This window comes from Mus musculus, chromosome 7, assembly GCF_000001635.26.
Source record: "Mus musculus strain C57BL/6J chromosome 7, GRCm38.p6 C57BL/6J".
Classification (NCBI taxonomy): Eukaryota; Metazoa; Chordata; class Mammalia; order Rodentia; family Muridae; genus Mus; species Mus musculus.
In genome coordinates, this window is record NC_000073.6 from 40,987,214 (window position 1) to 41,048,161 (window position 60,948).

Consider the following 60,948-nt stretch of genomic DNA (forward strand, 5'->3'; position numbering starts at 1 on the left):
TCTATGTTGATTGAGAGCTTTGTTGGATATTGTAGTCTGGGCTGACAGCGCTGGTTTCTTTGGGCATGCAGGAGACCTGTGCCCAGGACATGTTTATTAATGAACTTTATAAAAGCATTGCCATGATATTTTAGGGTAAATGTCATGGGAAGAGGAACAGCTATGCCAAAATATTACTTCCTTTAACCAGCTAACATCTTACCCTTCATAGCTTCTACCCAATCTTGTCTTTACCTCAGAATCTTACTTTCTCATTGGCTACTCCCTGGTTTATGACATCATTTTCTCTCCTACCCTACCAGCATCTGGTAGAATCTTGGGGTTTCCTTGGAGCTACCTGTAAACAACTGGATCACAGGCAACCTATGACCAGTGAACACTGTCTGCTAGTGGACAGAGGGGCCAGTTTGGTGAGATCAGTCAAGGACAACCATTTATTCTGCTCCATTGTAACGTGGATTACTGCTATTCCCTCCCACCATTGCCTTGACAATGTCAGGTAAGGAATGAAGCTTTAAAATGTTGATCATACCTTTTCTTATCTTTAGTATAAATTTAAATCCTCAGAAGACTATGGATCCTAGAGGTACAGATATCTCAAGTTGAATGGCACCTTTAGCTTTGGTTCTTAATAAGAATATGACTTTGGACAGACTGTTTACTCTCAACTGTTTCTTCGTCTGCTTCAGGGAGATTATAGTGTATGCTCTAAGCATAGTATAGTTGTGTCTTAAGAGGCAAGGAAACAGGAAAAAATTTAAGGTAATTATTGATGGTGTTAAATTTAACAGAAACAAAGTAGAACAAGGGGTGAAGAATCTACCATGATTGCGATGGTCTCCCTCCACTTCTGCTTCCCTGATACTGTTCAAATTCAGTGCTCTTCTAAATGTATCTTTCACACGGGTATGGTGGCACACCTATATTCGTATTTTATGTGGGTACTAGAAACAGATTCATCAATGAACACAGTATGTTGTGGTTGAAATAATGAAGATCAGATTAAGTCTACCTTGGGCTACAGTAGCCCTGCCTTGACACAAACAAAATAAAAAAAAATACAGAGAGTGATTACCATGTTGTAGAGAACTCAATCTATCTTAGTTAAAAAGAGAATGTGGGAGAATCTAAGAGGGGACTGGAATTTGTGAAGTCAGTAAATGCAGTGAAAGAAATCTTGAGGCTGTTATATGAAAGACAGACCCACAGGAATTGGAGAGAGCAAAAATGTCCAAAGTATAAAGATGAGTGGATAGAAAACAGAGATGTAAAATAAGTCAAAACTCAGATATTATCTCAAAGGAACACCAAGATAATTAAAGACCAAATATTGCAAAGAACCATAGATTTAAAATGAAAAAGAATGAAGGCATTGCAATGTCCCAAGTCTTGTCTGGGCAAGCACACTTGTTGAGGTTTGTCTGGGTGCTGGTTCCATGTTATATATAGAGGACACAATCCCCCTCTGTTCCCTTGTTCCTACTATCTATCACATCTTGTGAAGAGTTTGCTAAGATTTGTGTACACAGGTTTTGTTGGATAATATCAGTTGGGGCTGGCAACATCACAGTCACTTGTTCTCTGTATAACGCTAACTGAAACAGAACCTGGAATTCTCACAATGCTGCCCCTCCAGAAGAGTCATAGGTAAGTAACAGTAACAGAGGAAGAATCAGTCTTATTTGGGGTTGAATTTCTAATATGTTAGCAAATCTCAATGTGTCAGCCCTAAACACACAAAAGTACCCTGAAATATTATCAACAAATCACATCAGTGTCTAATAGATATACTTAAATGAAAAGAGGTCATGAATTATAGAAAGAGTCATAGCTGCACAGGAGGACTTAGAAGGGGTAAAGGGGTAATTAAGAAGCCCAGAATTCACTTATGAAATTCCTTGATATATATTTTTTTAAGCTCAGAGTAAAAGTAAGCCTGGTGGCATTGGTAGACATCTATGATAGCCCCATTCTAGAAGCAGAGTCAGGCCAAGTCTTGTGATTCTAAGGCAAGCCTTATCTAAGTAGAGAGACCCGTCTCTTTACATAAAGTAAGACATGCACAGAACAGGGCAAAGTTAGGGGCATGAGAAGTTGTCTCAGGCTCTCCTACCCCTGAACAGTTCTGTTACAGGACCCAGATATGAGGTCATATCACAGTAGGTATGAGAGCAAGACAAAGCAGGTGAAAATGAACTGTGTTTACATTAGTGCAAAGGTTACAAGTCAACTAGGCACTGATTGCCCACACAGGAAGAACAGATATCAAGTGAGTGTCATCCCGTCCAGTACCAAGAATTAGTCTGAACATTTGCAAATGTTTGAGAGACACTGGTCTAGAATCACTCTCCCAGACAGTAGGACCTGGAGATAGCTCCCCAGTGACACTAGAAAACATCCATCTCATTTTCCCACCGTCCTCTTCCTCCCTACAGAAAATTTCCAAAGCACGCCTAATTTTGGTACAAAAAGCACTCTACAGCTCTCTCTGCCTGTGCTGAAAAACTCCACACCCTCTGGAATGGTGTGCAACTACACCAGTGTCTCCTTCCCACCTGTGAGTTCAGCATGGCTCCTGCCATCAGCATCCAGCACTTCTCTCCAGCCACTCATGGGCAGTGACTACCTTAACCCAAATTCTAGCATGACTATGCTGACAATGCTGAGTGACCAGAGCCAGGTCTCCAACTCCACACTCTCCTGTCCAGGTATTCTTGAGTGGAATATCACAAAAAGCACAGACTGGAGGGCACCTGCACTCTAGGAATTCAATGTTTCCTGGACACCACAATGTCCTTATCTACATCAGTCCAGTGTGACAAAATTTTAGATCGAAACGCCATAACACTTTCTATCCAATACTGTCTGCTAGCTTTATCCAGGCCACACTACCGGTGGTGCTAAATCAAGAATATAGCCTGGTACATTCATACCAGGAGGGTAGCCAGATATATTACTATGAGCACAACAGCCTGGGACCTCTGATACCTGGGGAACTCAGACAATGCCTTCAGGCCTATGGCTCTGCTTCTTCCCCTGAGAGTCAGGCCTCTGCCCCATCACCAGAGATGATGATGGTGCTAAAGAAATGTCCAAACACCTCTCTCTACCTCTGCCACCATGTATTGCACATTTGCTCAAGCCATGCTGTACAACAGTCTTCCTAGTAAGTATAGAGTCAGGAGGGGAAGGAGTGGGATCTGCAATCCACCTTTCAGTAGTGGACGTCCCACACAGAGGGAGAATGTGGGTCCTTCCAGGTTAAGTAGAGCTGTGGCTTTCCATCCCCACCTTCAGACTCTATCATGAGAGAGTGTGCAAGGCATAATGAGTAGTATCCACACTAAGTTAAGTGATGCCCACAGAGCACACCAAACTCATACATCACTGCCCAATTCGATCAGTCTCATGTCCCAACAACACTGTAATCAACTCTTTCCTGGTATGTTGCTCAGAGCTATAGTAGACACCAAAGAATTGTGTGTGTGTGTGTGTGTGTGTGTGTGTGTGTGTACACGTGTGTGTGACTGGATCATCCATAAGTCAAAATCTTTCTCCGAATTAACACAGCTAAGAACCATGCTAGAGAACATATTCCTCCCAGATCCCAAACACTTGTCCTGGAATTTCTCTTACACTTAAAATAATACAGTGACTTAGGTGCAGTGCATGTACCACTGCTGAAATAGCCATTCTGCGACTTATTTTTTTTTTCTTTTGTTGTGTACTTCAGAGGAGATGCATGACAAAGATTTTAAGATTATGTAGACATGTTCTCTAATACTGAGACACACGCAAGCCCAAGGATTTTAGTTTCTTAAATCAATTTTCATGCCACTTGTAAGAAGCTTGTGAAACATGGGACTGGAGGAAAGCCTCTGTTGTTGAAATTCTTGCCTGGGCTGAATTTGGATATTTAAACCCATGTAAACATGCAGGCTTCTGAGGTATCTGTGTAATGCTGTTGGCACAAGTTCACAGAGACAAGTTCTCAGAAATTATTGACCAGATAACCCACCTAATAGTAAAGCTCCAAGGAAATGAGAGGCAATTTGTCTTTTTATACAAAGGGAAAGGGGAGTAAGGACCACACGCCAAGGTAATTCTGTAACCTTACCATTTTGGCTATGCATCCACACATCACACAAATTCAAAGGAACACAAAATCATCTGAGAAATCCTGATATGGCATGGATACCAGAAACAACAGAGCAGTCACCATTTTTCTGCAAACATAGCAGACAGCTCATAGGAATGACTTCCCCATGGCTGCAGAGGCCAAATTGCTGTTCATCACCAAAGGAGGTCAGGACTGGAACTCAAGCAGGTCACAATACCGGAGCCACTGCTAAGGCCATGGAGGGATATTTCTTAATGGCTTTCTCAGTTTGCTCCTTTATAGAACTCAAGACTGCCAGCCCAGGAATGGCACCACCCACAATGGGCCCTCCCCCTCTGATCATCAGCTAAGAAAATGCCCCACAGTTGGATTTCATGGAGGAACTTCCAGAACTCAAGCTCCTTTCTCTGTGATAACTCCAGCCTGTGTCAAGATGACACACAAAACCAGCCAGTATAATTGACCCCTTGTCAACTTGACACACGAACATCACTGTTAAGTTTCAACCCTTACTTTCTTATTCATCTCCAAGATCCAAATAACTTTAAAAGCCCCACAGTCTTTACATATTAAAAGTTCAATCCTTTTAAAATATACAATATCTTTTAAAATCCAAAGTCTTTTAAAAATTCAGTCTCTTAACTGTGGGCTCCACTTAAACACTTTCTTCAAGAGGGAAAAATATCAGGGCACAGTAACAATCAAAATCAAAATCAAACTCTAACCGTCCAATGTCTCAGATCCATTCATGATCTTCTGGGCTCCTCCAATGGGCTTGAGACACTGCTCCAGCTCTGCTCTTTGTAGCACACACCTTTTTTCCTAGGCTCCAGATGCCTATATTTCACTGCTGCTGCTGTTCTTGGTGGTCATTTCATGGTGCTGTAATCTCCAAAACACTTCTGTCTTCCACTGCAACTAGTCCTCATAAATAGCTTCTCATAGGCTCTCTTCATGGTGGCAAGCCTCAATTCCTTTGCATGATTCCTTCAGACCTTGGCCATCAATTGCAAGTGAGACTGCACCTTCACCAATGGCCTTCTGTAGACTCAGCTGCTCTTCATGACCCCTTAATGCCTTCAACACCAGTACCACCTGGGTGACTCTTACACACTACCAAGTCCAGCTACAACACACAGTACAATCTTGGCTATCTTCCTAGAAGATTTCACCTCAACAATGTTGGTCTCCTTTTAATCAACGATAATTTCTTAGCTCCAGCTAACCAGCATCAATACTCCCAATAACACAAAGATTCACCTTAGTGGTTCTGGTATCTTGTTAATCACAGCTGATTATACAGCCCCTGCTAATTAAAACTGAAATTTCACAAGTCAGGCCTCCATCTTCTGCATTGGTCTCAAAAGTGTCTGCCAAGCTCCTACACAACATCCCACAGAGCTCTTAACACCAAATAGATCTTTTAGTCCAAAGTTCCAAAGTCCTTCCACAAACATGGTGAGAAGAAACATGGTCAGATTTTCAAAGGGCTACACTATGCTGGTACCAATTTCCCTGTAGTGCTACAAAAGCAGAAAATCTTATTTACCGTTTACTGACTTCTTCCTTGACTCTTTTGCAGTGGTGGAAATGGATACATCCCTGGGATTGTCACCTTCAAGCCAAACACTTTGTCTGCTGCAGAGTCCAGAATTCTACATCACTTGCACCCCGGTTTCCCAGAGGAAGACACCATCTGTTGATGGGGACGGGCCATTAACAACCTCTATCCCTAGCCATTCAGAATTCCTCGCCTTGCCTCCAGCTCCAAGTGCTGAACAAACAGAGATTAAAAACATGCATGAGATGGAAGTTGAGCACTTGATGCCTCGGGATGCCTATAAGGGTACTAAAGAAAACCAAGACCCATCATTCCTTCCTTTATCACACCCTGACTTGCAGCAGCCTCTGCACTGCATTGACACTGGAAACCTAAGACAGACGTCTGCTTCTGACAATGACAGCTTGGGGGGCATCCACCTGGGTCTGGAAGAGAAAGGAACACTGGACAGTTTGAAGGTGTCCACTATTGACTTTCCAGATATCACTACATTGGTGGCAGATATTCACCTTCCTCAACTCTTCAAATTCCTCACAGGCCTAGATCAATACCAAGATTCAACAGTAACTGAATCTAAAGACTCCACAGTTGTCTGGAGGGATCAGGCCCAAGAAAACTCCAGAGTCATCAGTGGGTCCTCTGACCAGGTGAAAAAGAAAGACCATGACACCTCTGAGTTGATTGATGGAGCTCCTCATGCCAAAATCCCAAACTGGGATCTGGTGGTGGGAGAAGGGTCTATGGCCAGTGTTGGGGTCAGTGGCAGGGCTATTGACAACATGGCTAAGGACTTGGAGGGGAAAGCTCCCAAAGTGTCACCCATCATGCCCAGCAGAGCTAGGGGACAAGGGCAAGACAAGACCAAATGGACCACAGAAAATAATTCCAAGAAAATAGAGGAGCTCAAGAAGTCAAGGAACAGAGCCAAAGCTGAAAAGAAGCCCACCATCCCCAAGACCAAGATAAAGAGGGATCTACCTGAGCTTAGCCACAGCAGCTTTAAAAAGCCTAGAACCCACCTTGGCATGCACATGCTGGAGTCTGTGCAGGTCTTCCATCCTCTGGGGAAGAAGAGTGAGAAGAAACCTGCTACCACTTCTTCCCAGCATCTGGGAACTTCTAGCAGCAACAAATATCCCGGGCCAGGCCCAGCCACAACAGTACTACAGGATATGGCTCATGAGTGCCAGGGCCCTGACGAAACTCCAGGCAAGGTTCAGAGAGCAGAGAGCAGTGCTCTCAAGGAGTGTCCATCTCAGTCTCAGTATGAGGTGCCCCCAGCTGGGAAGGTCAGGTTAGTACCTCTGCCTTTCCCAACCCAGGACCAGCCTCAAACCAGACCTGTTTCTAGAAAGCCCCTCAATCTGGCTTCACACAGGCCCACTACAGCTTACTCTGAGAGGTGTCATTTTCACTCAGCTCAGCTTACCACACTCAAGCCATCCCAACCACCTTCTATCAGCAAATCTTTGATGGCTTCTGCCAAGCCAGCTCTGCCAATTTCTTCCAGTGCCATGCGATCTAATGTAACCAACATCATCCACATTAGCACTGTGCCTCAATCAGGCACCTTGAGGCCTACATCCTATAGAGAGCCATCTCAGACTTCCCTCCAGAGGGAGCTTCTTTCTGCTGCCAAGAACAACGTGCCAGCACCTCTTGAACCTCAAACTCAATATCTGTTGCAAGACTTCAGCCGCCAACCCATTCCATGGAGAAAAGTTGACATTCTGGGACCAGTTGTCTCACAGCCCATCACAAAAGAGCAGAGGCCAGAGAGGGAGGCCATGAAGAGGAGGGCCCAACAGGAGCGAGAGAATGCTGCCAAGTACACCTCTCCTGGGAAACTGCAGCTTTTTCTCCAGAGGGAGAAAGATATGGAAATTTCCCGATACTATGGCTATGCAATGTAAGAGCTGCCCAGATATTTCAGTGTGGACAAGGATAAATATAGACACTGATACATACGTATACATGAGTATTATATGAATGTGTAGTAGTCATATGGGCACACCTGTGTTATGTAAGTGTTTGTTTATAGAAATTGACAGACAAATTTTATTTCATACTTGTAAATATTTGACTGGAGAAATTTAAGTCAATCCTTTAATTCATGGTATACAGAGGATTTGTTTTTATTCTCATGACTTTGATTTTTAAAAATCTAGGTTGCTCAAGTGATATATGTTACATAAATGTATCATATGATAGAAAACTCTGATAATATTTAATATTAAAGCAATTCATCAATAGCTGTAGTGTTAATAAATTTATTCTCCTTGAGCTTATTTTCATTGTACTAGTCACTGAACATGGTTTGTTCCCTAAAATTTATACTGTAACCTGAAAACACTCGAGCTTTTACCAGTTCCTCTCACCCCAGCTCTTATCATTATTCTGTAACAGAACTCTTCCTGCTATTCGTGAGATGAAATACAGGCTTTCATGTATATACAATCTAGCACTCATACATGAGAAAAACATTATCAGGATGACTATGTTTCTGAAATGGATTGAATTGGATACATGTATTTATTTTAAAGTGTGTGTCTCCTCTGTATATATTCTTTAGCAACATGTGTGTGTAGTTCCAATAAAGACATAAGCGTGTCAGAACTCTGGTTCTGGAATTGAGGAAGGTTGAAAGGTACCATGAGAGAGCTAGTAACTCAGACTGGGGTCTCTCCAAGAACAATATGCGGTTGTGTATGCTGAGACATCTCACCTGGCCCAGGCAGAATGCAGATTTGTGTAAATAACATGATTTCATTTTCTTTATGGCTGAAAATACATCTTTATCTCTGTCCAACATGTTTTCCTTACCCCTGATGAGGCTTTTGAATACCAAGCTTGTTTTTTTATTTGCAATTTATTGCAGAAATGGCTGCAATCATCACTGATGTACAAGGATCTCTCCAGGACACCAAGCTTGGTTCCCTAATTTATTGCAGAAATGGCTGCAATCAGCACTGATGCACAAGGATCTCTCCAATATGTTGAGTTCTTTGGAATGGTATACTATAACCATTTGGTAGGCCAGGTTTTGGCTTTTGGAGAACCCTCCAAATTGACATCCAAACAGGCTGGAATACTTCACATCACCACCAACAGTTCATAGCTTCCTGTGCATTTCCTCAGAGGTGTATGTCATCCTTTTTCTGACTGACTTTGGATGACATTTCCTGAAGTTTCACTGTACAATTCTGATTCTTCATGAGTCTGGGGAAATTATTTGCTTTGAACAAAGTGAGTTGCCTTTCTTCTTATGATGCTGATATTTTCCATATACATATACATATACATATACATATACATATACATATACATATACATATACATATACATATACATATATATATATACATATATATATATATATATATATATATATATATATATATATATATATATATAAAACATATTTTCCTCAATTACATTTCAAATGCTATCCCAAAATTCCCCCATACCCTCCCCCCAACTCCCCTACCCACCCATTCCCACTTTTTGGCCCTGTCGATCCCCTGTACTGGGGCATATAAAGTTTGCGTGTCCAATGGGCCTCTCTTTCCAGTGATGGCTTACTAGGCCATCTTTTGATACACATGCAGCTAGAGTCAAGAGCTCCGGGGTACTGGTTAGTTCATAATGTTGTTGCACCTACAGGGTTACAGATCTCTTTAGCTCCTTGGTTACTTTCTCTAGCTCCTCCATTTGGGGACCCTGTAATCCATCCAATAGCTGACTGTGAGCATCCACTTATGTGTTTGCTAGGCCCCGGACTAGTCTCACAAGAGACAGCTATATCAGGGTCCTTTCAGCAAACGCCTGATAGTGTATGCAATGGTGTCATAATTTGGAGGCTAATTATGGGATGGATCCCTGTATATGGCAGTCTCTAGATGGTCCATCCTTTTGTCTCAGCTCCAAAGTTTGTCTCTGTAACTCCGTCCATGGGTGATTGCTTCCAATTCTAAGAAGGAGCAAAGTGTCCACACTTTGGTCTTCGTTCTTCAGTTTCATGTGTTTTACAAATTGTCTCTTATATCTCAGGTATACTAAGTTTCTGGGCTAATATCCACTTATCAGTGAGTACATATCATTTGAGTTTTTTTGTGATTGTGTTACCTCAGTCAGGATGATGCCCTCCAGGTCCAACCATTTGCCTAGGAGTTTCATAAATTCATTCTTTTTAATAGCTGAGTAGTACTCCATTGTGTAAATGTACCACATTTTTTGTATCCATTCCTCTGTTGCATCTGGGTTCTTTCCAGCTTCTGGCTATTATAAATAAGGCTGCTATGAACATAGTGGAGCATGTGTCCTTCTTACAGGTTGGAACATCTTCTGAATATATATGCCCAGGAGAGGTATTGCGGGATCCTCTGGTAGTACTATGTCCAATTTTTCTGAGGAACCGCCTGACTGATTTCCAGAGTGGTTGTACAAGCTTGCAATCCCACCAACAATGAAGGAGTGTTCCTCTTTCTCCACATCCTCTCCAGCATCTGCTGTCACCTGAATTTTTGATCTTGGCCATTCTGACTGGTGTGAGATGAAATCTCAGGGTTGTTTTGATTTGCATTTCTCTGATGATTAAGGATGCTGAGCATTTTTTCAGGTGCTTCTCAGTCATTTGGTATTCCTCAGGTGAGAATTCTCTGTTTAGCTCTGAGCCCCATTTTTTAATGGGGTTATTTGATTTTCTAGAGTCCACCTTCTTGAGTTCTTTATATATATTGGATATTAGTCCCCTATCTGATTTAGGATAGGTAAAGATCCTTTCCCAATCTGTTGGTGGTCTTTTTGTCTTATTGACTGTGTCTTTTGCCTTGCAGAAGCTTTGCAGTTTCATGAGGTCCCATTTGTCAATTCTCGATCTTACAGCACAAGCCATTCTCAATAGTCACAAATAATATAAAATATCTTGGCATGACTCTAACTAAGGAAGTGAAAGATCTGTATGATAAGAACTTCAAGTCTCTGAAGAAAGAAATTAAAGAAGATCTCAGAAGATGGAAAGATCTCCCATGCTCATGGATTGGCAGGATCAACATTGTAAAAATGGTATCTTGCCAAAAGCAATCTACACATTCAATGCAATCCCCATCAAAATTCCAACTCAATCCTTCAACGAATTAGAAAGAGCAATCTGCAAATTCATCTGGAATAACAAAAAACCGAGGATAGCAAAAACTCTTCTCAAGGATAAAAGAACCTCTGGTGGAATCACCATGACTGACCTAAAGCTTTACTACAGAGCAATTGTGATAAAAACTGCATGGTAATGGTATAGTGACAGACAAGTAGACCAATGGAATAGAATTGAAGACGCAGAAATGAACCCACACACCTATGGTCACTAGATCTTCTACAAGGGAGCTAAAACCATCCAGTGGAAGAAAGACAGCATTTTCAACAATTGGTGCTGGCACACCTGGTAGTTATCATGTAGAAGAATGCGAATTGATCCATTCCTATCTCCTTGTACTAAGGTCAAATCTAAGTGGATCAAGGAACTCCACATAAAACCAGAGACACTGAAACTTATAGAGGATAAAGTGGGGGAAAGCCTCGAAAATATGGGCACAGGGGGAAAATTCCTGATATTTTTCTAATTGTAAATAGTCTAGATACTAATCTTCTAAGATATCTATAAAAAATATTTGCCTCTGTTCTTGAGGCCATATCAACTCCTTTCTTAGCTGGGAAGGATCCCTTTACTTACCCTGAGGTACAGTTTGTGAACTGTCAGGATTTCTTGCATGGCTGGGGTTCTTCTACATCCTTGCCTATCCCTGTACCTTGAAGTCTATGTGCTACTCTGTGCTCTGACAGTTTCACACTTGTTACATTAAGGGCTCTGATGCATATGGCATTGGCCTTTTCCAGGGTTATATTTCATCAAGATAAGTATGCCTACATTTATAAAATTTGGTTTCCTTTTAGTTTCTTGATATATATATTATCTCTCCATAGCACTAGATGTCCTAGAACTAACTATGTAGACCAGGATAGTATTGAACTTAGAGGAATCTGCCTCCTTCTGTGCCTAACATGGCCTGTACTCCTATGTCCAGAGGGCTGGAGCTAAAGGAATACTCCACCATGCCAGGAAGAATCGTGTTACTTTATTTATATAAGAATATTCAATTTTCACATCATTTGATGAAGAGGTAATATTTTAGCCAACATGCATTTTTTTATCTATCTAAAAACATAGGAGATTTAACTAATGTATTTACAACTGGAAGTCAACTCAGATGCATTTGTCTAAAATCTCTTTTATGCCATTAGTAGTCTGTACTACTTACCATGGCAGTGACAAAATGACTTCATATGGTGTGCCATTTTTCTATCCAGGATATTTTGCACTTTCTGTTAATGCTAAGATTGTGTTTCTTCTGGGAAAATATGACATTGGAATTTACCTGGCTGATTGTATCCAAACTTTGATAGATTTTCATAGATTAGGTATTTTCAAAATATCAAAATGACAACATCTGTGAAGGCCCAATACTGTCCAGTGTAACAAGGGCTATTTGCTGTCCAGAGCAACCCTTGGAGAGAACATTAACAAGGACAACACTAAAGATCCCACCACTTGAACACATTATCCTCATAAGGGAAAATTTTGGTAGAAGGGAATGATGGAAAGCCATAAATTAGGGTGATCTTTAATTATATCATTTCTTATGTGCTGCTTTTACTCCAGATATGGGCACTGGCATGGTACCACTGTGCTTTTGATGTAAGAGCACATAATTCTTTGAATTTCCTAAGTGTTTGTTATGTCTCCCTTTTCATTTGAATTTATTTGAATAGTGTCCCTCTGTCTTTTGGTTAAGGGTTTGTCTATCTTGTTGATTTTCTCAAAGACAAGCTCTTGGTTTCATTGATCCTTTGTAGTGTTTTATTTCGAACTGATTTCAGCCCTGGGTTTGGTTACTCCCTGCCTTCTATTTTTCTTTAGTGTAATTGCCTTTTTTCTCTCTCTAGAGCTTCCAGATTTACATTTAAATTGCTGGTATGAAACTTTCTAATCTTTTTATGGTTTCCTATAGCACTACTTTCATTGTGTCCCATAAATTTGGGTATGTGTTCCTTCATTTTCACTGATCTCCATAACGTCTTTAATTTCTTCCTTTTTTCTTCCTTCCTCTGCTTATTGAGGAGAGAGTTGTTTAACTTCCATGACTGTTTCCATAACTGATGTTTTGTTTTTGTTGAAGTCCAGCGTTAATCCATGGTAGTCTGAAAAGATACAAGGTCTTATTTCAATTTTCTTGTGTCTGTTGAAGTTTGTGACCAACTACATGGTCAATTTTAGAGAAGGGTCCATGAGGTGCTGAGATGAAGGCACTTTTTTTTTGTGTGTGTTTAGGTAAAATATTCTGTAAATGTTTGTTAGGTTCATTTGATTCATAATGACTGTTAGTTCCATTATTTCTGTTTAGATTTGCCTAGATGATCTGTCAATTGGTGAGAGTGGGGTGTTGAAGTCTCCCATTACCATGTGGGTTTTCATGTATAGTTTATGATTTAGCAACATTTCTTTTAAAAATGTGGGTTGCCTTATGTTTGAGGCATAGATATTCAGAATTGACATATCATCCTCGTATACTTTTTCTTTGATGAGTACAATATGTGCATCCCTACCTCTCTTTGATTAATTTTGGTTGGGTTGAAAGTCTAGAGTGGTAACTCCAGCTTGCTTCTTTGGTTCGTTTGCTTGAAAAACTTTTTTCTAGTCATTTTCTCTGAGGCAATGTTTATGTCTAATGCTGAGGTGTGTTTCTTGTATGCAGCAAAATAGTGGATCCTGGTTTTGCATCCATTCTGTTAGTCTATATCTTTTTATTGGGGAATTGAGTCTATTGATATTGAGAAATATTAATGTCTATTGTGATTTCCTGTTATTTTGAGGGTGTTGGTATTAGTGTGTATGTGTGTGTGACTCCATATTGTAACAAAGGTTGTCTTAACACCTATTTTACATATTTTAGTTAAAATTTGATTTAAGGTCATTTTCTTGTGCTTTGTTTGTGTTAGGACTTTCAGGGCTTGCCATAGTAGGGTAGCTAGGCTCTGAGGATATCATATTGCTCTGGCTTTTATTGATTATGTTCTTTCAAGGGCCTTTAATCATCTGGATGGCTTTGATCCCTGAATGTTCCTGTTGTAGTAGGTACTGGAATGGCCCTGAATTCACTTCTCATGTTTCTCAAAACTTATCTAAATCCTTTAACATATCTTGACATCCCCAGTACCCAGTAAGGGCAGAACAAACTATCTCCTTCTTAAAAAAAAATCCTTGTCAAACTGTCCCAAGAACTTCACCATAGTTGGGTAAACCTGCTGCTGCCTCTTCTCAGGCCATGTGCTCTCGCAATGTGATCTCTTTCCATCTCAAGATAATTTCCCTACTCCCTTATGTTTCAGAGGACACCAACATCAAACGCCTTTTCCCCAGTTCCAGAAGAATGAGGCTTTACTCTATAAGCAATGCTCAACTCTACTGGATTGGCCATAGATTTCCCCCCTTGTTTCCATCTGTCTAGAGTAACTGTTACACATTAAGATCTGAGGTTTGAAAAACCCTCACTTATAATAAAAAGTCCTTCCACATAGGTCTTGGGGATTTTTCTATAGAACAATTAGAATTCCCATCATTCCTATATGCATGCCCCTTCCTTCATTTAATGACTTTTCTGTCTTTGTCCTCTATGACCAGACAAATAGTTATGTAAAGAATAGCCAGACAGATGTAGAGGCTTCCCACAGTGGTCTTTTCAATACTCTTTGTCACATGTGCATCCTCACTCTGATTCCCTCCTCTATTGACAAGAGGGTGCACTCTACCTCTATATCCAAGACTGATACAATTCTAAGTAGGAAACAGGTATTGCTGGTAAACTCTACTGTTTCTTCAACATCTGGTATCCAGTAAGCATGATCAATATCCAGAGAATATCCTAATTACTCAACCCATAGACATAGGAGTAGAAGACATAATTATATATTCTGCCAAGGTTATTACCTCTTTAACACTTTATCATAAATAATATAAACCTGTCATTTTGTCTCCTGCTTTTGACTCTGATCTTGGCCTACTGGCTCCTTAATGTCACACAACCTTGCCAATTTGGAGATTTCTCGCACTCTGTTCATTCTGAAACTAGCTCACAACTGTCATTTACAGCTTCTTCTATAGCCCTGTCAAATAACTTTACCTTAGCATTCACCAACTTCCCTGATCCCTATGTTGTCATGACTCCTTACCTTTTTCAATTTACCCTCTTTGGCATGGAAACCTGCTTCAAGGCATTCAGGACACACTTTGTAGAGACATTAAATCTTCTAGACTACATAAAACTTTAACTCTTGATACCTTATTATCCACAGTGCCCTACAGTCCATAAAACATTGATTATTATGGTACTCAAGTCTATTATTGCCCTGCTAGTTGGTTGCATGCTAGTATTTCTCTTCCCCAAATTGGGGGTGGGGATACATGGAGAATTGCCCCTACCACTTCTGGTCCTGGACTCAACGGATGCATGACATAATAAAAAGGCAGCTTAAATCTTGCTTCTCCTGGCTGTCATAGAAATAACTGCATGTGTTGTCACATGGACCGCAGGACTGTCCATTTTCTGGATCATGTATCATTTGTTTTCTTCCCAGTGCATCTAGGAACTGCAACAGGTGGGCAAAACCATGCTCACCTTTCAAGGACAAATTGAATCACTGGCTATAGAGGTATTCCAAAAACTAAAGGGGATTAGATCTTCTCATAGCTGAAAAAGGTGGCCTTTGTCTTTTCCTCCCTGAGAAATGCTGCTTCCATGTCAACCAACCAGGTATAGTAAAAACAAACAAACAAACATACCTCCAAAAATGTAAAGAACAACTCAATCCCTCCAGCCCCTGGACATTTGAGGACCCTACGTGTAAGAGAACACTTCTTTTCCTGACCCTTCTCATTTTTCTGCTTTTACTAATAAAACCATGCTTTCGAAATTTCTTCTTTACATTTTCCAATGACAAATTAAAAACAAATCCCTAAACAATCAGTTATGATTACAGAACTACCAAACACTAGGCAGGGCTGGATGTAATAGTAACTTTTTTTCTCCTGTTGTGTTGTCTGCAAGGATTATTGCCTCTATCAGCTAACCTTGGCCTAGTCCTGGAAGGTTCTGGCCTCTGTAAAATCTCATCTAGGCCTAGAACATTTTCAGCCTCTGAGACATTTTGGGCTCTGACTGGCTGGTTCAACTCAGGTGTTCTAGCTCAAACTCATCTCCCAGCTGAATTACAAATCTGGCCTTTTTTTCTCTGCCTCTGAATGGCTTTGCTTCACTTCAAACTATTCTAAAAACTTTTTTTTTTTTAAATCTTTTGGCTCTTTCTCATTCTCTTGCTTGTTCTGTTGTTACCTTTGTCTAGCTTGTTCTCTCTTCAATCTGTCTCCTTAAAACTCTACTGGTAAGACTGCCTTCTTCCTCCTCTCTGTGCTGCTCTGTTCTCTAGCTCTCAAATCAACTGTTCTTCATAAATTTTACTGTATTCCTCTATTGTACTCTCTTTTTCCTGTACTGTCTCTCTCCCTTACGTAGCTTCCCTCTTCTCTCTTTCAATGAGTGTTGGGTGTATCCTATTCTATCAAACCTTTCACTGATTCATCACTTTTCCTGCTATTCACGCTTCATTTTCAAATATGGGTACTTCTTTCATTGTTTGGGATATAAGGTAAGTTCTAAGGGTGTGTGTGTATTCCTGTCAGAGTGAGTAAAGTTATGTGCTAAGTGGTAAGCCACACCCCAACTTTTAAAACAGGTTCAAATATCCTGTAACAGCTGGAGGCACATGATTACTGAATTTGTCTTGAATATTCTCTGATGGTGAGGATCAACATTTCCCTGAAGATGACAGCAGGAAGCAGTATAAAGAGCACATCACTCTCATTCCCTGCCTTAACATCACCGCTCTCAGGTTCCTCATGTTGTAAAATAATAAACAAAAATAGGGATGTTAGCAGGCTTTTCTACCAGCCTGCTCTCAGGGACCTAGTGACAGCAGGATACATTATCACTAGTTGCCAAGATGTGACACATTTTCACTGTCACCATGAGTCATGTATCCTCCCAATCACATGTACTACTCACCTTATAAAAAGCCAGTGCCTCTTTTTCTTGTTCTCTTTTCCTTCCACCCATACTCAAAGACAGCCTCTGAATATCCCATCCGCTGAATGACCCTTCCACATCAGATCTTTTGCATGTGGAATCTGAGGCTTAAATTACAACACCTTCAATTTCAGAAACAACTCATAAAATTATAAAAAAATGGGATACATTCCTTAAAAATAAAAATTATCACCAAAATCACAGGCTATACAGTTTTTCCAACAGCAGAAAAAAATAGGAATTGGCTTCCCAAATTTAGAGTAGGAGCCATGATTCACATACCAACTGCCCTACCTTTAAAATCGTTGACTTTTAAGCCTGTTTGGGTAGACCAATGACTCTTGACTAACATGAAATTACATATGTTTGAACAGCTAATAAAAGAACAGTTATAAGCTAATCATTTTGAGGAAACTACTAGTTCTCTCAATTCTTCTAAATTTATAATAAAAAAGAAATCTGGAATATCAAGATTGTCAACTGATTTAAGAGCTGTAAACAAAGTAATTCAATTAATTTAATCTTTATATTATGGGATACATTTACTTTATTACCTAAATATTTGCCTATTATGGTTATTGATTCGTGATTATTTTTTCACTATCCTTTTAAATGAACAAGATACAGAGAAATTTGCTTTCATGGTGTTTACTTATAATGCCCATCCTGTAAAACAATGCCAATGGAAAGTCATTTCTAAAAGAATATTAAATTGTGTAGAATCCAAAATAAATTCAAGTCCAAACTATACTAGCATTCCAAGTGCAGAGCCAGGTAAGGAAACTGACCGATTAAACAATAATCTCCTCAACATAATTAAGTATACCTTAAACAAAAGGGGGAAATGTAGCAGAATTTTAGAAGAGCCATCATTTGTGGCATGAATTCCATAGTGATGGCCTATAGGCTTCGAAGTAGCCCTCTTCAGTGATTGTTATTTGAGATTTTATGGAGTTGTCCCTTTGAAAGATTCTCAGAGCCTTTGTATAACTTAGTTTAGAGGCATACCTGGCAAACCAGGTTATCTCATATGCATTAGAATTGTGTATGTAATGAGTGTTTTCTTCAAAAAGAGGGTATGTAGAAACTGACTCACATAGCTTCTTCCTCTTTCTTCCATCCTACTACATAAAGCAGAATACCAATACCTGGCCACATACTCTGAGAGAGCAAGCAACTCCCTACAGATACACGAATGTTGAAATAATCCTCTATATGCTACCAGATCACCACTGATTAAAGCTAGATAGAAACAACAGAAAGTACAGAGAGCTTAAAGTATTATGGAAACTGAACAGTTCTCTACTGAATGAAAAATGGGCCAGGCCAAAAAAAAAAAATTAGACTTTCAATGAAAATGAATAAACAGCATTCTCAAACTTGTGGGACACAATGAAAAGAGTACTAAGAGGAAATTTCATAGCACCAAGTGCCTTTATAAATAAAGTAGAAATATTTGATACTACAAACTTAACAGTACACAAGAAATCTCTAGAAGAAAAAGAAGTCACATCCAAGAGGGACTGTAAGAAATAATCACTTTTTGTGATGAAATCAGTGAAACCAATACAAATAACAAACCAAGAGAAAATTAGCAAGATAAACAAACACTTATGCAAACTAAGTAAACAGTGAGGAGAGAATATCAAAACTCACAAAATCAGACATGGTAGTGTGGGTATAAAAAAAAAATGATAGTGAGTTCTGAGGGGTCCCGGTTAGTTGATACTGTTGTTTTTCCTTTGGGGTTGGCACACCCTTCAGCTCCTTTGATCCTTCTCATAACTGTTCCATAAGAGTCCCTGACCTCAGTCCAGTGGTTGGTTTAGTCAGCTGCTGGTAGAGCCTTTCAGAGGACAGCCATACTAAGCTCTTATTTGCATGTACAAAATAGCATCAGTAATAGTGTCAGGGTTTAGTGCTGGCCCATGGATGGATGCCAAGTGGAGCAGTGACTGGTCACCCTTTCCTTTAGTCTCTGTTCCATTTTTTCCCTGCATTTCTTTTAGACAGAATAATTCTGGGTCAAAAAATTTGAAGGTGGGTTGGTGTCCCCATCTCTCCACTGAGGGCAGTGTCTAACTACTGAAGGTGGTCTCTTCAGGTTACATTTCTACACTGTTGGGCACCTTGGCAAACATCATCCCCATTGTGTCCTGGGAGCCTCCCACATCCCAGGACTCTGGGACATTCTAGAGGTGACCCCTAACCCCCTGAAGCTGCATATTTCCATTAATCCTCCTGGCCTTCTGGGATAAGACAAAGCCACAACCAAAGAACATATACAGGCAGGTCCATGCCCGAGGCGCATATGTAGCAGTAGACTGCCTTGCTTGGCCTGAATGGAAGAGGTTGGCCCTAATCTTATAGATACTTGATGCTCAAAGGAATGGGGATGCTGGGGGGAGTGAGTTAGAAGTGGATGTGTGAGGTGGGCAGGTCCATGCCCAAGGCACATATGTAGCAGTAGACTACCTTGCTTGGCCTGAGTGGAAGAGGTTTCCCCTAATCTTATAGACACTTGAGGCTCCAAGGAATGGGGATGCGGGGGGGGGGTGTAGTGATTTAGAAGTGGATGTGTGAGGGGTTGTGGGAAAGACCCTGTCAGAGGCAAAGGAGAGATGTAGGGATGGTTCAACATACAAATATATCAATGTAAACATGATATAGACAATCTGAAAAAAATAATCATCTCATTAGATGATGATTTTGACTCAATATAATACATGAAGTCTTTGTAAGAGCAATAAGACAACTAGAAGCAATCAAGTGTATACAACCTGGAAAGGAAGGAGTTGTTACTTGCAAGATATGATCGTATGCACAAGTGATCCCAAAAATTCTACCAGGGAAATCCTACAGTTGACAAATACCTTCTGTGCCATATATGAATACAAAATTAACTAAAAAACAAAATAGTAACTCTCCTATACACAACCAATAAATAGGTTGAGAACAAATTAGGGAAACAACACCCTTCATAATTAATATTCAATATCTCTAAACAAGCAACTGAAGATCCAAATGACAAGAACTTTCAAGTTTTGAAGAAAAAAAAAATAGAAGAAGATGGAAAGAACCCCTTTGCCCACTGATCAGTAGGATTAAAACAGGAAAAAATGGCCATCTTACCAAAAGCAATGTGCAGATTCAATGCAATTCCAAGCAAAATTTTGACACACTTCCTTACAGACCTTGAATGAACACTACTTAACTTTATATAGAAAGACAAAAATCACATATGGAAGGAGTTACAGAAACAAAGTTTGGAGCTGAGATGAAAGGATGGACCATGTAGAGACTGCCATATCCAGGGATCCACCCCATAATCAGCATCCAAACGCTGACACCATTGCATATACTAGCAAGATTTTATCGAAAGGACCCAGATGTAGCTGTCTCTTGTGAGACTATGCCAGGGCCTAGCAAACACAGAAGTGGATGCTCACAGTCAGCTAATGGATGGATCACAGGGCTCCCAATGGAGGAGCTAGAGAAAGTACCCAAGGAGCTAAAGGGATCTTCAACCCTATAGGTGGAACAACATTATGAACTAACCAGTACCCCTGAGCTCTTGACTCTAGCTGCATATGTATCAAAAGATGGCCTAGTCGGCGATCACTGGAAAGAGAGGCCCATTGGACACGCAGACTTTGTGTGCCCCGGTACAGGGGAACGCCAGGGCCAAAGGGGGGGAGTGGGTGGGTAGGGGAGTGGAGGTGGGTGGGTAAGGGGGACTTTTGGTATAGCATTGGAAATGTAAATGAGCTAAATACCTAATAAAAAATGGAAAAAAAATATCCTATAAAAAAAAATAAAATAAAACAACCCTGTACAATAAAAGAACTTATGGAGTTATCATCCTTCCTGACACCAAGCTGTACTACAGAGCAATAGTAATTAAACTACATTGCATTCACATAAAAACAGACAGGTTGATCAATGGAATTGAATATAAGGCCAAGAAATAAATCCACACACTTATTTTTGACAAAGTAGCCAAAATTAGACGGTAGAAAATAGGAAAGCATCTTCAACAAATAGTGTTGATCAAACTGGATATCTGCTTGTAGAAGAATGCAAATAGATCTATGTTTATCTCCCATTCCCAAACTAAAATTCCCATAGATTAAAGACTTCAACATAAAACCAGATATACTAAATCTGATGAAAGAGAAAGTGGGATATATATATATATATATATATATATATATATATATATATATATATATATATATGGGACAACTTTCTAAACAGAACACCAAGACCTCAAGCATTAAGATCAATAATAAATCATTTTTAATTTATAATAAATTAACCTCATAGGACCTCATGAAACTAAAAATCTTTTGTAAGCCACCATCAAAAGGACAGAATGGCAGCCTGAAGAATGGGACAAGATCTACACTAACACTCCATCCAACAGAAGCCTGATATCCAAAATACATAACTCAATATAAGAATTCAAGGAACTAGACACCAACAAATCAAATAACCCAGTTAAGCAATTGAGGATACATTGAAAGGATCCATCCATCAGGCAGTGGAAACCAATGCAGAGACACATAACTAAGCATTAGAATAAGCCACAGAGTCTTGTGGAAGGGTTGGAGCAAGGACTGAGAAGACCCAAGGAGAATGGGAGCTCTATAGGAAGACCAAGAGTCAACTCTCCTAGATATTTGGGGGCTCCCAGAGACTGAACCACCAACCAAAGAGGGAGCTTGGGCAAGGCATGGGTCTACCACACATATGTAGCAGATGTGGAGTTTGGTCTTCATGTTGGTCCCCCAACTAGTAAAGCAGGGCCAGCCTTTTAACCGGTTGCTCCTCTATGGTTCCCATTCCCCTGGCTCGGCTGCCTTGTCTGGCCTAAGTTAGGTAAGATGTGCTTGGTTCTGCAGTGACTTGATTTGCCAGAGTGTAGTGGTGCCTGGGATGGGGAAAACTCCTTCTTGGAATAGAGAGTAAGGAGGAAATGGGTGGAGAGGGAAGTAATATTGTGATGTGGAGTGAATAAATAAATGAAAAAATGTATGAAAGAACAAGAAAAATGGGGTATAGATCTAAGCAGAGAATTTTTGACAAAGAAATCTCATATGGGCAAGAAGCACTTAAATAATCGTTTAAAATACCTAGCAATCAGGAAAATGCAAGTCAAACTACTCTGAGATTACATCTTTCATTGATAAGATTTGTCATGGTAAAATCTCAAGCAACAGATTGAGACTAGTTGAGGATGCTGTTGAGGATGTGGAACAAAGGGAAAACTCCTACATTGCTGGTGGAAGAGAAAACTTATAAAGCCACTTTGGAAATCAATTTGGTAGTTTCTCAGGAAATTGGGAATGGATCTACCTCAAGACTCAGTTCTACCACTCCTGGGCATATACCCTAAGGATGCTCCACCATACCTCAAGTACACTTCCTCAACTATGTTCATAGTAGCATTCTTTGTAATAGTCAAAATCTGGAAACAACCTAAATGTTCAGTTGAGGGGAACTGAAAAAAAAATGGCCAAAGAAAATGTGTTACTCTTTGTTGGCTTAGATTTTTCAAAACTGATTTAGTTAGCGTTCTTAAATGCTTCAAACCTCCTTTCTACCCCATTGGTACACCTATTTAGAAGTAGTTGTTTTAGATGATTCCAAACTTCATTGCCAGTATATCAGCAGTCCAGTCCTAAATATCAAACATCAATCAGTAGCAGTAGCCTAGTCCAATAGGCAAAGACCAAATATTTATTAGTAACAACAGTTTGATCTAGAAGAACCTGCAAGGCTCCACCAAATCTCTACTAGTCCATGTCAGTGAAGCAGAATAGAATGCAACTCAAAGGTCTTTGGTGCTTTTCTCTCTATGAAGTCATGAGAAATGAAGATCAGCAAAAACCAGCAAAGCTTTGCAAGGCAAACCAATGCAAGAGTGCTGTTCAGGGTCTATTGGGTTGTGCTTACACTCTTTTCAGACAACACATCTTCTCATGTGTCTGCCTCAGCAAAAACATCCTCATACATGTCTGCCTAGCAAAACATCATTTCACATGTCTGCTATAGTAAAACATCTTCTCATAAGACAACTTCCAGAAAACAGCATTACATGACACAACTGTTTATCCAAAGAAACCAGAAATTTCTACTTCATCTTTTCAGCAAAGCCACTGGATACAAAATTAACTAAAAAAAAAAATATCAGTATCCCTCTTTTATACAAACCATATACAGACTGATCAAGAAATTTGTAAAACATCCTTTACAGTAGGAACAAATAACATAAAATACCTTGAGGTAACTCTCATAAAGCATGTGAAAAACCATTATGAAGTCTTTGAAGGAAGAAATTTAGGAAGATATAAGAAGATGGAAAGATCTCTCATGCTAATGGGATTGGTAGGAATAACAGTAAAAAATGGTTATTTCACACTAGGCATTGAGTCTTTGTCAGGATGCCTAGGATGGTACCCTTACAGACTTGGGACAGGGTTCTTTGCCCCCAACCCTTGAATTGAACCCTAAGTACATTACTTCAGTTATGCAAATCTGTGTCCTTTCAATTGAGACTCTATACCCCAATCATTGTGTAATTTTTAAGAGGACTTTAGTTGCCTTCATGTGAGAGTCTGTATCAGTGGCAGCCAGAAATAAATCATTTACATATTGAAGTAAATATGTGGCATGGCCTGTCAATACTCACATAAGTCCTGAAGGAGAGCCTTGTCAAATATGGTGGGCAAGTTCTTAAATCCTTGCAGAAGTCTTGTTCAGCTTAACTGTACACTGAACCTGTTTTCCAGATCTTGCTACTTGAAGGTGAAAAGTGGCTGGCTGTTTTATCTAGGGGAATATTAAAGAAGGTGCCATTTAAGCCCAAGTCTTTGTAAATTTGCCTATTGGGTGGTAAGGAACTCAGAAGTGTATATGGATTCAGGACTGTTGGGTGAATGTCTCCTACCATCTTATTCATCTACCTCAGGTCTTGCTTGATCTACAGTCTTTCCCTCCATGCTTTTTAACTAGTAACAAGGGTATATTCTAGTAAGACTGACATGGAATGAGGATTCTACACTCTTGAAGTCAATTAATATGGGGCTAGAACCCTGAAGGTCTTCTCGTGACCAAAGGTAGTAGCTTATTCTTACAGAGCTATCATAACATTCAGATATACCACAACTGGGGATAGGTGAGAAGCTAGGTTAGAGGGTTATTTTCAGCCTATACTGGTGTATCAGGGCAATACATTCTTCTAGGGGGGATGGTAAAGGGCTCCATTTCTTTTTCTTTGGCCGCTGGAGGTCTTCATTCTTCAAAGAAAAGACGCAGAACAGAGGTGGGTTTTCCTGGGCCACATTCTTGCCTCCAGCATAAAAGTGAATTTGAGCTCCCATTTTAGTCAGGAGGTTTCTCACTAAAAGGGGATAAGTGCATTCCAGAATCACCAGGAAAAGTGAGTAATAGTCTGTTTTTCCCAAGTCTACACACTGCTTGATAGTGTAGGTACCCATAGAACCTTAAATGAGGGTAGTTTGGGTCATCATGAGTCACAGAGGCCTCTAGAAGACTGGATATTGAGACTCAGTATCCAACAGAGTGTTCACTGGGCACTGTCATCTTTCTAAGTTTACCTGGGCTCTGAAGGAGATTTCAACTCCCAATTCTTCCAGTCAGAGAGTACAAGAATAGGCTTTAACTCCTAGAATTTCATAGGATTTTGGTGGCATTGATCCTTCCATTGCCCCATTTACTTGCAGTATACACATTGGTCTCTAAGGACCTTGAATGGGGTGAATAACCAGGCTTACTTGAGCTGACCTTGGTTCAGTGGAAGCCTTTCCCCATCCTCCCTATTGTCCCTTGGCTGCCACCAACATCCATGACAATTTCTTAGCTTATTTGTCCACTGGACATCCCCAATTGCTAACGTCTTTTGAACAATATCCATGATTTCAGACAAATTCTTACCTTCAAAGCTTTCAGTCTTCTGGATCTTCTTGTGGGTATTTGGAACCCAGTGACCTACAAAGTCCACATTGACGGCCTGGTGATTATATGCCACATCTGGGTCAATCAGTGTGTAAGTTCTATAGGCATCCATGAGTCACTCCAGGAAGTTGACTAGGGGCTCTGTACTATTTCACCCACCTTCGATAAATTTGTAGGGGGCCTGGCTGTCACCTGGAGAACTCTCATAAGAATCTGGTTAAAACTTTTAAGCGCTTCCTTACCTTCAGCTGAATTGGTGTCCCAGTCAGGAATGGTCTTAGAGAAGGCAGCATCAAATTCCTACTGGATACTTGGAACATCTGCTGTCCTTTTCTGGGACCAACTTGTGGGTCCCACCCAATGTGATCCTGTTCCTCTGTAGTAAACAGCATCTGAAGGAATTGTTAGATGCCCACCCAAGAAGGATGGTGAGTGAGAAATATAGTCTCAAGAAGAGAAATAGAACCTGAGGTTTCTCAGAAAAAGTGGGATTACAAGCCTTCCAGTTATGAATATCACAGTTGGAGAAGGACTGGTAGACCATAAAAGGTCTCTCATGTGAAGCAGAGGGAAGTGCTATGATGTGCAGGGAAGGTGCTTCCACTGAGGGATGGAAGGAAGTGCCTGACCTAGTATGGAAGGAGACAGTCAAGTGAGGAAGGGAAGGGAGAGCTGAGGGAAGAGGAGTGGCCTGGCAGAGTTGTGAAGCTTCTTAGAGTACTCAGTAAGGAGGAGGCAGGGGATCTTTGTCACCCAATAGGGTTAGGATTGGAGAACCTCATTTGATGCAGTCTTGGACAGCCTCCTTAATGGCTTAGATAATCGTCATTGTCTGTTCAATCTGGTCCTGAAAATTCCCAGAAAGTGCAGATGCCTTCTCCTCCTCTGTGGGTCAAAGAGAAGAAAATGCCAGGCCATGACATAGTAGACCTGTTTATGTTCTCCCAGCATGGTGGAAAACTAGAGCTTGTATGGGAAGAAGAAGAGCAGAGTCAAATTAGCCTTCTGGGGGACAACCAGTACAAGAGATGGCCATTTGAACTCAGAGAGAGTATGGAGCCTCCCAGGAAAAACTTGGGTATCTAAAACAGCAGTGGCCTTTTGGAAATTTTTGAAATGGCCCAGAAAAGCCTCAACAGGGGTGTCAGGAGTTGAGGAAGACTGGCCCATAATGAGGAGTGAAGAAGAATAGCAGGATGAAGAATGGGATGAAAAATGAAGTAGAGAATAACAGGACCAAGAAACAATGGGAAAGCAAGGCAGAAGCTGTGGCAGAAATGGGAGTTAAGGAAAGGTATCTGATTGGGTTTCCCTCCCAAGTGCAAAGATGGAGATGGAGATCTGTGCCCTTCTACCTAATGGAAATTAAGGCATCTCAATATTGCTTTCAGTTTCTCTTCTTTGATCCACCAAAGGGTATAAATCACTAGAACAAAACCAATCCCCTCCTGCCAAAAAAAAAAAAAAATTACTTACCTAGGTTCAGAACGGCCAACTGGCTTGTTGGTGCTCATTGATACTGACTGAGGGGTAGTAGATGGTTTGACACATTTCTGGACAACACATCACCAAATGCTGAGTGAGGTTCAGCATTAGTCCCACTTACGACCCAGGCAACGATCTCAGTCAGATATGTTTTATTTATTGAACACATATTCAAGACAGATTAATCAATGACACAGCCAGGAATAGGGAGCCAAGATGCAATCATTGGCAGGTACTTATCAGGGCCAGTTTTTACATAGGAAAATTACAAACAGGTACATTTGCAATATATAAGCTATCTAAACAAAGTAGTGTTATCTGCCATTAAAGCTGATTGGGTTGGTGTAGAGGTGCTAAGGATAAGCAATTTCCAGAGTCCACCAGGCTCTGTGACAAAGCACAACAATAAGACTTTATGGTCAGGGCAAGAAACATTAGGACAGGTTAAGATTATAAGCTACAAAATGAAGGTTGAGGCAATAGGTTCGAATTATTGTCAGGTATTAATATTTTACACTAACATACATTTACAGAACATTTCTTCCAAACACATAATTATATGCCCTCATTTCTGTAACACATAGTTCTTTCTGTAAACTTGACCACATACTCTTGACTGAAAGCAAGAACCAACAGATACAAGAACATTGAAATAACCCCATGCATCCCACTGGACCACCATAGATTAAATCTAGATTTAAACAACAGAAACAACAGGGAGCTTAAAAATTCATGGAAACTCAACACATCTTTATTGAATGAAGAAAATATGTCAAGACAGGAAGAAAGAAATTAAAGTTTTACTAGAATTCAAGAAAAAAATGAGAAACAGTACCGACAAACTTGTGGGACACAAAGCAGTGCTAAGAGGGAACTTCATAGTAATGAGTGACTACACTAAGAAAATGGGGGGGGGGCTATCACTTCTATGCTAACCACAAACATGAAAGCTGTAGGCTCAGAGTTTTCAAAGCCTACTTTAAAGCATGGTTCTTTAACACTTCAATCTGCCTTCTAGCCCACCACCTAAAAGTGGTAGGTAAAAAGAACGAACGGTTAATTATCAGGAAACTGATAATGGGGCTGCTTAGAAATATTTTGAGGAGGCAGCTCCAATCTTCACTGTCAGCACTCCAGGCCATTGGACAAGCACAAAAAACCAAATAAATGGCAAGATCTTGATCCAGAAAAAAAGTGCAAGGCTCAGACAATCAGCAAGAGGCCACACACACAGCAAGCAGCAGCAAAAATACCACCAAAAGTTCCTTTGGTGCATTTCTCTCTACTAAGTAACAGTAAGTGAAGATCAGCGAAGAAAGCAAGGAGAACCAATGCAAGAGTGTTGTCAGGGGAAAACAGCATTATAAAAGAGGAATGATAACCAGCAACAAGATCCAAGATGAACCAATGAAAGATCTTAACACAGTGTCTGTTGGGTTATACTTACACTCTTTCCAAGCATCATGCACCCCTCAGGTGTCCACTCCAGGAAAACAAACATTCCCTTTCACCAGACAACATCCAGAAAAATACCATGTGTCTGTTCGTATCAAAACAAGGTTGTTGCTAAGAAAAAGGGGGTGCTCTCTATAACCAGAGATGGCCCCATAGCTGAAGAGAAAAATTACACACTCACTGAATTTTGATAAGTTGGGTGAATGGCAACATGAAGCCTTCACCAATACACTGTACAGCCTTTGCCATATAAAGAAACTCCTGATGCATAGGACATTGAAAGAGAAACCTAGAGACAAAAACAACAACAAAACCCTTAACCTAAAACCTGTCGTCCATACAAAATGTTCTTCGGCAATGGGAGCAATGAACTTGTGTGAGTAGGCAATGAACTTCTGATTTGTACAGGAAAATGAATGGAACTAGAAAAAAAATAATTCTGAGTGAGGTAATGAAAATGCATAAAGACACCTGTGGAATATATGTACTACAATCACTAGATCCTGAGAAGCTGGGTGAAAAAGAGGGGTCTAGATGGAGGAACACATGTGCCTCTTGGGTATACAGGAATAAAGTGGATTGTAAAGTTATAAAGAAGTAGATGGGAATGAAAATGATGGTTGAGATGGTAGTGGATATTTGGTGGATGAAGAAAGTGTAGGAAGTGAACACAGGTACAGAGAGGCAATTATGGGTGTGATATGGGAACTAAGTTTTCCACTAAGGGAAAACTTCCTCAAATCTATGAAGGGCATCCAAATAAGGCCTTTTAGTATTGGGGGGTATAAAGTCTTATCCCATTTCTTCTCCTAGTAAGACTACCAGAGGCAAATATTCCTAAAATTCTGTTGAGGTTTCGGCCATATGTCCCATGTACATTAATAAAAACAGGATGTTGCTAGGAAAAAGGGGTGCTCTCTATCACCAGACAAGACCCCATTGCTGAAGATAACATCAACACACTCACTGAACATCGAGAAGTTGGGTGGATGGTAACATGGAGACTTCACCAATACATTCTAGTGCTCTTGCAATGCTAAGTGACTCCTGATGCATAGGACACTGAAAGAGAAACCTAGAAACAAGCACAAGAAAAACTTTGACCTACAACCTGTTGTCCCTACAAAATGTTCTAGGGCAATGGGAACAATGAACTTGTGAGTGTAGGCAATGAATTTCTGATTTGACTTAAGATTCACTCCACAACAAGGACTCTAAACTCAACATTGCTTAGGTAACTTAGAAACTGAAAGTAGATAGCCTATACACATAGGGTAAAACAAGAAACCTGGTCATTTAACAAAAATGTACTTCAATGAAATAAGTCCTGATGATATTGTTATACTTCTTAGTTGAGTGCCTTAACCTGCCACCATCAGAGGCTTTCTCTGAAAGCAGTTGAACTAACAGCCAGACATTATGGGAGAGGAGGTCTAAAGGACAGGTCTCCATCAAATGCCTTCCCTCAGAGCTCAGTGAAGCCCACAGCTGCAGAGGTGATATGCATGCACCAGCCAGAAGGCATGGAAGTAAAGTAAACAAGGTAGTCTGAGTCAAATACAGAAGTACCACAATTCTTAAATGGCATCTCACATAACTGTAAAGCTTCTGTAATGCAGGGAAAGTGTCATCTGCACAATGCTAAAGCTAACAGAATGCAAGAAGAGTATTCCTCCCTCCATATCCTGTAATATGATTACCAAAGAAGGACTAAATTTCAAAAATATATATATAAACAATTCAAGAAACTGGATTTCAATTGGTGAAAATATCCAATTTCAAAATTGCATACATATCTGAACAAAATACTCAATAAAGGAAATTCAAAAAGGTGAGAAACACTTGTAGAAATGTTGCATATCCTTAGTCATCAGGGAAATGCAAATCAAAACCACTTTGAGATAAGATATTCAACCTGTTAGAATGCCTAAGATCAGTAACACAACAGTTAATCCTGGCGAGGATGTGGAACAGAGGGAACACTCCATTTCTAGTGAGTATGCAAACTTGTATAGCCACTGTTGAAATAAAAACGGAAGTTCCACAGTAAGTTGAAGTTGATCAACCTGCAGATCCAGGCATACCAATCTTGGTCAAATACCCAATGGATGACCCATCTTAGAACAAGGACAGTCATTGTAACACAAGGAATCATGCTCAGATACTACAAAGATATATATTATGCAATGTGCAGGAAGATGAATGGAGGTAGAAAAAAATCGTCCTGAATAAGGTAATGAAAATCCATAAAGACACCTGTGGAATGCATGCACCGCATTCTGTAGATCCTGTGAATCTGGGTAAAGAAGAGGGATCTAGATGGAGGAACACATGTGTCTCTTGGGTATACAGTAAGAGAGTATATGGTAAAGGTATAAAGGGATGGATGGGAATGAAAATGACGGTTGAGATGGTAGGAGATAAGGGGTAGATGAAGAGGGTATAGGAAATGAAAACAGGTACAGAGAGGCTATTATGGGTGTGATATGGGAACTCACTGACGAGAACCTTCCTCAAATCTATGAAAGGCATCCAAATAAGGCCTTCTAGTAATGGTGGGTTATAAAGTCTTATCCAATTTCTTGTCCTAGTAAGACTACCAGTGGCAAAACTTCATAAACTTCTTTTGAGGTTTTGGCCATATGTTCCCTGTAGGTCAACAAAACCAGTCTGTTGCTTACACAAAAGCGTGTTCTCTATCAGCAGAGAAGGCCTAACTGATAACAGATAACCACATACTCAGTGAACATCGAGAAGTTGGGTGGATGGCAACATGGAGACTTCACCAATACATTCTAGTGCACTTGCAATGCTAAGGAACTCCTGATGAATAGGGCACTGAAAGAGAAACCTAGAAACCAAAACAACCACAAAACCCTTGACTGACAACCTGTCGTCCCTACAAAATATTCTAGGGCAATGGAAACAATGAACTTGGGGGAGTCGGCAATGACCTTTTGATTTGAACTTAATGAACTTTGTGAACTTAAGACTCACTCCACAAGAAGGAATCTATAGTCAACATTGCTAAGGTAACCTAGAACGGGAAACTATATAGCCTATAGACATAAGGTAAAATAAAAAATCTGGTCATTTAACAAAAATATATATCAAGAAAATGACTCCCGATAATATTCTGCTATACTTCTTAGTTGAGTGCCTTAACCTGCCACCATCAGAGGCTGTCTCTGAAAGCAGCTGAGCTAATAGCCAGACTTTATTAGAGAGGAAGTCTAAAGAAGAGTTCTCCATCAAATGCCTTCCCTCAGAGCTCAGTGAAGTCTACGTTTGCAGAGGTGATATGCATGAACGAGCCAGACGGCATGGAAGAGAAGTAAACAAGATACTCTGAATCAAATAAAGAAGTTCAACAATTCTTAAATGGGATGTCATATAACTGAAAAGCTTCTGTAAGGCAGGGAACCTGTTAACTGGACAAAGATAAAGCCTACAGAATGCAGAGTGTTTTCACCTCTCCATATCCTGTGATATGGTTACAAAAGCAAGGACTAAATTTTAAATATTTATATAAACAATTCAAGAAACTGAATTTCAAATGGTCAAATTATCCAATTTCAAAATTGCATACATATCTGAACAAAATACTAAGTAGCAGAAATTCAAAAATGTGAGAAACACTTATAGAAATGTTGCACATTCTTTGACATCAGGGAAATGAAAACCAAAACCACTTTGAGATACCATCTTCAACATTTCAGAATGCCTAAGATCAGTAACACAATAAATCATGCTGGCGAGGATGTGGAGTAGAGGAAAGACTCCATTTCTATTGAGTATGCAATCACGTTCAGCCACTATTGAAATCAAAACGGCAGTTCCACAGTAAGTTGAAGGTGATCTACCTGCAGATCCAGGCATACCAATCTTGGTGAGATATCCAATGGATGACCCATTGAAGAACAACTACAGTCACGCAAAAACAGTGGAGTCATGCTCAGCTATTACAATAATGTACATAATGCATGCAATGTGTAGGAAATTGAATGGAACTAGAAGAAAAATCATCCTGAGTGAGTTAATGAAAACCCATAAAGACATTTGTGGAATGCAAGTCCTACAATCAGTAGATACTGAAAACCTGGGTAAAAAAGAGGTGTGTAGATGGAGGAACACATGTATCTCTTGGTTATAAATTATCAAAGTAGATTCTAAAGGTATAAAGGGGTGGATGGAAATGAAAATGATGGTTGAGATAGTAGGAGATCTTTGGTGGATGAAGAAAGTTTAGGAAGTGAACACAGGTACAGAGATGCTATTATGGGTGTGATATGGGAACCCACTGAGGGAAAACTTCCTCAAATCTATGAAGGGCATCCAAATATCACCTTCTAGTAATGGGGGGTATAAAGTCTTATTCCATTTCTTGTCCTGGTAAGACTTCCAGTAGCAAAATTTCATAAAATTCTTTTGAGGTTTTGGCCATATGTCCCATGTAGATCTACAAAACCAGGCTGTTGTTTAGACAAAAGGGTGCTCCCTATCAGCAAAGAAGGCCCCATGGCTGAAGATAACATCCACATACTCACTACACATCTAGAAGCTGGGTGGATGACAACATGGAGATTTTACCAATACATTCCAGTGCCCTTGCAATGCTAAGGGACTCCTGATGCATAGGACACTGAAAGAGAAACCTGGAAACCATCACAACCACAAAACCCTTGACTGAAAACCTGTCCTCCCTACAAAATGTTCTAGGGCAATGGAAACAATGAACTTGTAGGAGTCAACTATGAACTTCTGATTTGACTTAAGACTTACTCCACAAGAACAAATCTATAGTCAACAATGCTTGGGTAACCAAGAACCAGAAAGTAGAAAGCCTATAGACACAGAGTAAAACAAAAAACCTGGTCATTTAACAAAAATATATATTAACGAAATGACTCCTGATAATATTCTGCTATACTTCTTAGATGACTGCCATAATGTGCCACCATCAGAGGCTTTCTCTGAAAGCAGCTGAGCTAACAGCCAGACATTATGGGAGAGGAAGTCTAAAGGATAGGTCTCCCTCAAATGCCTTCCCTCAGAGCTCAGTGAAGCCCACAGTTGCAGAGGTGATATGCATACACAAGCCAGAATGCATGGAAGACAAGTAAACAAGGTCCTCTGAATCAAATAAAGAAGTTCCAACAATATGAACTAACCAGAACCCCCAGAGCCCTTGTCTCTAGCTGCATTTTTAGCAGAAGGTGGCATAGTGGTCCATCATTGTGAAGAGAGGACCCTTGGCCTTGCAAACTTTATATGCCCCAATTCAGGGGAAACACCTGGGCCACGAAGTGGGAGAGGGTGGGTAGGGGAGCAGGAGGAGGAGGGTATAGGGGACTCTGAATAGCATATGTAATGTAAATGAAGTAAACACCTATTAAAATTGGAGAAAAAAAGTAAAGAGAGGAAATGAAAGAATATACTATAGATTCATATCTTATGTATACCTATATATGAAATATATTTACATATGTATATGTTTACACATGAACATATATGAATATATAATATATGGATATATATGAATATATTATGTATATGTATATATATATTCTAATAACCCAACATTGATGTGTTCATCAAAAGCTTCCTTGCATTTTTAGCATTGTCTTTTTGAACAAATCTCTTTAAAAAATAAAACTCCAGTCTTGAAGAAATAAAGAAAAAAAGAAGGAGTTCCACAATTCTTAAATGGGATCTCATATAATGGAAAAAGATTCTGAAACGCAGGGAACCTGTCAAGTGGACAAAGATAAAGCCACCCCAATGTAAAAGAGTTTTCCTCTCTCCTTATCCTGAAATATGGTTACCAAAGCAAAGACTAAATTTATATATATAAACAAGTCAAGAAACTGAATTTCAAATGGTTAAATCATCCAATTTCAAAATTGCATACATATTTGAACAAAATGCTCAGTAGAGGAAATTCAAAGGCTGAGAAACACTTATAGAAACATTGCACATCCTTAGGTATCAGGGAAATGGAGAGTAAAACGACTTTGAGAAACCATCTTCAACCTGTTTGAATTCCTAAGATCAGTAACACAACAAATCATGCTGGCGAGGATGGGGAGCAGAGCTGAACACTCCCTTTCCAGTGAGTATGCAAACTTGTACAGCAATTATTGAGATTAAAAAGGCAGTTCCACAGTAAGTTGAAGTTGATCTACCTGCACATCCAGGCATACCACTCTTGAGCATATACCCAATGAATGATCGTTTCAACAACAAGTAGAGTCATGCTAACACAATGGAGTCATACTGTGCTATTACAAAAATAAATATTATGCAATGTGCAGGGAAATGAATGGAACTAGAAAAAACCGATCCTGAGGGAGGTAATGAAAAATCATAAATTCACCTGTGGAATGCATGTTCTACAATCAGTAGATCCTGAGAAGGTGGGTAAAGAAGAGGGATCCAGATGGAGGAACACATGTGTCTGTTGGTTATACAGTAACAGAGTAGATTCTAACGGTATAAAGGGATGAATGGGAATGAAAATGATGGTTGAGATGGTAGGGGATATGGGGTGCATGAAGAGAGTGTAGGAAGTGAACACAGGTACAGAGAGGCTATTATGGGTGTGATATGGGAAACCACTCAAGGGAAACTTCCTCAAATCTATGAAGGGCATCCAAATAAGTCCTTTAAATAAGGGGGGGATATAAAGTCTTATCCCATTTCTTGTCCTGGTAAGACTTCCAGTGGTAAAATTTCATAAACTTCTGTTGAGGTTTTGGCCATATGTCCCATGTAGATCTACAAAACCAGGCTGTTGCTTAGAGAAAAGGGTGCTGTCTATAAGCAGAAAAGGCCCCATTGCTGAAGATAACATCCACACCCTCACTGAACATCTAGAAGTTGGGTGGATGGCAACATGGAGACTTTACCAATACATTCCAGTGCTCTTGCAATGCTAAGGGACTCCTGATGAATAGGACACTGAAAGAGAAACCTGGAAACCAGCACAACCACAAAACCCTTGACTGACAACCTGTCGTCCCTACAAAATGTTCTAGGGCAATGGAAATAATGAGCTTCTGGGAGTAGGCAATGAACTTCTGATTTGACTTAAGACTTACTCCACAAGAACGAATCTATAGTCAACAATGCTTGCGTAACAAAGAGCCAGAAACTAGATAGCTTATAGACATAGAGTAAAACAAAACAAAACAAAACAACAAAAAAACCCAAAAAACTACAAAAAACAAAACAAAACAAAACAAAAAACAAAAAACCAAAAAAAGAAAATAAAAAATAAAAAATAAAAACCTGTTCATTTAACAAAAATATATATCAATGAAATGACTCCTGATAATATTCTGCTATACTTCTTAGTTGACTGCCTTAAACTGCCACCATTGGAGGCTTTCACTGAAAACAGTTGAGCTAACAGCCAGACAGTAAGGGAGAGGAATTCTAAAGGATAGGTCTCCATCAAATGCCTTCCCTCAGAGCTCAGTGAAGCTGACAGTTGCAAAGGTGATATGCATACACAAGTCAGACTGTGTGGAAGACAAGTAAACAAGCTAATCTGAATCAAATAAAGAAGTTCCACAATTCTTAAATGCTATCTCATATAAATGAAAATCTTCTATAAGGCAGGGAACATGTCAACTGGACAAAGCTAAAGCTTACAGAATGCAAAAAGAGTTTTCCTCCCTCCATATCCTGTAATATGGTTACGAAAGAAAGGACTAAATTTTAAAATTATATATAAACAACTCAAGAAACTGGATTTCAAATGGTCAAATCATCCAATGTCAAAAATGTGTACATATCTGAACAAAATAATAGAGCAAATTCAAAAAGTTGAGAAACACTTATAGAAATGTTACATATCCTTAGTCATCAGGAAAATGCAAATCAAACCCACTTTGAGATACTGTCTTCAACATGTTAGAATGCCTAAGATCAGTAACACAACAAATCATGCTGGTGAGGATGTGGAGCGGAGGAAAGACTCCATTTCTAGTGAGTATGCTAACTTGTACAGCCACTATTGAAATTAAAAAGACAGTTCCAAAGTAAGTTGAAGCTGATCTACTTGCACATCCAGGCATTCCACTCTTGGTCAAATACCCAATGGATGACTCATCCAACAACAAGGACAGTCATGCTAACACAGTGGAGTCATGCTCAGCTATTACAATAATATATATTATGCAGTGTGCAGGAAAATGAATGGAAATAGAAAAGAAACCATCCTGAGTGAGGTAATGAAAACCCATAAAGACAACTGTGGAAGGCATGTACAATCAGGAGATCCTGAGAAGCTGGGTAATGAAGAGGGGTCCAGATGGAGGAACACATGTGTCTCTTGGTTGTACAGTAACAGAGTAGATTCTAAAGGTATAAAGTGTTGTTTGGGAATGGAAATTATGGTTGAGATGGTAGATTCAGATATGGGATGGATGAAGAGAGTGTAGGAAGTGAACACAGATACAGAGAGTCTATTATGGGTGTGACATGGGAACCCACTGAGGGGAACATTCCACAAATCGATCAAAGGCATCTAAATAAGGCCTTCTATTAATGGTGGGTATAAAGTCTTATCCCATTTCTTGTGATGGTAAGACATCAAGTGGCAAAACTTCACAAAATTCTGTTGAAGTTTTGGCCATATGTCCCATGTAGATCAACAAAACCAGGCAGTTGCTTAAACAAAAGGGCGCTCTCTATCACCAGAGAAGGCCCCATTTCTCAAGATTACATCCACACACTCACTGAACATCGGGAAGGTGGCGGATGGCAACATGTAGATTTCACCAATATATTCTAGTGCACTTGCAATACTAAGGGACACCTGATGCATAGGACACTGAAAGAGAAACATGGAAACTAGCACAACAACAAAACCTTCGACCTACAACCTGTCGTCCCTACATAATGCTCTAGGGCAATGGGAACAATGAACTTGTGGGAGTAGGCAATGAACTTCTTTTTTTATAATATTTTTATTAGATATTTTCTTTAAATACATTTCAAATGCTATCCCGAAAGTCCCCTATACAGTCCCCCCACCCTACTCTCCTACCTACCCACTCCCACTTCTTGGCCCTGCTGTACCCCTATACTGGGGTATATAAAGTTTGCAAAACCAAGGGACCTCTCTTCCCAGTGATGGCCGACTAGGACATCTTCTTCTATATATGTAGCTAGAGACATGAGCTCTGGGGGTACTAGTTAGTTCATATTGTTGTTCCACCTATAAGGTGGAACCCTTCAGCTCCTTGGGTGCCTTCTCTACTTTCTCCATTGGGAGCCCTGTGTTCCATCTTATAGATGACTGTCAGCATCCACTTCTGTATTTGCCAGTCACTGGCATAGCCTCATATGAGACAGATATACCAGGGTCCCTTCAGCAAAATCTTGATGGCATATCCAATAGTGACTGGGTTTGGTGGCTGATTATGGGATGGATCCCTGGGTAGGGTAGTCTCTGGATATTCCATCCTTTTGTCTTAGCACCAGCTTTGTCTCTGTAACTTTTTCATTGGTATTTTGTTCCCTATTCTAAGGAGGAATGAAGTATCCTCCCTTTGTTCTTTGCTGTCCTTGATTTTCTTATGTTTTGAAAATTGTATCTTGGGTTTTCTATGTTTCTGGGACAATATCCACATATCAGTGAGTGCATATTTGATGACTTCTTTTGTGACTGGGTTACCTCACTAAGGATGATATCCTCAAGATACATCCATTTGTCAAAGAATTTCAAAAATTCATCGTTTTTAATAGCTGAGTAGTACTTCATTGTGTATATGTACCGCATTTTATGTATCCATTCTTCTGTTGAGGGACATCTGGGTTTTTTCCAGCTTCTGGCTATTATAAATAAGGCTGCTATGAACATAGTGGAGCATGTGTTCTTATTACCAGTTGGAAGTTCTTCTGGGTATATGCTCAGGAGAGGTAAGGCTGAATCTTCAGGTAGTATTATGTCCAATTTTCTGAGGAACCTCCAGACTGACTGCTAGAGTGGTTGTACAAGCTTGCAATTCCACCAACAATGGAGGAGTGTTCCTCTTTCTCCACATCCTCGCCAGCATCTGATGTCACATGAATTTTTGATCTTACCCATTCTGACAGTTGTGAGGTGGAATCTCAAGGTTTGTTTTGATTCATATTTCCCTAATGATTAAGGATGTTGAACATTTTTTCAGGTGCTTCTCAACCATTTGGTAATCCTCACTTGACAACTCTTTGTTCAGATCTGTATCCCATTTTTTAATGGGGTTATTTGAATTTCTGGAGTCCAGTTTCTTGAGCTCTTTGCATATATTTGATATTAGTCTCCTATCAGATTTAGGATTGGTAAAAATCCCTTCTCAATCTCTTGATGGCCTTTTTGTCTTATAGACAGTGTCTTTTGCCTTACAAAGGTTTGCAATTTTATGAGGCCCCATTTGTCAATTCTTGATCTTACAGCACAAGCCGTTGCTGTTCTGTTAAGAAATTTTTCCCCCGTGCTTCCCCCCAATTTCTCCTCTATTAATTTCAGTGTCTCTGGTTTTATGTGTAAGTCTTTGATTCACTTAGACTTGAGCTTTGTACAAGGAGATAAGAATGGATCAATTTGCATTCTTCTACATGATAACCACTAGTTGTGCCAGCATCATTTGTTGAAAATGCTGTCTTTTTTTCCACTAGATGTTTTTAGCTCCCTTGTCAAAGATCAAGTGTCCATAGGTGTGTGGATTCATTTCTGGTGTTTCAATTCTACTTCTGATTTGACTTAAGATTCACGCCACTAGAAGGAATGTATAGTCAACATTGCTAGTGTACCCAAGAACCAGAAATTAGATAGCCTATAGACATAGTGTAAAACAAAAACCTGGTCAAAATGTATATCAATGAAATGACTCCGATAATATTCTGCTATACTTTTTAGTTGAGTGTCTTTACCTGCCACCATCAGAGGCTTTCTCTGAAAGCAGTTGAACTAATAGCCAGACATTATGGGAGAGGAAGTCTAAATGATATGTTTCCATCAAATGCATTCCCTCAGAGATCAATGAGGCCCACAGTTGCAGAGGTGATATGAATGTATGAGCCAGACTGCATTGAAGATAAGAAAAGAAGGTCCTCTGAATCAAATAAAGAAGTTCCAAAATTCTTTAGGGGATCTCATGTAACTGAAAACATGTCAACTGGACAAAGATAAAGACTACAGAATGCAAAAAGTGTTTTCCTCTCTCTATATCTTGTAATATGGTTACCAAAGGAAGGAGTAAATTTCAAAATATATATAAACAAGTCAAGAAACTGGATTTCAAATGGTCAAATCATTCAGTTTCAAAATTGCATACATATCTGAACAAAATACTCAGTAGAGGAAATTCAAAGGCTGAGAAACACTTATAGAAATGTTGCACATCATTAGTCGTCAGGGAAATGCAAATCAAAACCACTTTGAGAAACCATCTTCAACATGTTAGAATGCCTAAGACCAGTAACACAGCATATCATGCTGGTGAGGATATAGAGCAGAGGAAACACTCCCTTTCTAGTTAGTATGCAATCTTGTACAGCCACTATTGAAATTAAAATGGCAGTTCCACAGTAAGTTAAAGATGATCTACCTGCAGATACATGCATTCCACTCTTGATCAAATACCCAATGGATGATCGAACTAACATCAAGGACAGTCATGCTAACACAGTGAAGTCATGCTCACCTATTACAACAATGTACATTATGCAATGTGCAGGAAAATGAATGGAACTAGAAAAAAAATCATCCTGAGTGAGGTAATGAAAACCCATAAAGACACCTGTGGAATGCATTTATTACAATGAGTCTATCCTGAGATACTGGGTAAAGATGGGGGGGGTCTAGGTGTAAGATCCTGTGTGTCTCTTGGTTATACAGTAAAAGAGTATATTCTAAAGGTATAAGGGTGGATGGGATTAAAAGTGATGGTTGAGATGGTAGGGGATATGGGGTGGATGAAGAGAGTGTAGGAAGTGAACACAAGTACAGAGAGGCTATTATGGATGTGATATGGGAACCCACTCAAGGGAAACTTCCTCAAAACTATGAAGGGCATCCAAATAAGGCCTTCTAGTAATGGGGGGTATAAAGTCTTATCCCATTTCTTGTCCTTGTAAGACTTCCAGTGGCAAAACTTCATACAATTCTGTTGAGGTTTGGGCATATGTCCCATGTAGTTCAACAAACCAGGCTGTTGCTTAGAAAAAAGGGTGCTATCTATCACCAGAGAAGGCCCCATGGCTGAAGATAACATCCACACACTCACTGAACATCAAGAATTTGGGTGGATGGCAACATGGAGACTTCACCAATACATTCTAGTGCCCTTGCAATGCTAAGGGACTCCTGATGCATAGGACACTGAAATAGAAACATAGAAACCAGCATAACCACAAAACCCTTGACTGACTACCTGTCGTCCCTACAAAATGTTCTAGGGCAGTGGAAATAATGAACTCTTGAGAGTAGGCAATGAACTTCTGATTTGAACTTAATAAACTTTCTAAACTTAAGACTCCCTCCACAAGAAGGAATCTATAGTATTCATTGCTTGGGGAACCAAGAACCAGAAACTAGATAGCCTATAGACATAGGGTAATACAAAAAACCTGGTCATTCAACAGTATATATATATATATATATATATATATATATATATATATATATATATATATATTAATGAAATGACTCCTGATAATATTCTGCTATACTTCTTAGTTGAGTGCCTTAACCTGCCACCATCAGAGGCTTTCTCTGAAAGCAGCTGAGCTAACAGCCAGACATTATGGGGGAGGATGTCTAAAGGATAGGTCTCCATCAAATGCCTTTCCTCAGAGCTCAGTGAAGCCCATGGTTGTGGAGGTGATAAGAATGCATGAGTCAGATGACATGAAAGACAATAAACAAGGTCCTCTGAATCAAATAAGGAAGTTTCAACAATATGAACCAACCAGTACCCACAGAGCTCATTTCTCGAGCAGCATTTTTAGCAGAAGATGGACTAGTCGGTTATCATTGTGAAGAGATTACCCTTGGTTTTGCAAACTTTATATTCCCCAGTATAGGGGAAACAACAAATCCAAGAAGTGGGAGGGGGTGGGTAGTGGAGCAGGAGGAGGAGGGTATAGGGGACTTTCTGGATAGCATTTGAAATGTCAATGAAGTAAATACCTAATAAAAATTAGAGAAAAAAAAGTAAAGAGCAGAAATGAAAGAATAGACTATAGATTCATATCTTATGTATACCTATATATGAAATATATTTACATATGCATGTTTACACATGGACATAAATGAATGTATAGATATATGGATATATATGATATGTTATGTATATGTATATATATTCCAATAACCCAACATTGATGTGTTCATCAAAAGCTTCCTTGTATTTTTAGTATTGTCTTTTTGAACAAATCTCTTTAAAAAATAAAACTCCACTCTTGAAGAAAGAAAGAAAAAAAAAAGAAGTTCTGCAATTCTTAAATGGGATCTCATATAACAGAAAAGCTCCAGGGAACCTGTCAACTGGACAAAGCTAAAGCCTACCGAATGCAAAAACAGTTTTCCTCTCCATATCCTGTAATATGGTTACCAAAGCAAGGACTAAATTTCAAAAATATATATAAACAAGTCAAGAAACTGGATTTGAAATGGTCAAATCATCCAATTTCAAAATTGCATATATATCTGAAAAAATACTCAGTAGAGGAAATTCAAAGGCTGGGAAACACTTATAGAAATATTGCACATCCTTTGTCATCAGGGAAATGCAAATCAAAATGCCTTTGAGTTACCATCTTCAACTTGTTTGAATGCCTAAGATCAGTAATACAATAAACCATGCTGGCGAGGAGGGGGAGCAGAGCTGAACACTCCATTTCCAGTGAGTATGCAAACTTGTACAGCAATTATTGAAATTAAAAAGGCAGTTCCACAGTAAGTTGAAGTTGATCAACCTGCAGATCCAGGCATATCACTCTTGGGAATATACCGAATGGTTGATCCTTACAACAACATAGAGAGTCATGCTAACACAATGGACTTATACTCTGCTATTACAAAAATAAATATTATGCAATGTGCAAGAAAATGAATGGAACTAGGAAAAAAATGATTCTGAGTTAGGTAATGAACACCCACAAATTCACCTGTGGAATGCATGTACTAAAATCAGTAGATCCTGAGAAGGTGGATAAATAAGAGGGGTCCAGATAGAGGAACACATGTGTTTCTTGGTTATACAGTAACAGAGTCAGTTCTAAAGGTATAAAAGGGTGGATGGGAATGAAAATGATGATTGAGATGGTATGGGATATGGGGTTGATGAAGAGAGTGTAGGAAGTGAACACAGGTACAGAGAGGCTATTATGGGTGTGATATGGGAACACACTCAAGGGAAACTTCCTCAAATCTATGAAGGGCATCCAAATAAGTCCTTCTAGTAATGGGGGTTATAAAGTCTTATCCCATTTCTTGTCCTTGTAAGCCTTCCAATGACAGAATTTCATAAACTTCTGTTGAAGTTTTGGCCATATGTCCCATGTAGATCAACAAAACCAGGCTGTTGCTTAGACAAAATGGTGCTCTCTATCACCAGAGAAGGCCCCATTGCCTAAGATGACATCCACCCACTCACTGAACATCAAGAGTTTGGGTGGATGGCAACATGGATCCTTCACCAATACATTTTAGTGCATTTGCAATACTTAGGGACTCCTGATGCATAGAACACTGAAAGAGAAACATGGAAACCAGTAACAAAAAAAACCCTTGGCCTACAACCTGTCATCCCTACAAAATGTTCTAGGGCAATGGAAACAATGACCTTGTGGAAGTAGGCATGAACTTCTGATTTGACTTAAGACTTACTCCACAAGAATGAATCTATAGTCAACAATGCTTGGGTAACCAAGAACCGGAAACTAGATAGCCTATATACATAGGGTAAAACAAAAAACCTGTTCATTTAACCAAAATATATATCAATGAAATGACCCCTGATAATATTCTGCTATACTTCTTAGTTGAGTGCCTTAACCTGCCACCATCAGAGACATTCTTTGAAAGCAGTTGAGCTAACAGCCAGACATCATGGGAGAGGAATTCTAAAGGATAGTTCTCCATCAAAGGCCTTCCCTCAGATCTAAGAGAAGCACACAGTTGTGGATATGAAATGAATATATGAGCCAGGTGGTGTGGAAGACACGTCAACAAGGTCCTCTGAATAAAAAAATAAAAATAAAAGCTCTTCCCAGCTAAGAGACACTAAAGTGGTAGGCAGAGTCCCTACATATGTCTGGAACAGGTCCTTTGCATATATATCATTTCAATATTAGTTTAGTATTTTTATGGGAATAGTAGCTATGAGGACAAGTAGGTCTCTTATTTTGATGACTGCACGTGGGCCTCTTTTACTCCTATCATTTAGCCATATTACACTTTGAAATGATAAATTTCCTCCTTCTCAGTATATTTTTTATTTGTTTGTTTGTTTGTTGTCCTTGTAAAGCCTGTTCTTTCCTAATGAAAGATGCAAACTGAAGGGAAACTGAGGAGTGAGGGGTTTGGAATGAGCAAGAATGTAGAGATAAATGAATCTAAAATCAGGATACATTCTAAAAGGGAAAATTAAATGAATCAATGTAAAAAATTTTAAATGAATAAACAGAATGAGATTAAAAAGTACAAGTTACATTCTCTCTCTTTGTATCTACCCCTTTTCTCTCTGTATGCATGTGTTTCTTGTGTTTGCCTGTTTCCTTCTTCCTCTCCCTCCTCTACTCCATCTATCTCTTCTCTCAATCTGCTTAATTTCAGACTCCTGGCAATACTAATCTTGAGTCTACAATGCTACAGAAGGACAATGTTTTTTTTTTTTTCCCTGTGCCATCTACAACCAGGAGCATACTTTCAAGCATGATCTTGGCAAATGTGTCAAATTATTTAACAGCTGACAGAAGAGGAGTGAATCTCATTTCTGACGTCATGTGGAAAATAACATTCTTACTGCAGAAATTTGTCCCAAACTAAACAACTTTCCACTGTCGGCATGGAGGGACATTTGTACAGAACTAGGCATGCAGCTGCATTAAACAGCACCAGCTCAGAGTAAAAGCCCCTGAGTAAACATTCTAGAACCTCATGTGACTGCTGGAGGACAGTTAAAATGGCTCTAATATCATTTTTAATTAATCAACACTGTTGTATTAGTTAATGCTTTGTGAGGTAGATAGAATACAAAATGTGTATAAATTCATATTAGACATATGTCAAATAACAGTCTATGAACTTACCAGGGAGTGACAAAAATGGGAGGTGCAACATAGGATAAAATGAAGAAAGACATAGAGTTCTCTGTGTATCAACAAAATACCAGGTGCATTCCTGTGCATGAAGGTACCCTGAGATGGTGAGAAGGTTGGTTCTTTATTGAAAAATAAACCAAAATACCTACATTACTTTCTTTTTCCATTTAGTCCAACACCCTGTACCAACTAAGGCCTTCTTTTGTTCTCTACCTGTTCCACTGTCTCTGCCTTAGGCGGATCTCAGATCCAAGAAGGGCAGACAATGCTAGAAGCCCAAGATTCTACAGAGTTTGTTGCAAGGAGGAAGAAGCTAAAGTAACTGCCACACTCCTTTTAAAACACCCAGACTTGGTAGCTCACAATCATGATTCTACAGAGAGAAAGCCATGGACATAAAGAATGTCCATGAGTCTGAGCCTGGAGGGAGATACACAGTCAGTTCCAAAACAACATGAGTTTAGAGAGAAAAACCTGTTTCTGGAAAATGAAAGAAGAGTAGAGAAAATATCCAGGGGAAGCAGAATGTGGGCAGGAGAACAGCAACAAATGCTGAAAGAGGGAACACATGCAGTGAGCCTCATCATCAGTCCTTTTGTTGTTTGCTGATAAGTGCAGAACCCATGTTACATGCATCTGCCAGACAAAATCAAGACTACTGTGTCGGGAAATTTACTGTGCTATCACACTCTAGTGTAAGGATGCAGGAGCAAGCTGGTCCAAGGATCAAAGGCTACAAAGCAGGGATGAAAAGGAGAGAACCGGGATCTGAGTCCAACCTAGGCCAGAATAGCCAAATAAAGAATTAGAAAAAAAAAAAATTCCTGGACAAGAAACCGGAAAAGAGCCACAGTCTTGGGATTCACAATCTCCTACAAGGTGCTTTCAATGCACTCAGCCCTGCCCTTCAACATAGTCACAAAGGAGCCCTTTGATCTCTTCCTTTGTTCATGGACAGATGCAGACAGCTCAAAACTCAAAAACAGTTTCTCAACCTAGTTGCTTCAACCTCGGTAACCCTCTCCTTCCTGCCCAAGGCTACTGTCCCTATGATTAATGTGTGTTGATGGGATACAGTTTGTTGGAATGTGACAGATCATATGCACATTATTAATACCAGTCCATGAATCTGGTAAGAAACACTGATATGATTTCCTAAGCTAAAAGGCAAGGCAAAAGGAACAGCCACATGAAGATTACCTCTTTCACCAGCACCTATCTCAGCATTCAGGGCTACTATTTCTCCATGATCTTGCCCACTCAATCCTGTCTTGCAGCTCAGAATCTGTCCTTCCCATTGGCCGCTGACTGATTTATGACATCATTCTCCCTCTTAGCCTACCAGCATCTAGTAGAATCCTGGGGTTTCCATGGTACTGCCTGTAAACAAATTTGGATCATTACAGGTATCCTGTGACCAGTGACCAGTGAGCTCTGTTTGATACTGGACACACTTGCTGGTTTGGTCAGCATATCAGACAAAGACTACCATTTATCCGGCTCAATTGTAGGGTGGAGTACTGTTACTCCCCATACAGAGCCCCTCCTTAAACATGTCAGGTAAGGAAAGCAACTTTCAAATATTTTTGATCACTTCTCTCCTTATTTTTAGAATATGTTTAAATCTTTAGCATACCAGGGATGACATGGATATAGATATCTCACGTTGAAAGTCATATTAACTCTTGTTCTTACTAAGAATGTGACTTTAGACACATAGTTTACTCTCAACGGATTCTTTATCCACCTCAGAGAGATTACAATGTTACTATGGTCTGTGCTCGGTGCTGTTGAATCTTAAAAGAGAAGGAATGTGGGAGAGACTAAGAGGGGGCTAGACTCTGCGAAGGTAGTTCTTCTAGTGAAAGAAATATTGAAGCTGTAACATGAAAGACAGATTCACCAGAACTAGGGGACAAAAAATCCAAAGTTTAAAGATGAAGGGCTAGAAAACAGAGAAATAGAAGGAGTCAAACCTGCAGAGATGATCTTAAAGGAATACAAAGATAGTTTGGGACAGAATTTTGCAGAGAATCACACATTTTAAATCAAAAGGCTCAAGGCCCTTTCATTATCCAAGACTTCTTTAGGCAACCATATTGTTAAGATTCCTCTCAGCACAAGTTCACTGTCACATATAGAGAATATTATCCCACTCTGGTTCCTGGCTTTTACAATCTACCACATCTTGTGCAGAGTTTTCTGATTCTTGTATGCACTGGTTGTGTTGGATACTATCAGTTTGGGCTGAGAACTCTACAGTCAGTTGTTCTCTGTACAACACTAACTGACACAGGTGGGAAATCCTCACAAGGCTTCCCCTCTATAAGAGTAACAGGCAATTAACAGGAACAGAGGAAGAGTAAATCTTATTCAGGGATGAACCTTCTAATAGGTTACCAAATCCCAAAGGGTCAGGCCTAAACACATGTACACAATATGAAATGTGACCAGTAGGTTGTATACATAAAGTCATAAACACACCAGTGTTTAAGAGTTAATCTTATATACGATGTCATCAGTTACAGGAGTGGGAGGGACAAAGGAGGATGTACCAAAGTAAATTAAATACAATATTCATATACAATCTCACTGACTTTTAATTTTTTTTCCCATTTTTTTCCCTTTTTTTATTAGGTATTTAGCTCATTTACATTTCCAATGCTATACCAAAAGTCCCCCATATCCACCCACCCCCACTCCCCTGCCCACCCACTCCCCCTTTTTGGCCCTGGTGTTCCCCTGTACTGGGGCATATAAAGTTTGCAAGTCCAATGGGCCTCTCTTTCCAGTGATGGCCGACTAGGCCATCTTTTGATATATATGCAGCTAGAGTCAAGAGCTCCGGGGTACTGGTTAGTTCATAATGTTGTTCCACCTATAGGGTTGCAGATCCCTTTACCTCCTTGGCTACTTTCTCTAGCTCCTCCATTGGGAGCCCTATGATCCATCCATTAGCTGACTGTGAGCATCCACTTCTGTGTTTGCTAGGCCCCAGCATAGTCTCACAAGAGACAGCTACATCTGGGTCCTTTCAATAAAATCTTGCTAGTGTATGCAATGGTGTCAGCGTTTGGATGCTGATTATGGGGTGGATCCCTGGATATGGCAGTCTCTACATGGTCCATCCTTTCATCTCAGCTCCAAACTTTGTCTCTGTAACTCCTTCCATGGGTGTTTTGTTCCCAAATCTAAGGAGGGGCATAGTGTCCACACTTCAGTCTTCATTCTTCTTGAGTTTCATGTGTTTAGCAAATTATATCTTATATCTTGGGTATCCTAGGTTTGGGGCTAATATCCACTTATCAGTGAGTACATATTGTGTGAGTTTCTTTGTGAATGTGTTACCTCACTCAGGATGATGCCCTCCAGGTCCATCCATTTGGCTAGGAATTTCATAAATTCATTCTTTTTAATAGCTGAGTAGTACTCCATTGTGTAGATGTACCACATTTTCTGTATCCATTCCTCTGTTGAGGGGCATCTAGGTTCTTTCCAGCTTCTGGCTATTATAAATAAGGCTGCTATGAACATAGTGGAGCATGTGTCCTTCTTACCAGTTGGGGCATCTTCTGGATATATGCCCAGGAGAGGTATTGCTGGATCCTCCGGTAGTACTATGTCCAGTTTTCTGAGGAACCGCCAGACTGATTTCCAGAGTGGTTGTACAAGCCTGCACTCCCACCAACAATGGAGGAGTGTTCCTCTTTCTCCACATCCACTCCAGCATCTGCTGTCACCTAAATTTTTGATCTTAGCCATTCTGACTGGTGTGAGGTGGAATCTCAGGGTTGTTTTGATTTGCATTTCCCTGATGATTAAGGATGTTGAACATTTTTTCAGGTGTTTCTCTGCCATTCGGTATTCCTCAGGTGAGAATTCTTTGTTCAGTTCTGAGCCCCATTTTTAATGGGGCTATTTGATTTTCTGAAGTCCACCTTCTTGAGTTCTTTATATATGTTGGATATTAGTCCCCTATCTGATTTAGGATAGGTAAAGATCCTTTCCCAATCTGTTGGTGGTCTTTTTGTCTTATTGACGGTGTCTTTTGCCTTGCAGAAACTTTGGAGTTTCATTAGGTCCCATTTGTCGATTCTCGATCTTACAGCACAAGCCATTGCTGTTCTGTTCAGGAATTTTTCCCCTGTGCCCATATCTTCAAGGCTTTTCCCCACTTTCTCCTCTATAAGTTTCAGTGTCTCTGGTTTTATGTGAAGTTCCTTGATCCACTTAGATTTGACCTTAGTACAAGGAGATAAGTATGGATCGATTCGCATTCTTCTACATGATAACAACCAGTTGTGCCAGCACCAATTGTTGAAAATGCTGTCTTTCTTCCACTGGATGGTTTTAGCTCCCTTGTCGAAGATCAAGTGACCATAGGTGTGTGGGTTCATTTCTGGATCTTCAATTCTATTCCATTGGTCTACTTGTCTGTCTCTATACCAGTACCATGCAGTTTTTATCACAATTGCTCTGTAGTAAAGCTTTAGGTCTGGCATGGTGATTCCGCCAGAAGTTCTTTTATCCTTGAGAAGACTTTTTGCTATCCTAGGTTTTTTGTTATTCCAGACAAATTTGCAAATTGCTCCTTCCAATTCGTTGAAGAATTGAGTTGGAATTTTGATGGGGATTGCATTGAATCTGTAGATTGCTTTTGGCAAGATAGCCATTTTTACAATGTTGATCCTGCCAATCCATGAGCATGGGAGATCTTTCCATCTTCTGAGATCTTCCTTAATTTCTTTCTTCAGAGATTTGAAGTTTTTATCATACAGATCTTTCACTTCCTTAGTTAGAGTCACGCCAAGATATTTTATATTATTTGTGACTATTGAGAAGGGTGTTGTTTCCCTAATTTCTTTCTCAGCCTGTTTATTCTTTGTATAGAGAAAGGCCATTGATTTGTTTGAGTTTATTTTATATCCAGCTACTTCACCGAAGCTGTTTATCAGGTTTAGGAGTTCTCTGGTAGAATTTTTAGGGTCACATATATACTATCAGATCATCTGCAAAAAGTGATATTTTGACTTCCTCTTTTCCAATTTGTATCCCCTTGATCTCCTTTTGTTGTCGAATTGCTCTGGCTAATACTTCAAGTACTATGTTGAAAAGGTAGGGAGAAAGTGGGCAGCCTTGTCTAGTCCCTGATTTTAGTGGGATTGCTTCCAGCTTCTCTCCATTTACTTTGATGTTGGCTACTGGTTTGCTGTAGATTGCTTTTATCATGTTTAGGTATGGGCCTTGAATTCCTGATCTTTCCAAAACTTTTATCATGAATGGGTGTTGGATCTTGTCAAATGCTTTTTCTGCATCTAACGAGATGATCATGTGGTTTTTGTCTTTGAGTTTGTTTATATAATGGATTACATTGATGGATTTTCGTATATTAAACCATCCCTGCATCCCTGGAATAAAACCTACTTGGTCAGGATGGATGATTGCTTTAATGTGTTCTTGGATTCGGTTAGCGAGAATTTTATTGAGGATTTTTGCATCGATATTCATAAGAGAAATTGGTCTGAAGTTCTCTATCTTTGTTGGGTCTTTCTGTGGTTTAGGTATCAGAGTAATAGTGGCTTCATAAAATGAGTTGGGTAGAGTACCTTCTACTTCTATTTTGTGAAATAGTTTGTGCAGAACTGGAATTAGATCTTCTTTGAAGGTCTGATAGAACTCTGCACTAAACCCATCTGGTCCTGGGCTTTTTTTGGTTGGGAGACTATTAATAACTGCTTCTATTTCTTTAGGTGATATGGGACTGTTTAGATGATCAATTTGATCCTGATTCAACTTTGGTACCTGGTATCTGTCCAGAAATTTGTCCATTTCGTCCAGGTTTTCCAGTTTTGTTGAGTATAGCCTTTTGTAGAAGGATCTGATGGTGTTTTGGATTTCTTCAGGATCTGTTGTTATGTCTCCCTTTTCATTTCTGATTTTGTTAATTAGGATTTTGTCCCTGTGCCCTTTGGTATGTCTAGCTAAGGGTTTATCTATCTTGTTGATTTTCTCAAAGAACCAACTCCTCGTTTGGTTAATTCTTTGAATAGTTCTTCTTGTTTCCACTTGGTTGATTTCACCCCTGAGTTTGATTATTTCCTGCCGTCTACTCCTCTTGGGTGAATTTGCTTCCTTTTTTTCTAGGGCTTTTAGATGTGTTGTCAAGCTGCTAGTATGTGCTGTCTCCCGTTTCTTCTTGGAGGCACTCAGAGCTATGAGTTTCCCTCTTAGAAATGCTTTCATTGTGTCCCATAGGTTTGGGTACGTTGTGGCTTCATTTTCGTTAAACTCTAAAAAGTCTTTAATTTCTTTCTTTATTCCTTCCTTGACCAAGGTATCATTGAGAAGAGTGTTATTCAGTTTCCACGTGAATGTTGGCTTTCCATTATTTATGTTGTTATTGAAGATCAGTCTTAGGCCATGGTGGTCTGATAGGATACATGGGACAATTTCAATATTTTTATATCTATTGAGGCCTGTTTTGTGACCAATTATATGGTCAATTTTGGAGAAGGTCCCGTGAGGTGCTGAGAAGAAGTTATATCCTTTTGTTTTAGGATAAAATGTTCTGTAGATATCTGTCAGGTCCATTTGTTTCATAACTTCTGTTAGTTTCACTGTGTCCCTGTTTAGTTTCTGTTTATACGATCTGTCCTTTGAAGAAAGTGGTGTGTTGAAGTCTCCCACTATTATTGTGTGAGGTGCAATGTATGCTTTGAGCTTTACTAAAGTGTCTCTAATGAATGTGGCTGCCCTTGCATTTGGTGCGTAGATATTCAGAATTGAGAGTTCCTCTTGGAGGATTTTACCTTTGATGAGTATGAAGTGTCCCTCCTTGTCTTTTTTGATAACTTTGGGTTGGAAGTCGATTTTATCCGATATTAAAATGGCTACTCCAGCTTGTTTCTTCAGTCCATTTGCTTGGAAAATTGTTTTCCAGCCTTTCACTCTGAGGTAGTGTCTGTCTTTTTCCCTGAGATGGGTTTCCTGTAAGCAGCAGAATGTTGGGTCCTGTTTGTGTAGCCAGTCTGTTAGTCTATGTCTTTTTATTGGGGAATTGAGTCCATTGATATTTAGAGATATTAAGGAAAAGTAATTGTAGCTTCCTTTTATTTTTGTTGTTAGAGTTGGCATTCTGTTCTTGTGGCTGTCTTCTTTTTGGTTTGTTGAATGATTACTTTCTTGGTTGTTCTAGGGCATGATTTCCGTCCTTGTATTGCTTCTTTTCTGTTATTATCCTTTGAAGGGCTGGATTCGTGGAAAGATATTGTGTGAATTTGTTTTTGTCGTGGAATACTTTGGTTTCTCCATCTATGGTAATTGAGAGTTTGGCCGGGTATAGTAGCCTGGGCTGGCATTTGTGTTCTCTTAGTGTCTGTATAACATCTGTCCAGGCTCTTCTGGCTTTCATAGTCTCTGGTGAAAAGTCTGGTGTAATTCTGATAGGCCTTCCTTTATATGTTACTTGACCTTTCTCCCTTACTGCTTTTAATATTCTATCTTTATTTAGTGCATTTGTTGTTCTGATTATTATGTGTCGGGAGGAATTTCTTTTCTGGTCCAGTCTATTTGGAGTTCTGTAGGCTTCTTGTATGATCATGGGCATCTCTTTTTTTATGTTTGGGAAATTTTCTTCTATTATTTTGTTGAAGATATTAGCTGGCCCTTTAAGTTGAAAATCTTCATTCTCATCAATTCCTATTATCTGTAGGTTTGGTCTTCTCATTGTGTCCTGGATTACCTGGATGTTTTGAGTTAGGATCCTTTTGCATTTTGTATTTTCTTTGACTGTTGTGTCGATGTTCTCTATGGAATCTTCTGCACCTGAGATTCTCTCTTCCATCTCTTGTATTCTGTTGCTGATGCTCGCATCTATGGTTCCAGATCTCTTTCCTAGGGTTTCTATCTCCAGCGTTGCCTCGCTTTGGGTTTTCTTTATTGTGTCTACTTCCCCTTTTAGTTCTAGTATGGTTTTGTTCATTTCCATCACCTGTTTGGATGTGTTTTCCTGTTTTTCTTTAATGATTTCTACCTGTTTGGCTGTGTTTTCCTGCTTTTCTTTAAGGGCCTGTAACTCTTTAGCAGTGCTCTCCTGTAATTCTTTAAGTGACTTATGAAAGTCCTTCTTGATGTCCTGTATCATCATCATGAGAAATGTTTTTAAATCTGGGTCTAGATTTTCGGTTGTGTTGGGGTGCCCAGGACTAGGTGGGGTGGGAGTGCTGCGTTCTGATGATGGTGAGTGGTCTTGATTTCTGTTAGTAGGATTCTTACGTTTGCCTTTCGCCATCTGGTAATCTCTGAAGCTAGCTGTTTTAGTTGTCACTGTTAAGAGCTTGTTCTTCAGGTGACTCTGTTAGCCTCTATAAGCAGACCTGGAGGGTAGCACTCTCCTTAGTTTCAGTGGGCAGAGTATTCTCTGCAGGCAAGCTCTCTTCTTGCAGGGCAGGTACCCAGATATCTGGTGTTCGAACCAGACTCCTGGCAGAAGTTGTGTTCCACTCACTAGAGGTCTTAGGATCTCGTGTGGAATCCTGTGTCGGCCCTTGCGGGTGTCAGGCGACTCAGCTGGCAAGGTAGCCCAGGGCTCAAGTGGAGTGGAAGGGACTTGTGCCCCAGATCAGACCCGGGTAGCCTGCTTCCCTATGTACCGCAGTCTCAAGTTCCCCGCGATTGGATTGGGGCAGGCGCTGTGTTCCACTCACCAGAGGTCTTGGGATCCCGTGGGGAGTCCCGTGTGGGCCCTTGTGGGTGTTGGGCAAGACTCTGCTGGCAAGGTAGCCCGGGGCTCGAGTCGAGCAGAAGGGGACTTTTAATTTTTAAAAAACAAAAATACCCACAGAGTATAGATAAGATTGGTGGTCCTGGTACTCAACTATAATAGCAGCATGTCAGATCCAGAGGCAGGTTGGTTTCTGTGATTTCAAGTCCAGCCTACTCTTAAGTAAAGAGTCCATGTCTCTTTACATAGATGTGCACAGGACAGGGAAAAGGCAGTAGCTTGAGAAGCTATCTAAGGCTCTTCTACCTCTAAACACTGCTACTGTAGGACAGAATTTGGAGGCAATGTTACAGCAGGTATGAGAGCAAGAGAAAGCAGGGCAAAGAAGGAATATGTTGGAGCAAAGGTTGAACCAGATCAACCAGGAATCCCATGCCCACAGAGGAAGATCAGGTAGCTCATCAAAGGAGTGTCATTCTGGTTAGTGCCAAGAATCAATCTGAGCACTTGCAATTGGGATACTGGAGGAAACTTCAGTCTTAGTCACTCACAGCTAGTACACACTGGATATAGCACTGCTCCCCACAGTAACCTAGAAAACATCAACCTCACCATTTTCCCACTGTCTTCTTACTCTCTACAGAAAATCTCCAAAGTTCACCTTTCTTTGGGACAGAAAGCACTCTGCACCCTTCTCTGCCTCTGCTGAGCAACTCCAAACAGCCTGCAGGAACGGTGTGCAACTTTTCCAGAGTTTCCACCCCAGATGTGAGTTCAGCATGGCTTCTACCATCAGCATCGAGCACTTCTCTCCAGCCGCTCATGGGTAATGCCTATCTTAACCCACATGCTGGCACAACCATGCTGACAGTGCTAACAGAGCAGGGCAAGATTTCCACCTCGGCACCCTCCTATCCAGGTGCTCTCAGGTGGGATTGTACTGGAAGCACTCATGGAAGGGAAGATGCACTCCAGGAATTCAATATGACCCTCATTGACCAGGACACTACACTCTCCTCCCTGGCTGTGACAAACCAGTGTGATAAAATTTTAGATCCCAATGCCATAGTTCCTTTTCATCCAACACTGTCTGCCAGCTTTGTCCAAGTCACACCACCGCAGATGCCAAATCAAGGATACAGCCTGGCACCTTCCTACCAGGAAGGCAGCCAGTTCTATTACTATGAACACAACAACCTGGGCCCTCTGATAGCCGGAGAATATGGGCAGTGTTTGCAGCCCCATGGTTCTGTGTCCTACCATGGAAATCAGACCTCTTCACTCCAACCAGAGATGGTGATGGTGCTAAAGGAGATTCAGCCAAGGAATATCCAAATACCATTTTTTACCTCTGCCTTCTCCTATTCCACATCTGCTCAATCCATGCCAGAGAACAGTCTTCCTGGTGAGTAAAGATCCAGGAGGGAAGTATTGGGATCATCACTCCAAAGAAATTGACCTCTACCTTTTAGTAGTGGACAGTACACACAGAGGGAGAATGAGTCTCCTGACAGGTTAAGTGAGTAACATCCATCCTTTATTAAATGATATCCATGGAGCACACCATAGTCACACATGTAACTAACTACACAGAATAATCAGTACTATCCACCAATACACTGCAATAGACTACTTCCTAACCTATTATTGATCTTGTGTGTAGAAGACACTGAGGAATTGTTTTGGCAACATGGGATTTTCCATGAGTTGAAATCCTCCAGAGCAATGTAGGTTCAGAATCTGTCCTGGAGGAAGAATTCCTCCCAGAGTCTCAGCACCTGTTCTGGAGTTTTCTTACACTTAACATTGTAGAGAGAGCCGGGCGTGGTGGCGCACGCCTTTGATCCCAGCACTGGGGAGGCAGAGGCAGGCGGATTTCTGAGTTCGAGGCCAGCCTGGTATACAAAGGGAGCTCCAGGACAGCCAGAGCTATGCAGAGAAACCCTGTATCGAAAAACCAAAAAAACAAACAAACAAACAAAAAAAAACAAAAAAACATTGTAGAGAGAGTATGGCTTAGTCAAGGTACCATTTCTAATTTGGCTAAGCCTGCTCGGTTTGGTTTTGTTTTGTTTTGCTTTTTTTTTTCTTTTGCTCTAGTACTGCAGAGGTAACCCATGTCCAAGAACATAAGATCATGTAGACATGTTCTCTACTGCTGAGTCTCACCCAAGCCCAACAATTTCAAATTCTCATACCATTTTACATTCCACTTATAACATTGTGAACCATGGGACTGGAGAAAATTGTTGGTTGTTTAAATGCTTGCCTTGCAGGAGTGCCTAAATGGGTTTGCATACCTACATAAAAAAACAAGATTCTGGGGTCATCTGAGTAATGACATTATTCAAAGGGTCAGGTAAGTTTTTGGAAATTATGGACCAGACAACCTACCTAGTAGCAAAGTTCCACGAAAATGAGAGGCACTCTTAATAAAGACAAGGGGAAGAAAAGTGAGGAGCCCACGTCCAGGTAATTTGGTAACTGGCCTACTGAGGGTTTTCCTCCACAAACCACACAAACAGGAAGGAAAATAAAAATATCTGAGAAAGCATGACATGCAATGATCTGCAGAAACGAAGCAGTAACCATCGGTCTGCCCACAGAGGTAGCATCCAACCTCTTCATCAAGAGCTCATAGGAATGTCCTCCCACTGCTGCAGGGGCCAAATGCTGTGGTCTATGAAATGGGGTTGGGGTGGGGAGCATCTCATTTGCCCCAGGCACTGACTTCTTCCTTCACTCTTTTCCAGTGGTTCAAATGGAGACATCCCTGGGATTGCCACCTTCAGGCCAGACATACTGTCAGCTGCAGAGTCCAGAACTCTGCAACACCTGTGTCCAGGTTTCCCAGATAAGGCCACCAGCTGTCAATGGGGACAAGGCATTAACAGCCCCCATCCACAGTCCTTCACAGTTCCTGGCCTTGCCTCCAGCTCCAAGCCTGGAACAACCAGAGAACAAAACCATGCCTGAGATAAAAGAGGGCACAAAAGAAAACCAAGACACACCAGTCCTGACTTTGGAACACCCTGACTTGCAGCAGCCTCTGCACTGCACTGACACTGAGAGCCTCAGGCAGAAGCCTGATTCTGATAATGCCCATTTGGGATGCATCTGCATGGGTCCGAAAGAGCTTGTGGGGCTAGAGAATGAGATTGGATCTAGCTTCGACTTTAAAGACATCACTAGGTTTGGGGCAGACATTCAACTTCCCCAACTCCTAAACACCCTCACAGACATAGACCAAGATCAGTCCTGTGAAAACTGGAGAGTCACCAGTGGCCTCTTTGACCAGGTGAGGGAGAACAAACATAAATCCTTTGAGTTGCTTGAGGGGGCTCCTCAGGCCAAATTCCAGCACTGGGACCTGGTGGAGGGAGAAGGGGCTGTGGGTGTTGCTGGGGCCAGTGACAGGGCTATTGACAACATGGCAAAGCACCCAGAGGGCAAAGCTCCCAAAGGGCCCCCAAGCAAGAACAGAAGAGCTAGAAAACAGGAGCAAGAAAGACCAAGTGGACCAGAGAACAAGTCCAAGAAAACACAGGAGCTTAAGCAGTCAAGGAACAGAGTCAAAGCAGAAAAGGAGCCCTCCATCCCCAAGACCAAGAGGAAGAGGAACCCACCTGAGCTCAGTCAAAACAGCTTCAAGAAGCCTCGAACCAACCTAGCAATGCACATGCTGGAGTCCGTGCAGGTCTTCCACCCACTGGGAAAAAAGAGTGAGAAGAAAACTGGCATCTCCTCTTTCAGAGGTCTGCGAACCTTCACCAGCAACAAAGATTCAGGTCCAGGCTCAGTTACTACAACAGTGTTAAACATGCCATGTGAGAGCCAGGGTCCTCCCAAAAGCCCAGGGAAGGTTCAGAGTGCAGAGAGCAGTGTTGGCAAAGATTGTCTATCTCCATCCCAGTATGAGCTGCCCCCAGCTGGGAAGGTCAAGTTAGTTCCTCTGCCTTTTCCAACTCTGGACAAGCCTCAATCCAGACCTGCTTCTAGAAAGCCCCTTTCCCTGGCTTTACGCAGGCCCACTGCAGTTTACCCTGTGCAGCATCACTCTCACTCAGTGCAACCTACCACACTCAGGCCAGCCCAACCACCTCCTGCGAGCTCATCTTTGATAGCCTCTGCCAAGCCAGCTCCTCCAATTTCCTCCAGTGCCACTGGACCTAATGTAACCAACCCCAACCAGTCTAGTGCTGTGCCCCAGTTGGCCACCTCGAGGCCTGTACCCTACAGAGCATCATCTCACACATCATTCCAGAGAGAGCTTGTTTCTGCTGCCAGGAACAAGGTACCATCACCTCCCAGGCCTGTACCCTACAGAGCATCATCTAACACATCATTTCAGAGAGAGCTTGTTTCTGCTGCCAGGAACAAGGTACCATCACCTCCCAAACCTCAAACCCAATATCTGCTGCATGACTTCAGCCGCCAACCCATTCCATGGAAGAAAGTCGACATTCTGGGACCAGTTGTCTCACAACCCATCACAAAAGAGCAGAGGCCAGAGAGGGAGGCCATGAAGAGGCGATCCCAACAAGAGCGTGAGAATGCTGTCAAGAACCCCTCTACTGGGAAACTGCAGATTTTCCTTCAGAGGGAGAGGGATATGGAAATTTCTCAATATTATGGCTATGCAATGTAACAGCTTGCCAGATCATTGCAACAAAGTGCTTTCTGACATTTACTTGAAGAGATATAGTCACTGATACAGATGTATAAAAGTAAAGAATAATATGTAAATATGTATATACATAAGTACATGTGCAGGAACATAGAATACTAGTATATAGATAGAAAAAAACATACCCACATGAATTTTAAGTTAGTAAAATTGCCATATAATGTTAAGTTGGCTAGTTTATTCTGTTTCTCTTGACTACGATGAATTTATTTTTATTATATTCTATCCGAACACCTTAAGACATAGTTATTTAACATTAAATCAATTGAGAAAATTCTACAATTGTGCTAAAATTATTGAGCCTGGTTAAGGCATGATAGTCTCCACTAAATTGTTTTCCTGTCCACAACATAATTTCATTTTTATGAATAAATTTCCCATTGTGTTTACACATCACATTTCCTTTATACTCTTCTCTGTTGTTGACACTAAGGCTATTTCCCTAATGTAGCTGCTGCAGACTGTTGTAATAGCTGTTTTTGGTGTTAACCTGCCTACATCTCTAATTAATTAATACTCAATTTATTGGGTATACCTGTGAAGGGTTTTCTTAAATAAAAGTTATTAACTCATTTGAAGTTCAAATACTGATCATTAATCTGGATCTTCTTTGGTGGGAAGATCTACCTTTAATTTGGCCAAACCTCCCTGTGTCAGTCTATATAAAGAATGTGGATTAGGAATTTTTTATTCTTTGCTTACTTTTCCTTGCACTTGCTATCCAGTTCATTCCTCTACTGGCATTACAGCCTCATTCTTCAGGATTCTAGGCAATGTATACTGAAGACCAGCTCAAATAGCCACATGGGTTGAATAGCTACTTCACTGGTGTTAGAAAGCCATTATTGTACTATTACTGTACTAGCAAGACCACAGCCTGCAACTCATTCATATAGATAGATAGGTAGGTAGATAGATATATTCTCCATAGATATTCATTGTATCAATTTTGTTCCTCTAGGGACTCTAACTAGATAATCTCGCTATGCAAAATGAGAGCCAAGTACAAGTGTGCTACAATCAACACTGACAGGCAAATATGTCCCTAATAGAGAGTGAATTGAATTCCTTTTTGTAAATACCCAGGGGTGGTATTACCTGGGCCATATGTTAGATTCATTTTTAATTTTTTGAAGAGCCTCCCCTCCACTGTGTTTCTGCTGTGTAGTAATTCTAGCAAACACTCATGGACACTTTTTTTTTTTTTGCTTTTTGTGACAGAGTTTCTCAGTATAGCCCTGGCTTTTCTGGAACTCACTTTGTAGACCAGGCTGGCCTCAAACTCAGAAATCCGCCTGCCTCTGCCTATCCAGTGCTGGGATTAAAGGCGTGCACCACCAGGCCCGGCTTTCCTGGACACTTTTAAAGGTCAATAGAATGTCTGTACTTCTGGTCAGCAGCTCCATCAGGAACTTATGGAAATCATGTAGCCCTGAGTCACACTACCTTTGGACTATTCTTTAAAGATGTGTTTATTTTATGTATGTGAGTATGCTATCTGCATGTACATCTGCATGCCAGAGGAAGGTATCAAATCCCATTATAGATGGTTTTGAGCCTCCATGATTTTTCTGGGACTTGAATTCAGGACCTCTGGAAGATCACCCAGTGCTCTTAACCACTGAGCCATCTTTCTAGCCTGACTTTGGAGTTTTAAGCACAAAAACTTTATCTTGATCTGACACACTTCAGTTATCAGTAAGAGTTATCAAGGCACAGAACCATAGAAGTAAAAAGACAACGCTAATACATTTAGTGGCTTTTCCTGGATCCAGGAAGTTTGTCCTAGGTGTTTAATGGTTAAGCCTTTGTTACCAGTTTTGGCAGGTGTAGGGGTCTACATGCTGGATTCTAAGGTCAGCATGGTATTTCCAGCATGGTCTCAGTTGTGCTAAGGTCTGGGGCCTGTAACAACTCCTATACACGATGTAAAATCTTATATCCTTACCAGTGATACAGATTTTTCTCCAAACTTGATAGTGTTTGTCATTTCTTGACTCAATTAGTGCCATTGATCACTTGTTCTTTAGCTGGTGGTAGTAATTGGGAAGGCTACATAACCTTCAGGAAACACAGCCTTCCTAGCAGAAGTGGATAATTAGAAGTGTCCTTTAAAGTTATAGTCTAGAAATGGTTCTGGTCTTTCTGTTTCCAGGTCAGCCATGACATGAGAAACCACTGCTATACACCACACTGCTATTAACTGTGCCATTCCACCATGCTTGCCCTGCTGTGATACTCTACAGATCACTGAACATGAGCACAAATAAACCTCCCCTCCTTGTTTCTGCCAGGTATTGTGTCACAGCAGCAAGAAAGAAACTAAAAGACTGTAGAGTGTGTTCAGTGTATGCTGTCTAGTTTTGTGTCAACTTTAGCTTTGAAACAAGCTAAAGATATCTGAGCCCAGGGAATCTCAGTTGAGAAAATGCCTCCAGAAAATGGCTGAAAGCAAAACTTCAGGGAATTTTCTTAGTAAGTCATTGAGATGGGAGGACCCATTCCATTCTACATGGTGCCATTCCTAGGCCAGTTGACCTAGAGATCCTAAGAAAATTGGTTGAGTGTGGCTAGAGAGATGTCTCACTGGTTAAGAGCACTGGCTATTCTTCCAAAGGTCCTGAGTTCAATTCCCAGAAACCAAATGGTGGCTCACAACCATTTATAATGGGATCTGATTTTATTTTCTGATATGCATTTAAAAAAGGCAGTCACCAGGGCCAGGAAGCGGTGGGTTGAGGAGCAGGGCCGGGGGAGGGTATAGGGTATAGGGGGCTTTGGAGATAGCAATTGTAATGTAAATGAAGAAAATATCTAATAAAAAAGGCATTCACATATATAAAATACATGCAAAAATTGTTTTAAAAAATATAAGCTGAGGAACCAGTGTACATCACTCATCCATGGCCTCTGCATCAGGTCCTGCCTCCAGATTGCTTCCCATTTTGAGTCTTTGCCTTGGTTTCCCTCAATGGACTGTGACTCAGGATACTTAAGAGTAATTTAAGAGTAATTAATAAACCTTTTTCTTCTCAGGTTGCTTTTCGTCATGGTGTTTAATTAGTGACATAGACACCCTAAGTAAAATAATTGGTGAATATGCTCACAGTCAGACCTGATGACAGTGATTGTGGCAGAGGCCAACAAACACACATAACTGTAAAAGGCATAAGAGAAAGTAACTAATACAAATCATGTCCTGATTTTCAGATACTCATTTTTAATAACTGAAGCTTATTCTTGAATTTCTGTATGAAAATGTTCTTCAGTCTTCCATAAGACAGCTTGAAGACTTCAAGGCAGCAAACAAAAGAAACCTTCACAAATGTAGCAAGATGTTAGCTCTAAAAGCACACTGGCATTGACTGAAGTAGGCAGCTATGTGTGTGAGTGTTGGCACACAAAACCCGCAGCATGAGTGGGAAGTTC

At 40.3% G+C, this 60,948-nt stretch overlaps 2 protein-coding genes and 1 long non-coding RNA gene across 5 annotated transcripts; 2 read left to right on the top strand and 1 right to left on the bottom strand.

Moving 5' to 3' along the window:
• The first annotated feature begins 395 nt into the window (after window positions 1–395).
• Window positions 396–7,620, top strand: 4930433I11Rik (RIKEN cDNA 4930433I11 gene). The gene is made up of 2 exons (NM_207248.3): window positions 396–499; window positions 5,703–7,620. Exons 1-2 carry the CDS (start codon window positions 493–495, stop codon window positions 7,592–7,594), a joined length of 1,899 nt encoding a protein of 632 aa, NP_997131.2. The 5' UTR covers window positions 396–492; the 3' UTR covers window positions 7,595–7,620.
• A 15,952-nt stretch (window positions 7,621–23,572) lies between these two features.
• On the bottom strand, window positions 23,573–45,374 carry Gm38997. Of its 2 annotated transcripts, XR_882045.1 has the most exons (4): window positions 45,311–45,374; window positions 25,093–25,242; window positions 24,830–24,883; window positions 23,573–23,704 (listed from the first exon to the last, which is right to left on the bottom strand). It is a non-coding gene; the product is annotated as a predicted gene, 38997 (long non-coding RNA). The 2 variants fall into 2 exon arrangements; XR_882046.1 differs by lacking the exon at window positions 24,830–24,883.
• A 129-nt stretch (window positions 45,375–45,503) lies between these two features.
• On the top strand, window positions 45,504–58,089 carry Gm4884 (predicted gene 4884). 2 transcript variants are annotated; one of them, XM_006540815.4, is made up of 3 exons: window positions 45,504–45,670; window positions 53,476–54,237; window positions 55,586–57,912. In XM_006540815.4, exons 1-3 carry the CDS (start codon window positions 45,664–45,666, stop codon window positions 57,478–57,480), a joined length of 2,664 nt encoding a protein of 887 aa, XP_006540878.1. In that variant the 5' UTR covers window positions 45,504–45,663; the 3' UTR covers window positions 57,481–57,912. The 2 variants fall into 2 exon arrangements, with proteins under 2 accessions (XP_006540878.1, NP_898989.2); NM_183166.2 differs by having other exon boundaries at window positions 45,506–45,670; window positions 53,476–53,658; window positions 55,586–58,089.
• Window positions 58,090–60,948: the final 2,859 nt, after the last annotated feature.

Excerpts from the sequence above, each read along its gene's own strand:
- Gm4884 (XM_006540815.4), top strand. Across the intron at positions 54,238-55,585 it reads GCCAGAGAACAGTCTTCCTG|TGGTTCAAATGGAGACATCC; the intron begins GTGAGTAAAGAT and ends ACTCTTTTCCAG.